Below are 72,089 nucleotides of genomic sequence, written 5' to 3'. Positions count from 1 at the left end.
CTATAGACCCAGCTTGACATGTGCTATAGACCCAGCTTGGTCTGTACTGTAGAACTAGTGGACCTGTACTGTAGACCTAGTGGACCTGTACTGTAGACCTAGTGGACCTGTGCTATAGACCCGGCTTGGTCTGTACTGTAGACCTAGTAGACCTGTACTGTAGACCTAGTGGACCTGTGCTATAGACCCGGCTTGGTCTGTACTGTAGAACTAGTGGACCTGTACTGTAGACCTAGTGGACCTGTACTACAGACCTAGTGGACCTGTGCTATAGACCTAGTGGACCTGTACTGTAGACCTAGTGGACCTGTACTGTAGACCTAGTGGACCTGTGCTATAGACCTAGTGGACCTGTACTGTAGACCCAGCTTGGCCTGTACTATAGACCCAGCTTGACCTGTACTGTAGTCCCGGCTTGGTATGTACTGTAGACCCAGCTTGGTCTGTACTGTAGACCAGGCTTGACCTGTACTGCAGACCTAGTGGACCTGTACTGTAGACCTAGTGGACCTGTACTGTAGACCTAGTGGACCTGTGCTATAGACCCTGCTTGGTCTGTACTGTAGACCTAGTAGACCTGTACTGTAGACCTAGTGGACCTGTACTATAGACCTAATGGACCTGTGCTATAGACCTAGTGGACCTGTACTGTAGACCTAGTGGACCTGTACTATAAACCTAGTGGACCTGTACTGTAGACCTAGTGGACCTGTACTGTAGACCTAGTGGACCTGTACTGTAGAGCCAGCTTGACCTGTGCTATAGACCCAGCTTGACATGTGCTATAGACCCAGCTTGGTCTGTACTGTAGAACTAGTGGACCTGTACTGTAGACCTAGTGGACCTGTACTGTAGACCTAGTGGACCTGTGCTATAGACCCGGCTTGGTCTGTACTGTAGACCTAGTAGACCTGTACTGTAGACCTAGTGGACCTGTGCTATAGACCCGGCTTGGTCTGTACTGTAGAACTAGTGGACCTGTACTGTAGACCTAGTGGACCTGTACTACAGACCTAGTGGACCTGTGCTATAGACCTAGTGGACCTGTACTGTAGACCTAGTGGACCTGTACTGTAGACCTAGTGGACCTGTGCTATAGACCTAGTGGACCTGTACTGTAGACCCAGCTTGGCCTGTACTATAGACCCAGCTTGACCTGTACTGTAGTCCCGGCTTGGTATGTACTGTAGACCCAGCTTGGTCTGTACTGTAGACCAGGCTTGACCTGTACTGCAGACCTAGTGGACCTGTACTGTAGACCTAGTGGACCTGTACTGTAGACCTAGTGGACCTGTGCTATAGACCCTGCTTGGTCTGTACTGTAGACCTAGTAGACCTGTACTGTAGACCTAGTGGACCTGTACTATAGACCTAATGGACCTGTGCTATAGACCTAGTGGACCTGTACTGTAGACCTAGTGGACCTGTACTATAAACCTAGTGGACCTGTACTGTAGACCTAGTGGACCTGTACTGTAGACCTAGTGGACCTGTACTGTAGACCCAGCTTGGCCTGTACTATAGACCCAGCTTGACCTGTGCTATAGACCCGGCTTGGTCTGTACTGTAGACCCGGCTTGGTCTGTACTGTAGACCTAGCTTGGTCTGTACTGTAGACCTAGTGGACCTGTACTGTAGACCTAGTGGACCTGTACTGTAGACCCAGCTTGGCCTGTACTATAGACCCAGCTTGACCTGTGCTATAGACCCGGCTTGGTCTGTACTGTAGACCCGGCTTGGTCTGTACTGTAGACCTAGCTTGGTCTGTACTGTAGACCTAGCTTGATCTGTACTGTAGACCTAGCTTGGTCTGTACTGTAGACCTAGCTTGGTCTGTACTGTAGACCTAGTGGACCTGTACTGTAGACCTAGTGGACCTGTACTGTAGACCTAATGGACCTGTACTGTAGACCTAGTGGACCTGATTTTAATCCGATTGAGCGATGTTGACACTGAAACTACTTATAGGTGCGTCACGTTGCACTTCATTTCTACTTAGTATGTTTTAACATTCAAGCACGCTCTCCTGGGCACATATCTCAGCTATCTGAACTGTCTCTCCAGGACAGTGAATTAGTGGTTATGGGTTAGTGAGAGAGACGTCGGTGTAGTGGCGTCACACCTACCCACCGAGTCGTTAAAATCGGACTAGGTAGGATGCGAACCCAGTACCTACCAGCCTTAAATCCGATAACTTAGCCACTACACCAGCAAGGCAGGTGCGTCCCATTTTGAGAAAGCAAAGTTTAAACCGGCGCCGTGGATATAAATAGGAGTGGGCGGAGCTTAACTAGAAAGCGGTTGTGAACTGGTAAGTCACACTGGAAATCACACACGGGACGCCTTCCCGATGGGAAAACCCAAGTCAGGTGTTCTATATAATATAACGTGTCACATACGGCCAAGTATTTCTAGTTGCTGTGATAAAACCGAGCGTTCATACAGTCCGATATACAAGTGATATGGAGGGAAGAGATTTTCATCGCGAACGTTGCGATATCCAGCCTATGGATTTGGAATTCGAGTCGGAAACAAGCAAGCTTCGTGATATGAAAATTAAAATTGGCGGGCCTCTGATGGTCAGCCAGTTTCTGAGGATTGGCGAACACCACACCCTGGAAGTGGCCCCACTCCCAGAAGAAGGCCAAAGCTCGTTTATTTTCACCGTGGAGATTGTTCGAGCCGTGAGAGACGGCAGTGACTCCGTATTACTGTGTTGTTTAGAAGGACACTTCGATGAACGTCGTTGGTGTATCGTTCCCGCCTCCTTGCCACAAGCAGACGAGACTGGTTGTCCTCGGGTCATTGCACTCCAGGTTTTACCGAAGTGTGAGTGCTTCAACAGCAAATACTTTGTACTGGAATTCGACAGCAGTTATGCTAATGTTCTGATACAGTCGACAAAGTTTCCGTCATACTTCATGAGTTCTGATGTTGATGGCGTCGTTTTGAAACAAAAACACGAGGATCCGCCGACGGAAAACTTTATAGTGGACTTGTTTCCAGAGGAAAAATGGCTTAGATTCATCAAAAACATCATAGACTGAACAGTTTGAACTAAACTACAAACATATCTAAAGAAATTAAACTCCGTGGTCTAGTGGATAAGCTGCTGGACAATCAAGCTAACGGCAGTGTTTCAAATACCGCCAATGCTGGCTTACACTTTCTCATCTATCACCCTCTGTCTATCATTCTCAGTATCTTAATATAAATATATACATATACACGTGGTTACAAGTGCCTCTTAACAATGCCACAAGTAATTACTGAACACTCTTCGAAGATCTAAATTATAATGTGTGATTTTATTTGTTATAGAGTTGAAAAACGTTGTTTTCTTGTTGTTGTAAACTACACACACACACACACACACACACACACACACACACACACACACACACACCACTGCTTTGTTCTATAATAAATAATGCTTTTAAACAATTACGGTGTTATTTATTTTCAATTGTTACTTCTTTTGGAGTGGGGTGGAGATAGAAATTGACAGCGCTAGTGAAAATGTTGAACGGAATAATTCCATTGAGAGCGTATGGGATGACGTATGCACACTTGTCGTATGGGATGACGTATGCACACTTGTATGGGATGACGTATGCACAGTTGTCGTATGGGATGACGTATGCACACTTGTCGTATGCTGCAGTCACATTATTTCATTTGAACTTATTTTCGTGCTTATATTCAATTAAGGTTTAAGCACGCTGCTCTGGGCACACACACCTCAGCTATCTGGGCTGTGTGTCCAGGGCAGTGGGTTAGTTGTTAGTGGTTAGTGAAAAAGAATAGGGTGTAGTGGTCTTACATACCCATTGAATCGTTAAAACTCGCTCTGGATGGGAGCCGGTACCGGGCTGCGAACCCTGTACCTACCAAACGTATGTCCGATGGCTAAACGACGACACCACCGAGGTCGGTGCAGTCACATTAAAGACTCACGCAGTAGTTGTACTTTTGACATTTCTGGAAAATGATGCACGTTTCGTTTGTTACAACTAAATCATTTAATTTACTTGTAGGAATTAGATTGTACTACCGTAGTAGCAGAAGACCGATCGAATTGGGCGCGTTCAGTTGAAGCGAACACTGCGTAACGTTATGTCTGGCATTAACAGTTACTGTTGTCGACAAATGTGAAAATGTCATCGTGCAATGCACCTGTCTCTAAAAGACTTTTCCAAGCTACTTGCCAATTTGATAGGATTTGTTACGGAAGACAACAGAAATCTAGTTGTAAAGATCGCGATTAGATCCACAGCTAACTGGGGTCGCTTGGGGTGGGGCGTAGGGAGGGAGGGACGGAGGGGGTTTGGTCAATTTGTAACGAGGACATACTTCATCAAGGTCTGCACGCAATAACACATTCTAGCTAATCCGAGAGTGAGTGAGACTCTCCTCGTGAGAGGCGGAACGTAGCCCAGTGGTACAGCGCTCGCTCGATGCGCGGTCGGTCTGAGATCGATCCCCGTCAGTGGGCCCATTGGGCTATTTCTCGTTCCAGCCGGTGCACAACGACTGGCTTATCAACGGCCGTGGTATATGCCATCTTGTCTGTGGGATGGTACATATAAAAGATTCCTTGCTACTAATGAAACAATGTAACGGGTTTCCTCTCTAAGACTGTATGTTAAAATTACCAAATGTTTGACATCCAGTAGCCGATGATTAATAAATCAATGTGCTCTAGTGGTGTCATTTAACTTTAAGCATTCCTATAGTTTATATAATTTTTTCAGTGAAGAACTATTTTTAAACCGGACTATATTAAGATGCTACATACGCAGAATGGTGGTATGGTGTCTAAGCTCATCCAATCAACACTACGGGGTATTTCCCCTCGTCATGGGCTATTTATAGTACATGTATTTTGAGTGGTAATTCTCGACAACGTCACTACTATCACACGATCGTATTATACAAACCAGGAAGAATATTACCGAACTATCAATTCAATTCAAATAATTTATTTCATATATGAATCATACAAAATAGGCGTCGCATGATCGAGGTTTCCTCTGGTGACTACGTGTCAGAATTACCACATGTTAAGATGTAGCGGGTTTCCTCTGGTGACTACGTGTCAGAATTACCACATGTTAAGATGTAGCGGGTTTCCTCTGGTGACTACGTGTCAGAATTACCACATGTTAAGATGTAACGGGTTTCCTCTGGTGACTACGTGTCAGAATTACCACGTTAAGATGTAGCGGGTTTCCTCTGGTGACTACGTGTCAGAATTACCACATGTTAAGATGTAGCGGATTTCCTCTGGTGACTACGTGTCAGAATTACCACATGTTAAGATGTAGCGGGTTTCCTCTGGTGACTACGTGTCAGAATTACCACATGTTAAGATGTAGCGGGTTTCCTCTGGTGACTACGTGTCAGAATTACCACATGTTAAGATGTAGCGGGTTTCCTCTGGTGACTACGTGTCAGAATTACCACATGTTAAGATGTAGCGGGTTTCCTCTGGTGACTACGTGTCAGAATTACCACATGTTAAGATGTAGCGGATTTCCTCTGGTGACTACGTGTCAGAATTACCACATGTTAAGATGTAGCGGGTTTCCTCTGGTGACTACGTGTCAGAATTACCACATGTTAAGATGTAGCGGGTTTCCTCTGGTGACTACGTGTCAGAATTACCACATGTTAAGATGTAGCGGGTTTCCTCTGGTGACTACGTGTCAGAATTACCACATGTTAAGATGTAGCGGGTTTCCTCTGGTGACTACGTGTCAGAATTACCACATGTTAAGATGTAGCGGATTTCCTCTGGTGACTACGTGTCAGAATTACCACATGTTAAGATGTAGCGGGTTTCCTCTGGTGACTACGTGTCAGAATTACCACATGTTAAGATGTAGCGGGTTTCCTCTGGTGACTACGTGTCAGCATGTTAAGATGTAGCGGGTTTCCTCTGGTGACTACGTGTCAGAATTACCACATGTTAAGATGTAGCGGGTTTCCTCTGGTGACTACGTGTCAGAATTACCACATGTTAAGATGTAGCGGGTTTCCTCTGGTGACTACGTGTCAGAATTACCACATGTTAAGATGTAGCGGGTTTCCTCTGGTGACTACGTGTCAGAATTACCACATGTTAAGATGTAGCGGGTTTCCTCTGGTGACTACGTGTCAGAATTACCACATGTTAAGATGTAGCGGGTTTCCTCTGGTGACTACGTGTCAGAATTACCACATGTTAAGATGTAGCGGGAGTAGTAGGGGGGCCTATATGGGGTCATGACCTACTTTCCGTGACCTTGACCTTGATGACGTCACGGCCTTGTGCCGTGACCTCGTCCTGTATAGCCCCATGACCTACTTTCCGTGGCCCTGACCTACTTAGACTGGCCTTGATGACGTCACGGACTACTGTACCGTGTGCAACGTCCTACTGGCCCTGACCTACTTAGACTGACCGTGACCTACTTAGACTGGCCTACTGTGCCGTGTGCAACGTCCTACTGACCCCGGCCCCTGACCTACTTAGACCGGCCCCTGACCTACTTAGACCGGCCCCTGACCTACTTAGACTAACACGAAAGAGTATAAAAAGGCTAGATACGGTTTCATTATCATTCGCTCGCCGAAAACGACCACATCTACTACGTCATTGTTATTCGTTTGAGATATTTCGTCATTGTTAGAAGAAGATTCGTTTGGATCATTGTGAGAGATTTTGTCACTGTTAGAAATCGACTGGATCAAGACTTGAAAATAGTAAGTTAATTTTCTTATACTGATTTAGTTTGAAGATCTATGTGTTTGCAGTGGTGGACAACGTTTTAACAAATGATACTTTTTGAAAATCGTTCTTTCTTCAAACACGGTGAAATAAATAACAATTTTACATTGAAAGTGTTCTAAACACGGAAGCAGTTGTTCTTGTATGCAACGTCATTCAAAGACTGACGTCATTCAAACATTATAAACGTGTTATACTCTCACCCCTGTTGAGTCGTTGTCTCTATTAAGTCGTGTCATTTCACCTCTTTTTAAAGTACCTACCGTTTGTTTACGTTCTAAGTCTGTAAGATGTGTAGACAGTCAAATAGCTACGAAATTTTTATGTATATCCAATTATTTGTTACCTTAAAAAATAGCTTTTCTACACAGGAACCAAAATAGGTCAAAAACACATGACCCGTATGACAATTAAAACATTTGTAGTTTTCGTAATTTATGGCGATCATGCCCAAAATATCTATCGAAGTGTCGTCTGCATGCTTATTTTTATGCATTAGTGAGTGACGTCAGTAAAAATGTGAGGTCACACGTCAATCGTTTTTTTATGCACGCAAATATGGGCGCTAACTAAACGTAAACTAAGATCAATACAGTTTTAAAAATATGGATATTACTACAATATATATATAGTGAGTATTATATTTGAATACATATTTTTAAATCATACACTTATTTCCTGAAAAAAATATGTGTTTAATCTAGAGCGTTGACCTTGCAAATAATACGTTGACAGGATAGCGGGCGAATCGTAGATCACGTAAAGGTGGTTCAGTCGAATTGTTAATAACAAATATATGCGAATGTGCCCTGATTAGTGTCATTGACAAGGCATCATACCCATAGACCTGTTATTTTTTTTTATTTTTTTTTATTTCCTCAATTTTTAGAATTAAATTGTCCAATTCCTTCATGATTTGTCTTCTGTCCCTGGAAAAAAAGAAATAGTTTTTCAAATGTGATGCTCTCAAAAAAAGTTAATATTCCTGAAAAGCTTAATATATATATATAATAATTGCACGATACTCAGTTTAATACCATTTTATAAAATCATGTCTAGACATTGTAGTGGTATAGAGAACATCCCCTCACCCACTCAGATTAATTCGGACGTTCCTATGACAAATATCATCCACTGGATCTTAATTATATGAAAGACAACAAAAAATAAAACAGCACGGTTTTACAAGAACAGTCAGGTAGTGTGTGTTTTAGTAAACATACTTACATATCAGTGTTTTGTGGGGGGTTTAGCAGACCCCTCAGTGTAGGGTATGTGCCAGTGGCTGCGGCAGTGAGGGTGGTGGAGGCGGTGGTGGTGGTGGCGGTGGTGGTGGTGGTGGTGGTGGTGGTGGTGGTGGAGGCGGTGGTGGTGGTGGTGGCTAACGCCACATAATATTCGTCACTGGAAATATACAAAAATTTACATAAAAATACAAGCATTGATCAAAGCTGTGTATATTGTAACCTTTCGAACATCGCCGTGTGGAACATAAAACATGGTGAAATTTAAAAAAAAATCAACTAGGACGATAGTGAGCTATAAAATAATCTTACCTCCACTGGTCCAGGAGACTTTCTAAATCAAACTGATCTATTCTGAAAAAGAGAAAAGACATTTAGTTTTATCGTGAATGGGATTTTTTAAAGTGAACTTTTGATGTAAAAATAATTTGAAACCAAACATTACTGATTTTAAAATGATACATTTGACATGATTTAACTAACATTTTGCCCCAAAAAAAAAGAATCAAAGCAGTAAATATTTCTTTATATATTAGTTTATCAAAATGTATATATCATAAATAATTTTTAAACTTACGCATTATCATTGATGGTGTCCATCTTGATCTGTTGTAACAAAAAATGTGTTTGAATTTATACCCATCACTGTTCCAGTAACCTACTGAAGAACTAGGTCAGTGACCTAGAAACCTTGAATCTCCCTGACCCAATGAGAATTGTTTTCTTCATAATTACACTTTCCAAGCAGCAACTAGGAGGGGACAAATTATTTATAAATAAAATAAAAACTTCCTGTGATACCCTACAATATTATAATAAATTCGAGTAAACCATGGTCCCTGTGACCAGGGGCCTCTCCCTCCAAAAAAGACAGTACTTCGACAGCACCCCTCAGGTTGCACACCCCAGGGATCCGTCTCTGACTGCTATCAGTGCTAAGCGTGTCACATGTTATACTTTGTAACAGTTCATTGAAACAATCCCCTTTCATTGTGTTCATATACAAAAAAAATGTTTTACATTCAGTAGATTGTGATATTGAGCAATATTAATAATTTAAAATATCAATTTAAAATATATACTCAAGACTAGTGTTTTTTTAAGGTATAATATATGAAATATTAAAAATTATTATTACTGATGTCGATGACGTTCACACACACGTATAGTTCAGGTGACAATGTAAATAAGCACGTACATAAATATTAACCTTGTGATCGGAAATTTCTAAGCAATTGCTCGTCACACAAATAAACATGTATATCTGACAGATATCTGTATTTACACTATCGCATGAACGTAATGTACTATTTTATGCGAAACAACACTAGGTCTGATGTATGACAACACCTTTGACCTAATCTAAAAACGTATCTCTGCACACTACGAGCCAGTAGGGGTGCCAATGGGTTATTTTTAAATGTTACAAAAATAATTCCTGGGGTCTTTGCTCAATAATGCCCCTCAATATTGACCTAAAAGTACCCCCCTCTCCCATAGGCCTGTATTTTGCTTTTTTAGATGGATCGCTTTGTCATCAACGCCACGGTGGATTCTTTCACGAGCAGCGACGACTTGCTTGCCTGGGCTAAGCAATATGGGCTGGAAAACGACGAATACGTGAATTTAAAACTCATAGAGCTACTATGTCAGGAAATTAAACAATCTGAAGAAGCCGCTGCGATGGAGATGGAACAATCAGAAGAAGCGTTGGAGACTCCCCCTGTCCCCGAGGTCGAAGACTTATGGTCTCCCTTAACACCTGAGGAATACGAGGAATTGATCAAACTGTGTGACGAACACTGGAATCCATCCTATGACGAACTGGCAAGGATTTGTATTGACGACGGGGAATGGCAACCAGAAGAAGAACCTATGGTTACTACTAAAGACGACGACGACGTTAAACAGGGAAAAGGTCTGCCATGTTCGTTTTGCAATGCCACGTTCAGAAGAATGCCCGATCTATTGAAGCATAGACTACAGTGTGCACAGAGACCATCGTCGCCACCACTACCATCTACATCGTCAGAGCCGCCATTGAAACGCCAGCGTACCATCAATCAAGTGGGAGGGATCGGTCCTGTTGCTGCTGCTACCGCTCCAGTAACCACTGAAACACCATCTACTCCCTACACGTTTACAAAGAAAGGTACGAGGACGCACAAGAAAACATCGGCAGTCGACACGACCTACGACATAAAGTTTGACGAGCAGTGGAAAGGGAAAAAACTCAAAGATTTACACCACGATTTGTATGCCATGTTTGAAGACGTTCTCAAAGAAGCCACCATCGATCTACAAGGCAGCGACCTTGGACGTGTGATCGTCCATCACGATGCCCTGAATTCACCGATCGTCGTACCCCTACAACCGCTATCCGAACTGAATGCTGACGTCATCTTGGGACACATCGAGAAAGTACTCCAGAGCAACGAAGATTTACCACTGGACACATCGTTCAGCATTCAAGTCGGTACCATACAAATCCCGAGAGGCGGAAGATCTGACGTCACACTGACCAATCTCAATGGACCTGACAATTCGGTTCACATGAAAAGATCACTAGTCGAAATCGTGAATGACGACGATTTGTGCATGTCCCGTGCTATCGGTGTTGCCTGGGCCAAACTGAACTGCATCTCGAGCAAAGACTGGCAAGAGCTCGTGGGTGGTCCTTACCTCAAGACACCGCTCATCGACTTGATCATACATCACAAGAAATGCCCTCAATCATTTTATGACAATGTAAGGAAGAGGAATCGCCGAGAACAGAAGACGTTGGCTCTGAAACTGTGTGCACTGGCAGGAGTACCCACCAATCGTCCATGCAGTTTGAATGACATTCCTGCCTTTGAACAAGTCTTGGGATGCCAGATCCTCGTGGTCAGTGCCGAACTGGGTAATAAATTCCTCCGAGTGGGTGACCAGACGTCACAGGCACCCAGACTCTTTCTATATTTTGTGGAGCAGCCAACACCTCATTTTCACGCCATTGTGAAGATCACTGGATTTTTTTCGGCGTCCTACTTTTGCCAACATTGTTTGAAACCATACAACGACAAGACACACCATTCCTGTTCTTTGACCTGCATCGTATGTCACAGTCAGAACTGTCCCGAAACCGACGTCCAGATGTCGTGCCGCCACTGTCACGTGACCTGTCGATCGCCGGAATGCTTTCAACGTCACAAACAACAAAAGCAAGACAACAAAGGACGCACCATCCCCTCCAAGTGTGAGAGTTTTTGGAAATGTACCATCTGCAAAAAAATGCTCGACAGAAGCGAGAGGGATCCTAAACTGCACACCTGTGGGGAATGGAAATGTCCTTGCTGTAACAACTATGTAGACTAAGGTCATCTTTGCTACCAGCCTCCCAAAGAAATCAACGACGCCCACACAAAATTCATTTTTTACGACTTCGAATGCCGCCAGGATGAATTACTTCAATGTCAGGAAGGTTACCTGCCTAGTGGAGTCTGCCTAACCTGTGCAGGAGACAACTGCAGTCATCAGTCTCGGTGGTATTCCTGGTGGCCGCTTCTGTATGCTTGCTTCCATCTTTATTGATTTCTCTGGGGTCAGCATCTTCTTTGGGTCCATTGTCTTCACAACAGCCACGGGTTTGTACACTGTAGGAGGTGTTTGCCCTTTTCCATCTTGAATTTGTTTGGGTTGTGTTGCATCCATCACTTGTCCTTTTAATAGTCGTATATATTTTTCTTCAGGCACCAGAATGTTTTTGGCCACGTGTTGCATCATGCAGTTTTTAACAAGGGTGCTATACTCTGTAGCACGAGCACGATGATACCAGCTCTTAACACTTGTTTCTTCTTCTTGATAGAAACCGTTTTGTCACCCAACACACGTAATACGTTTTTGTGTTTCTTCAACTTTTCAAACGCCTGTTTAGAGAGTGGAACGTCACTATGCAATATGTTGGCAATGATGAATGTCAGGGTTTTCAACTGATCCTTGGTTATATGTTTCAACAGCAGACTTTTCTGTTTTGTCGATTTGCCAGACAGCAAGAACTGTAAGAACATCAGGTTCTCCTTGATGACTTGAGACATTTTGACGTGGCTTTAAAAATGGGCTGCTATTTATACTCTCGGGACGTAGACGATGGAGTCTTCATTGGGAAATATCCGAGTTCTCAGTCTCAGCTTATCATCACCATGGGGCGACATGTCCACCACCAAATAATTAAAAGGGGTCTTCATGGCATCCCTGTATGCTTCTACCAAAACATCAGCACGGCCAGGAAACAACTGACGGCCCAGCGTCATGATCTGTGATGTATCTCTCACATTTTTAAAGAGGACAAGATACCAGGTGTTGAGAGCAATGGTTCTGGCAGACTTTCCCTGTCCATAGAGGTTTTGGGTAATGAATACGACACTCAGTCTTCTGTGATGACATCCTTGTGTAAACAGTAGCTCTATGTCTTTGTGCTCTAGTACGTGATTCATCAAGTCATCCAAAATGATAAGTCCATGTTGTCCGTCGGCAAATTCTTCTATTTCTGTCTGCGTGGGTAACCCCGAATGAAACATTAGGTTAGCTACAGTCTTTTCCATTTCGTCGTAAAGTGTCTGGTACACGCCATAGCAATACATGATTTTCTTTGGAGGGTCTTTGACGTACATGCCATTCAGGTTCTTCAGAAGTCTGTATACCCACTGAGTCTTTCCAGCACCCGTTGGGCCTGATACACACATACTCGAGCAAGGTTCAAATGGTGTCAAACTCTGTGTTTCCCACCAAGGACGTGTGGGATCCACCACTGCTTCGGGACTCCACGAAATGGCACTCTTGGGTAACGTGGGTTTCACTGCTTCGAATGTCTCTTTTGTCAACCATGATACTCTGTTTTCCAAATGGTGTACTTGAGACAGATGGTTAGGAAGTCTCAACAAATTCTTGGCCTGACATCCAGGCACGGGACAATCTTTTCTGACACGACCCATAGCGACAAATGTATCTATTAAACTAAACTACTTTGCAAATCACAACTATTTTTATAGAGTGGCCCTGACGTGGCCCTGGCGTGGCCCTGACGTGGCCCTGAGTGGCCCTGACGTGGCCCTATGTGGCCCTGACGTGGCCCTGAGTGGCCCTGAGTGGCCCTGGCTTGGCCCTGACGTGGCCCTGGCGTGGCCCTAACGTGGCCCTGAGTGGCCCTGAGTGGCCCTGGCGTGGCCCTGAGTGGCCCTGGCGTGGCCCTGACGTGGCCCTGAGTGGCCCTGAGTGGCCCTGACGTGGCCCTGATGTGGCCCTGATGTGGCCCTGAGTGGCCCTTGGCCCTGACGTGGCCCTGCCCTGAGTGGCCCTGACGTGGCCCTGAGTGGCCCTGTGTGGCCCTGTGTGGCCCTGATGTGGCCCTGACGTGGCCCTGATGTGGCCCTGGTGTGGCCCTGAGTGGCCCTGGTGTGGCCCTGAGTGGCCCTGATGTGGCCCTGGCCCTGTGGCCCTGTGTGGCCCTGAGTGGCCCTGACGTGGCCCTGTGTGGCCCTGACGTGGCCCTGACGTGGCCCTGATGTGGCCCTGTGTGGCCCTGAGTGGCCCTGGTGTGGCCCTGTGTGGCCCTGATGTGGCCCTGACTGTGGCCCTGACGTGGCCCTGTGTGGCCCTGGTGTGGCCCTGTGTGGCCCTGAGTGGCCCTGGTGTGGCCCTGGTGTGGCCCTGACGTGGCCCTGACGTGGCCCTGACGTGGCCCTGACGTGGCCCTGACGTGGCCCTGACGTGGCCCTGATGTGGCCCTGACGTGGCCCTGACGTGGCCCTGACGTGGCCCTGAGTGGCCCTGGCGTGGCCCTGGCGTGGCCCTGACGTGGCCCTGAGTGGCCCTGAGTGGCCCTGACGTGGCCCTGACGTGGCCCTGATGTGGCCCTGACGTGGCCCTGAGGTGGCCCTGACGTGGCCCTCTAACATCTAAATGTATCCTATGATATTTCTCTCCTGTTTGCCAGAGATATAAAAGTCCCTGTTGCCCCTTGTTTACCACGTGGAGGTCGGAGAGATTCAAACAAGATATACCAAATTTGATGTTTTTATGGAGAATGTAGTGGAGGGAATATACCAAGTTTGATGTTTCATACCGAGTTTGATTTTGAGGAACAAGTTTGATGAACTATACCTGTGATTGTAAATTTTTTTTTAATCCAAAACATTAATTTGCAGCTTCCCCCTTAAACACAACTTGTTTGTGTCCAAGAGGTGAGTGGAGAGTGGGATAATGCATGGAGAATTTAGATTACTTCTACACAAATTTTGAATTGCTGGCCTAAAATAACGGAGTATTGACTCCATAAATCACAAATGTATCGGACTATTTAAAAAAAATACAAAAGTGAATTTGAACTGCACTCAAACAAAGTCCGATAAAAAAAAAAGTTACCGTGTGGAGACTAATACCAAGTTTGATTTTGGGAGATAAATACCAAGTTTGATGTTACATAATTTGAAATGGAGGAAAAATACCAAGTTTGATGTTTCATACCGAATTTGATGATTCATACAGAACCTTAATAGCCATAAGGAAGAGTGTCCAAATTGTCTTGAATGACACGCTTGGTGTACACTATCTTGTACCTTTTCTCTTCCACTTTGTTGTAAATTTTTCTCTTCCTTTTTTCTCTTGAAATTTTGGATGGGTTCGTCACGGTCAGGGTAGCATCTCTGGTGGGTGACAAAACTATCTCGCGGATAGCTTCAAAGTTGATGAGCTGTGCATTGGCATAGTTTAAGGAAAAACCTCGCACCTTGCACACTTCTGAGCCTTTATTGGTTCTGTAGCCATAATTTTGGGACCTCCACTGACAAATTCGGTGATGAACTGACCATCCAATTCGTCAGTCAATTCACCAAGATAATCTCCCAGAGGGGGCTGATAGTCTCCAGGCCTTGCCACGAAAATGACCGAGTCCGTGTCGTAGTACAACACATTTTCGTCCAGCTGTTCCAACACACTGTATAACTTCAATCTCGCCCAGGAAGTGGTAAAGGTCGCCAGAAAAACGTTGGTTTTTAAATCTTCTGGGATGAAGGTGGATTTGTGTTGGTATTCGAGCTGCAAAATGGTTTCTGTCAACACGTGGAAATCGATAACTTCTTTGGTGGGATCTGCCAACATCTGGAAGAAAACGTCTGCATTGCTTTCGTGGATGAAGGCAGACTGTTTCATGTTCAGACGTTGACCATACTTCCCCCAGAAACTGTTCAGACACAGCTTGGCCAGTGAACGAAGTCCCGGATTCTTTGTGATTTTATCTTTATCCAGCTGTACGCCCTCTTTGTCTCTGTATTGCCTGATGTATTGGTCTTTATCTTCATCTGTCAAACACCATTCGGGCCATCCACTGGCTTCTTGTTTTAGCTTGAGAAAGGTGTTGATGTACTCGGCAAAGAGACCACCGTCACGTGTCGTTGGATTGTACTGGGTTGTTTCAGGCCAGTGGTAGACCTCGTACACTGTGATGACTTGGTACCCCTTTTCCATGGCTTTAAGAATTTCTGGTATGCACCAGGTTCCAGTGATGTTCCTCTCTTCATCCGAATGATGGCATGGTGTTTGTAGTTCCTGATCCGAACAGGTTCTGCACAAAGGAAATTTGAGTTTTCCATTGGAACGGTAAGGCAGAACAGGATGGTAGAGTTTTCTAGGAGGGGCAACTTTCACCTTGGCGATTCCAAAGTATTGATCCAGTGGCTTGAAATCCTTGTGTATGATTTCAGGATGTCCTACGGGATACTGGCAATATTTGTTGACCCACGGATACAGAGATGTGAAATCCACGTACTTGACTTCTTCCCCTTCTTTGACTTTATAGTGTAACGTGCTGGCATTCGTTCTTCCTCCAAAGAATGAATCTCTGGGATTTAACCGGTCTTGAAGATCCAAAGAGTTCACAAACTGCTTCAGCTCTGGGTTGGATTTCTGAAGATGGTTAAACTCGTGTTCCCAGATTTCGATGACTTTGTATCCTTTCAGTTTCAGTTCTTCTCTCTTTCTACAGGTTAGGGCGTACAGTTCTTCAATGGATTGACTGGTTCTAGGATGGATGGTGTTAGAACGCTCGTGTGGGAAACAGTGTCGACAGCCGTGCCACAAGCAGCCATGGAACTCAAAGGCCGTGTTCGTCTTAGCACAGAAACCATCCAGTCGGTAATGAGTTCCTGGTACCTGATGTTCCCCTCCATTGAGTGCATGCTGGATCTGGTACTTGTCTTGATTTCGGTGTTGAACCCATTCCAACCACTGGATGGACACTCTGCTGAATTGATCTTTTTGGATGTACCCCTCACTTGGCACTTGAGCTATAGGACTGGGTACAGTTTCAGACTCGACGATGGTCATCCCACGATCTCTCAACTCTTCTTCCGTCAGCCATAAATCAGGTTTCACCTTGATGGATCCATCCTCTCTGACCGTCATCCAGTCTGTGATTTCCTGGGCGTCTGTAAGTTTGACATGCTGATGTTTCTTGAGAAATTTGCTCTGAAAGATGCCCATACATACCGAGGCAATGGTGATGTACTGGGCAAACGGATCGATGCCATTGATGTAGGTGACCGCTTTGGTATCGAGGTCGATCTGTTTTTCACCAGTGGCTTCCAGCATCAGAGCTTGAAATTTTAAGCAGGCTTCTCTGAGAACAGCGACGTCAGAGACACAGTATTCCCTCATCTCTTTCTGAAAGTCGAACATTCCCTGCTGCTCAGTATGCCACTTAAGAAATGTTGATCTCTCCTTGGACCCCATATAATTGACACCATACATGTTTGGTTCGGGAAACGGTCCACGGTAATTCTGGTTTCCTAGGGTGTTAAAATAATGGGGAAAGTATCCCTTCTTCAGTTCTGTCAAACCAAATGCCTTGGGGAAAGCCGCCAGTTTCATGGGGAGAAAATTCAAACTGTCAATAATCCTGATGTTAAGTCCTCTCTCCACTTGCAGGTACATGATTTTTGATCCATTGTAAATGATTTTTTGTGGATACATCGACTGGTCAATCATGTATTCCAGAAGAAAGTAGGCATCGTAGGCCTTGTTATTATGGGCGATAGCCGTGACATCTTTGTGGTCGTCTTGGAACAGCCACTGGCAAAACCGAATGTGGGTTCCATCACCCTGAAAGATGACTTGACGAAATCCACAGGTCTGCTCACATGGTTCCTTCAGGTAATTCTTCTTCTTGTCTCGTTTGTTACAGCATGGACACCTTGACCCGCATGCATGACATTTGGATGTTTCTGTGACTGGTTCGTGTTTGCACACTTCACAGGCCGTCTGTGCCACCAGGTAGTTTGGCACGTGTTGTTGTTTGCCACACCACGATTGCTGGCAATGTTGACACCGAGACTGATGACTACAGTTGTCTCCTGCACAGGTTAGGCAGACTCCACTAGGCAGGTAACCTTCCTGACATTGAAGTAATTCATCCTGGCGGCATTCGAAATCGTAAAAGATCAACTTGGTATGGGCGTCGTTGATTTCTTTTGGAGGCTGGTAGCAAAGATGATCGTGGTCCACATAGTTGTTACAGCAGGGGCATTTCCATTCCCCGCAGGTGTGGAGTTTAGGATCCCTCTCGCTTCTGTCGAGCATCTTTTTGCAGATGGTACATTTCCAAAAACTCTCACACTTGGAGGGGATGGTGCGTCCTTTGTTGTCTTGCTTTTGTTGCTTGTGACGTTGAAAGCATTCCGGCGATCGACAGGTCACGTGACAGTGACGACACGACATCTGGACTTCGGTTTCGGGACAGTTTTGGCTATGACACACGATGCAGGTCAAAGAACAGGAATGATTTTTCTTGTCGTTGTATGGTTTCAAACAATGTTGACAAAAGTAGGACGCCGAAAAAAATCCAGTGATCTTCACAATGGCGTGAAAATGGGGTGTTGGCTGCTCCACAAAATATAGAAAGAGTCTGGGTGCCTGTGACGTCTGGTCACCCACTCGGAGGAATTTATTACCCAGTTCGGCACTGACCACGAGGATTTGGCATCCCAAGACTTGTTCAAAGGCAGGAATGTCATTCAAACTGCATGGACGATTGGTGGGTACTCCTGCCAGTTCACACAGTTTCAGTGCCAACGTCTTCTGCTCTCGGCGATTCTTATTCCTTAAGTGTTTGAAATATGATATTGGACATTTCTTGTGATGCATGATCAAGTCGATGAGCGGCGTCTGGGGGTAAGGACCACCCACGAGGTCTTGCCAATCTTTGCTCGAGATGCAGTTCAGTTTGGCCCAGGCAACACCGATAGCACGGGACATGCACAAATCGTCGTCATTCACGATTTCCACCAATGACTGCTTTATGTGCACCGAGTTGTTTGGGCCTGTCAGAACAGTTAGGTTGGTGGCTGATCTTCCGCCTCTCGGGATTTGTATGGTACCGACTTGAATGCTGAAAGATGTGTCCAGTGGTAAATCTTCGTTGCTCTGGAGTACTTTCTCGATGTGTCCCAAGATGACGTCAGCATTCAGTTCGGATAGCGGTTGTAGGGGTACGACGATCGGTGAATTCAGGGCATCGTGATGGACGATCACACGTCCAAGGTCGCTGTCTTGTAGATCGATGGTGGCTTCTTTGAGAACGTCTTCAAACATGCCATACAAATCGTGGTGTAAATCTTTGAGTTTTTTCCCTTTCCACTGCTCGTCAAACTTTATGTCGTAGGTCGTGTCGACTGCCGATGTTTTCTTGTGCGTCCTCGTACCTTTCTTTGTAAACGTGTAGGGAGTAGATGGTGTTTCAGTGGTTACTGGAGCGGTAGCAGCAGCAACAGGACCGATCCCTCCCACTTGATTGATGGTACGCTGGCGTTTCAATGGCGGCTCTGACGATGTAGATGGTAGTGGTGGCGACGATGGTCTCTGTGCACACTGTAGTCTATGCTTCAATAGATCGGGCATTCTTCTGAACGTGGCATTACAAAACGAACATGGCAGACCTTTTCCCTGTTTAACGTCGTCGGCTTCTTCAGAGGTAACCATAGGTTCTTCTTCTGGTTGCCATTCCCCGTCGTCAATACAAATCCTTGCCAGTTCGTCATAGGATGGATTCCAGTGTTCGTCACACAGTTTGATCAATTCCTCGTATTCCTCAGGTGTTAAGGGAGACCATAAGTCTTCGACCTCGGGGACAGGGGGAGTCTCCAACGCAGTGGCTTCTTCTGATTGTTCCATCTCCATCGCAGCGGCTTCTTCAGATTGTTTAATTTCCTGACATAGTAGCTCTATGAGTTTTAAATTCACGTATTCGTCGTTTTCCAGCCCATATTGCTTAGCCCAGGCAAGCAAGTCGTCGCTGCTCGTGAAAGAATCCACCGTGGCGTTGATGACAAAGCGATCCATCTAAAAAAATACAAAATACAGGCCTATGGGAGAGGGGGGTACTTTTAGGTCAATATTGAGGGGCATTATTGAGCAAAGACCCCAGGAATTATTTTTGTAACATTTAAAAATAACCCATTGGCACCCCTACTGGCTCGTAGTGTGCAGAGATACGTTTTTAGATTAGGTCAAAGGTTTTGTCATACATCAGACCTAGTGTTGTTTCGCATAAAATAGTACATTATGTTCATGCGATAGTGTAAATACAGATATCTGTCAGATATACATGTTTATTTGTGTGACGAGCAATTGCTTAGAAATTTCCGATCACAAGGTTAATATTTATATACGTGCTTATTTACATTGTCACCTGAACTATACGTGTGTGTGAACTTTACGTCATCGACATCAGTAATAATAATTTTAAATATTTCATATATTACACCTTAAAAACACTAGTCCCTTGAGTATATATTTTAAATTGATATTTTAAATTATTAATATTGCTTGTCATTCTTTTATTTCAATATCACAATCTACTGAATGTAAAACATTTTTTTTTATATGAACACTATGAAAGGGGATTGTTTCAATGAACTGTTACAAAGTATAACATGTGACACGCTTAGCACTGATAGCAGTCAGAGACGGATCCCTGGGGTGTGCAACCAGAGGGGTGCTGTCGAAGTACTGAATGACGTTGACAGTCATTGCGCTCACTATCATTTTGTGTTCGATCATTATCCCATGTTTATATGTTAACTTTAAATTATTTTGTTGAAGTATTAAACTGACACGTAAACGGTGTTGTCTTATCAGTATCGAATACCATTTTAGCATGGGACCCTGGTAAGTCAAGGTACTTAATAATTGTATTAATATATTTTTAAACTGCTTTGTAAATTTATTATAATTATTTAATCAAATTTAATTGTTACTTGAACCAACAATGCAGAAAAATATACATATTTGATGTAATCAAAAGTACACACGTGCTTACAATCGGTCTACCCCCGCCCACTAAACGAAAAAAACACGATTCGTGTTATTTACTATGTTCAAGAATAGAAGCGTAAAACGTTATAAAAACAAAGTATATAGCTGCAATTTGCTTGGTTGAATTTATATCTTAAAGAAATCAATAAAAAAAAAACTGTTTTTATGAAAAAACATGATTGATTTAGCGGTCAGCAGATTGCTACACGGTGTTTAAAAAATATTGCTTGCAAGATAAGGTGGGACAAACTTCTTTTTTGTTTTTTTTAAATAGGTTTGATTATTTCTAATTGTATTGATCTACATCTTAGTTTACGTTTTCAAATTTTAGCGCCCTTATTTGCTTGCATGAAAAAACGATTGACGTGTGACCTTACATTTTTACTGACGTCACTCACTAATGCGTAAAAATAAACATGCAGACGACACTTCGATAGATATTTTGGGCATGATCGCCATAAATTACGAAAACTACAAATGTTTTAATTGTCATACGGGTCATGTGTTTTTGACCTATTTTGGTTCCTGTGTACAAAAAAAGCTATTTTTTAAGGTAACAAATAATTGGATATACATAAAAATTTCTTAGCTATTTGACTGTCTACACATCTTACTGTGAGACTTAGAACGTAAACAAACGGTAGGTACTTTAAAAAGAGGTGAAATGACACGACTTAATAGAGACAACGACTCAACAAGGGTGAGAGTATAACACGTTTATAATGTTTGAATGACGTCAGTTTTTGAATGACGTTGCATACAAGAACAACTGCTTCCGTGTTTAGAACACTTTCAATGTAAAATTGTTATTTATTTGAAGAAAGAACGATTTTCAAAAAGTACCATTTGTTAAAACGTTATATTTGTCCACCACTGCAAACACATAGATCTTCAAACTAAATCAGTATAAGAAAATTAACTTACTATTTTCAAGTCTTGATCCAGTCGATTTCTAACAGTGACAAAATCTCTCACAATGATCCAAATGAATCTTCTTCTAACAATGACGAAATATCACAAACGAATAACAATGACGTAGTAGATGTGGTCGTTTTCGGCGAGCGAATGATAATGAAACCGTATCTAGCCTTTTTATACTCTTTCGTGTCAGTCTAGGTAGGTCAGGGGCCGTTCTAAGTAGGTCAGGGGCCGGTCTAAGTAGGTCAGGGCCGGGTCAGTAGGACGTTGCACACGACACAGTAGTCCGTGACGTCATCAAGGTCAAGGCCAGTCTAAGTAGGTCAGGGCCAGTAGGACGAGGTCGCGTGACGTCATCAAGGTCAAGGTCACGGAAAGTAGGTCATGAGGCCCGGCAGGCCCTAATACTACTCTTAGAGGGCACCACAATTCTACATCTTGTCACACCTTCCTCACTATTAGGCAATTCATTAATACTCCCTTGTCCATATAATAACCTGACATCTGATCCTCCATCTCACCCTCAGTTAACAATGTAGTACGAGCTGCCAACAAATTTGGATCAGCCCCCTGCTCTAGGATTAACTCTTGTCTATTACAAGGTAAGGCCCCTCTATCAAACACAACTGGTTCATTTATACTCTGCGGGAGGTCAACAGGTTCCACCACATTTAGTTCATCAGTTGACTTATCTACCATTTTACTGGTAACCTCATCCACTCCAATTTCATGGCTCACACACGTATCAGACAAATCACAATTATCCTCTGGATCTCGTACTACCCTTCTGGCCATAGCCCTAGTCATTACACATGCAGGATATCTAATCTCATCAACCTCACACTTTTCTATTTGTAAAGGGCTGTCTTCAATTAACAATTGGTCACCTTGCGGCTGGCAACACTGACTAGTCAAATCGTTACCCAACAAAACTTCTATGTTTTCAAAAGGCAAGTCCTTCACAACACCCATAACAACTGGTCCCGTCACAAACTTCGAACACAAGAAAACGTTATGTAACCGGACAACAATATTTTCTCCAGTAACCGAGGTTAAGGCCAAACTACGTCCTGTATCTTAATTCTCAATACCGGCTAAACAATCTGACGTTATAAGAGACTGACGTTATAAGAGACTGGCTACACCCTGTATCCCGATAGATTGATATTGCCTTAGGACTCTTGCTTCACATCACAAACCATACCAGTGGACACATACGGTTTTACTTTCTCTGCCATGGGACTATCCAATAACTCTCTCGCTAACGGAGCTGACCTCACTAAACCGACCACTTGTGCATTATCATGTTTCCTTTTGAAACAGTCCCCGACAAGATGGTTGTCCCTTTTACAGTAACTGCAATGTGGACGAAAAGGTCGTGCATTGGCTAATAATGCAGGTTTATTCTTACTTTGCCCACCAGGTGCATTCCTTGCCTGACTAGCTGACCAACTAGATGACTCTCCCTAATAGTTACTTTCCCGGGAAAAACATGGCTGAAATTTCTTCTTATCACCCTGTTGTATAGAGCTACCCTGTACTGCCTGAGCTTTGTGTATTAACACGTAATCATCTGCCACTATGCCTGCCTCCTCTATTTTTTTGATATCACGATCCTCTAAATGAATACGTAAGCTAACAGGCAATCCATTTTTAATGTCCTGTAAGATCAACAACTCCCGTAACTCGGTATATGACTCTACCTGATGAGAAACCACTCATTTATCAAACATCCCTGCCTTCTTAGCCACGAACTCACTATAAGACTGACCCTGCGTTTTCTTCAATTCGCTATACCGTAAACGATAATTCTCAGGTCGTAACTCATAAGCCCTCAACACTGCAGACTTAACTAGGTCGTACTGACTTGCTCGCTCATCACTCATTGAATTATAAGCTATGCTAGCCTTCCCCTTAAACTTAGACACGGCTAACAATGTCCACTTAGACTGCGGCCTATTTAGCTGCTTGGCGGCCCATTCAAAAAGTTGGAAGAACATATCTACCTACTGGTCGTCAAATACAGGCACTGATCTATAAGCCTCCGACATGTTAAACCCATTTCCTGCCTCTCGTCTAACCTCTTCAGCATTCAACTTTAACTCATGTTCCACTTTTAATTTTGCTAACTGGAATTCTCTATCCCTATCTCTCTCTTCTCTACCTCTATCTTCTTTTTCTCTCTCTCTCTCTATCTTTCTCTCTCTCTTCTCTACCCCTCTCTTCTCTTTCTCTATCCCTCTCTTCTCTTTCTCTCTCTCTTTCTCTATCTAATGCACATTCTTCTCTTTCGTACTCAAGCTTTTTAAAAGCTAACTGTTGTTCCACACTCAACTCATTTATCTCTATCTCAGGAACAATCTCACTTTCTTCCATAACAGGCCTATCACCAAAAACTTCCTGGATAATAAGTGTCCTTATATCTCCTAATGTTTTAGCTGATGTTAAATCAATTTCCCGCTCACTCGCAATTTCAACTAATTCGGCCTTACACGCCCACTTTATCTCCACTACACTGAGCGTATCCAGCACATTCTTATCCATGTTTAAATATGACGCACTTTTCTTTTTTCTAGTGAACAACGTTGCTACTTCTAGTGAATTTATAAAAAACATTTTATAAAGCTCCCATTTACAAACCATACTTTTCAATATGCATGTCCCATTTCAGGCCCCGGGACGAGCACCCCAATTTTTATCCTGTCACGGGGATCCTATAATACCCGTAACTGAATAAAACACGATTATCCCAATACCTCTCCTAACTGTATATCTATTAGATCTCTCTATATCGGGCAGGCTACTACCCGAATGGCCCGGCTCTAGGAGTAATCAGAGATAAGATCTTAATATAAATATATATATATATATATATATATATATATATATATATATATATATATATATATATGTGTGTGTGTGTAGCACGTTTAGTTCACTAGAAAACACAACAAAACACAAAACACTTTAGAAGCTGTATTAACACTAACGCTGACAAATGCACTTGCCGCAGTTAAGTTAATTAACAACAACGATGTATTAACAACCCAGAACTAATCACTTGATTAGTTAATCATTAGGTGTCTAGTTTACACAATATTCTAATCACTTCACCGTGATACAACACACACCCGTGTGATAATGGAGAACGTTGCCAGGGGAAGTTAATTAATCAAGGAATTACAACTCTATTCCTCACTGGTTAATTTTTACTTAACCCTTAAATACTCATTCAGTAACCTTGTAATACAGAATTAATACTGGTGCATATCACAATAAAGACAATAACCTACAATTTACCTAGGTCCTCTAGGATTACCAGCTAAGCTTTATCTTACCAAATACTCGTTATAAATATATTAGAACAGTGAAGCCTACAATTTACTTTTGCAAGATTACCGGAGACACTGTCTAAAGAATATTGGTATAATACAGTATTAAAATAATTAAAGTCACATCAATCACATCAAGGTTATACAACAGAGCAGAAATATATATTTACCAAGTCCGGTCTGAACTGATATAGTTCGTTCAGTGGACAGTGTCGGTTCCCCTTCAGCGTTCCCAATGTTTCTCCCCGAGATATCTAAAATCCTAGCTATTTATTCAAAAACCCCAGACTGGCCCGGAGACAGTGAACAACGCCTGGAGGCAACAAACGCGCCCAACGCGGGACCTAGCGTTATGATGTGCTATTTCCACACGCGAGCCCATCTCCCAGAGACGGTTTATTTTCTTAGATGTCCAGACTGACGGTCTGCAGTTCGCTATGTTGAACCACGGTCACAAGACAGATCTCCAGGTGGTATTACGTAATCAAGCTGCACCTGGCGTCTGGTGTGTATTGGTTGGCCGAGCTAGCCCACACCACAATGGATATCGCCACAGCCGAAAAGATAAAAGCATGTTCCGTCACACCGGGTATCAACTGGTCACCAGTTTTAAAAGTTTAACGACACCATTAGAGCACATTGATTTATTAATCATCGGCTATTGGATGTCAAACATATGTAGTACTTTTGTAGCAAGGGATCCTACACCATCCCGCAGACAGAATAGCACATACTGCACTATCCCCACTGTCTTAGATAGCCACAGATAGCTGGCGTGTGTGTGTGTGTGCGGGCGTGCTTAAACCTTAACGCACGGGATAGAGGCACACAACATATTATTTTTACAGTGTTTTGATACATTAGACTATTTCGTATTGCCAGACATTCGTAGAGGATGGCCCCCGAGACTTCATAACAAGTTTAACCAATGAGAAGGTTGCTAGTTTGTTGTTGTTTTGAAATACGACCTTCTTTCATATCTCGCAATGATCGCACGATGGTAATTTCAAACATAAACTGACAAAGCATTAATATTACATATGTATCACTATAAAATAAATACTTAATGTATACTCAAACGATATATACCATTTAAAGAATAACAAACACGGGTGTGTTGGTAGTGGCATTTAACGTAAGAGCAGATAATCTCTCTCACCCTTACACTATCCCCACTGTCTAAATACAAAAATAATATCGTCTGCTAAAGATACGTAATGAGAAACACACGCGGGTCGCTTCCAAATATTACTTTCTTACTACGCTGCGGCTGACTGGCGGAAATATGATACCCCTGACGCTACAGAGACATGTTTTATTTAACGACGCACTGAAGTTTACAAAGTCGAGTTTAAACGAAAACATATGTTATTATACAAATCAAGACCTTAATTTCCGATATGTTTCAAAGACAGAAAGAAATACAGTGGGGATAGTATACATTTATTCGGTGGCCAGTAAGGGAAGAAAGGAATGTGCGTAACACCCCAGTCCATTACAAACATTAATAAAGGATTGCTTTCAAAACAAACATGATTAATAAAAGAAAGGAATGTGTAGACGCCTTAATCGGTAGGTGAAGAAGGGAATGTGTAACACATTGCTTTAAAAAGCCCATTGCTTTGAAGAAAGAACTCGTGAATCGCAACTCAACACTCCAAACTAACCTATGATCATGGAAATAACTGCACAGCCCTGACCGTTTAATATAAATTTTTACCAAATGGGTAAATACAGTGATCGATCTAGGATCGATCCCCGTTGGTGGTCCAATAGGCTATATTCAACCAGTGCAACTGGTATGTCAAGGGCCGTGGTATGTGCTGTCCTGTGCACCATCCCTTGCTACTATAATGTAGCTGGTACAAATATCAACTGACATTCAATCACAAATCTAGTCATGGAGTAAAACACACAAAAAACAAAAGCAATTGTTTGGTTTTTTCATTTTATTTATAAATGACAAATTGCAAACTACACATATATAAAGTGGACACACATTGGGTTACATCGATAGGCCTTAAGGGCGAAAACTATATATATATATATATATATATATATATATATATATATATATATATATATATATATATATATATATATATATAATGGACACACATTGGGTTAAATCGAGAGGCCCTAAGGGCAACAACTACACATATATATATAAAATGGACACACACTAGGATACATCGAGAGGCCCGAAGGGGCAACATGTGAATACTATGAGTGTTCATTTCTCTTCATCGGCGTCCTCATCATCAGTATCATCACCATCGGTATCGTCGTCGTCTAGTTCGTCCAAATATTCGCTGATCCACGAACGATACTGATTTAATTTAGAATGAATCTGAGGTCTCGGATCTCTTTTCGGATTCACAGACTGTAGAATTTTTCTCGTGTTGGGGCCTTTGTCAAAGTAATACATATAGGCCAGGAAGCGAGAGTATGTGTCTTTAAATAACTTCCATTGTAAAGTCTTCAGGTTTCTTTCGATGGCATCTTGGGACATGTTTTTTTCTTCGTAGCGTTTCCTCTTGCTTTCGATTGATGTCGAATTCACGCTCGATCATCAGACGTACGCCTTCGTTTTCCAGATCGAACGACAGCTCTTCTTCTTCATTTCCCTCCTCTCATGTTTTAAATCGCAGATGTCGCTGCAAGTCACTCCCGTCTTTAAAGACCAGACCACATGTATCACAAGACTGCATCCTCTTGACTTTTTTCAGATAGGGCTCTACCTCATCTTCTTTTTCGTCATCGTCACTTTCGTAGGCGGGTATGCCTGATAGTTTTCTTTTAAATGCGTTTCTTTGCATGATTTGCACGTAGAGCTCTTTCTCCAGTGGTTAAAACTCTTCTGAGACATTCGCCGTTACGTTCGTGCTTTTATACCATTCGGACGGCCCCGTCTCTAAAGCATTAGGTTCGAAGGCGCCATTGTTCGGGCGTGGTCAGTTTCAAGTCCACCAAGAGATGTCCGTAGGGCCTGTGGGTAGCTTCCTCAGACCGTTGCATGAAATGACGAGTATTTCCAGGATACATCTGCTGTGCCAAGGTTAGGACTTGCTGCTTGTCGATGGGGTTGTTGAACAGTGCCAGGTAATGACAGTTTCTTCTCTGCGTCGGGTCCTTGCTGTTATAGAGGTTCTGGTTGATGGCAATCACCGAGAGGTTTCTGTGGTGACTTCCTTCTGTGAACAGGTCGGTGATACGAGGGTCTTTTCCAGTTGTAGACATCAGGTCATCCAACACTATGAGATTTCTGACTCTGGGATCCACATAACGATCCTTTTCCAAATTCTCGGGTATGCCTTGAACAAATTTCACTCGAGCAACCATTTTGATAGTATCATAGAGGGGTTGCCATCGTTTGTAGAGCCAGATAATGCGCTGGAGAGGCGGGTGGATTTTGCCATCCCTTAGCAGATTGTACAACAACAAAAAATTTCCACTCGACGTGGGTCCCGACACAATCATGGTGAAGGGATGGATTAGGAAAGCAGGATCCATAGGAGCCGGAGCCGAAGCTGGAGCCAGAGCCAGAGCTATAGGAGCACTAGGAGCCGGAGCAGGGGCCCTAGGGGCCCTAGGAGCCCTAGGAGCAGAAGCCGGAGCAGAAGCCGGAGCAGGAGCCATGGGAGCCTGGAGTTGAGCTGAATGGAATGTCTTCCAATGACGTAGCATATTTGATGGTTTTGAAAAAGTCTTTGGACATACGGGACACGATCTTTTGTTCATGACATGTTCTGGAATAAACCAATTCTGATTCATGATGTTGACTGTTGAAGTGTTCGACGTAAACTGACGATGTTGAAACTGTCACGTCCCTTTTATAGTCTTCTCAGAAATGCTTGTATCGTTTTTGCCCAGTCTGCTCTCGTTGTTTCTGTTCCACGCCACTCTGTTCTCGTTTCCGTTTCTGCTCGGCCTTGGCTTGTTCTACCACCTGTTGCGTTGGGGAGACCATGACGACTTTAGGTGTCGGGGACTTGTTCTGTTCCTCTTTTTCTTTTTTCCACGTGGGTTCGTAGAGTTCTAGACCGATCCACGCTGTACATCATCTGACTTTTCCAACCACGTTGGACTGGAAAATGTGGCTGAAGTTTGTCGTGGGCTTGCAACTTGTAAAAGCGGGTCCACTTGTCTGATCTGACATGTTGCTTCTCTGAAGGTTCTATCTCAAATGACAATGTTACCCATTGCCCTTTTATTTATACTTTCTATAATTTCTCGCATGCGCACAAAGATTAAAGTTTGTGTGATACGTATGACCCGTGTCCCCATCACAAAGCATAGCTCATGCACGGCTCAGGGCCACTTTCGGGAGTCACTCTTAGGGCCACAGGGCCACACCCAGGGTCACAGGGCTACACTCAGGACCACACGCATGGCCACAAGACCACACTCAGGGCCACACCCAGAGCCACACGCAAGGCCACAGGACCACACTCAGGGCCACACGCAGGTCCACACACACACACACACACCCTTATTAATAACAAACAAAACGTGTTATTCACATGTTTATTTCACAAAACGAAAAGTAGCACACACGTGTTTAATGTCTCAATACATTGTCAATGTAGGGACATCTCGGGGACAGCCTGTAATGTTTCATCACTGGATCGTCCATCTTCTGCCATCTGTAGGTGCGTAGTCCACAACAGTAACAGACGATGGCATCGTGGTCTCCCATGTAGAAGAAACCGGCCTTGGCAAGTTCCCACGGTATGTGACTCATCTGGAGGGGCCACCGACCAAATGTGTAGAGTCGTCTGTAGAATCCTCTCATTTGGGTACTATGACAGAACAAGTACTGTCTCGAAAGGCCACCCCATTCGTCATCGGCGTCGTAGGCGTCATCATCGTAGAGAGCAGAGTCTGTTTTATATTCTCGAGCAGCATCCGTCTGATCCATGAGTTTTTCATCCATGGGTTCACGGGTATCCATGGGTTCTTCATTCATGATTTCATCGGGTTCACGAGCAGCGTCCGTTTGATCCGTGTAATTTTTTTCTGGTTTGGTAGCCACTCTTTTGCATTTGATGGTGTGTCTTTCGGAACATTTGCATACCAAGACATCGTCACCACTGCTACAACTGCTGTTACTGCTGCTGTCCATTCTCGAATATCCCGATGCCATCTCTGGAGCACACGTCTTCACTCTACAACGGTCGACTGACAAATGACGAACAGTTCTAAATCTAAGGTTTATATGCACAATGTCTGAGCATGTCCAAACACGTCCTGGGTTTTTCCCGTGACGTCACCGAGCATGTCTGGACACGTCTAATATCTCGGGTTGCATTCCGAACACTCTATGGCACCGATCAGAGTCTGATGATCTTGGTGACACGGTATGATGTCTCTCAGTTCCGGTGTAAAAGGAACGCAGGTCCGTAGGACCTCGGTTCCTAGGAACAGTAGGTCTATCGGACCTCCATAGTTTAGGAACCATAGTCCTACCCGGACTTTCATTCCTGGTTTATTTTAAAGTTGTTTTATCCTAGGACTTGTATTCCTACCGGACTTAAATTCCTTCTACAGCAGTGACAGAAATACTAGTCCGGCAAATTAGGTGTCAGTTTATTATGCTCTGCAATTTGCACGAGCTGCCAGAAAGACACGAGAAAAACAAGTCAGGTTTTGGCAGCCTTCCCTCGTAATGTGATGGATAAGTGTACGAGTCTCTTAAGATTATTGTGGGTTCAAACTTCCATGTCAAAAATATTTTTAAGTTTGAGTATCAACTTAATTTTTGTTTTACGTCATAGACTTGTGGATCAGACACGTGAGTGAATTTTTGTTGTCATCTTACATTTTTGTTAGCATATTGAAATAGGACGAATATCTTGCTTTTTTCAAAAGTATTGTCACGGGGATCCTATAATACCCATAACTGAATGAAACACGATTGTCCAAATATCTCTCCTAACTGTATATCTATTAGATCTCTCTGTAACAGGCAGTTATACCCGCGTGGCTCGTCTAGGTATGATCAGAGATAAGATCTTATATCAAGTATATATTATTATAGCACGTTTAGTTCACTAGAAAACACAACAAAAACACAATACACTTTGGAATCTGTATTAACCTACGCTGACAAATGTACTGCCGCAGTAGTTAATTAACAACAACAAATAATAACAACGCAGAACTGATCACCTAATTAGTTAATCTCTAGGTGTCAAGTTTACACAATATGCTAATCACTTCACCGTGACACAACACCCATACGTGTGATAATTGAGAAACGCTTCCAGGAGAACTTAATTAATAAAGGAATTACAACTCTATTCCTAACTGGTTAATTTTTAATTAACCCTTAACTACTCATTCAGTAACCTTGTAACACAGAATTAATACTGGTACCTATCACAATAAAGAAAATAACCTACAGTTTACCTAGGTCCTCTAGGATGACTGGCTAAGCCTTAATAATTATTTAGAACAGTGAGCCTACAGTTTACTGCGTCAGATGACCGGCAGCACCATCTAAATAATATTGGTATAATACAGTATTAAAATATTTAAAGTCACATCAAGGTTATACAACAGAGCAGAAAATATATAATTACCAAGTCCAGCCGGACTAACGTTCCCCGGGGCCGTCCAGTATGTTTCTCCCCGATATCTCTAAACCCTAGCTATTTATTATAAAATCGAATATCGCCTGGGGATACATCGCGGCACCGAATACCTACAAGTGATATTTCCACAGCGACCAAGACGACAATTTTCCTTAGATGGCCAGACTTGCTGATGCCTAGTCGCCAAAATCACGGTTGTAAAAATCGCACTCGCGGAGGTATTACGTAACTACTGGCCACATGGCCTCCGCACCTGGGCTGGGTGTGTATTAGGCACAGCTCGACCACGGTTGCGTGGAGATATTACGTAACAAGGTGCCCACCTGGGCTTAAGTGCATATTGGAACTGCACACGGCCCTCTAAAACAATATGAAAACCGGTAACTCCAAAAAACTTAACATTTGGTAAACAACAAAAGACAACTCCTATATACACCAACATAATTTTGCATTCCTAGATATATTAGACCTAGGACCTGCATTCCTAGGAGATTAAGTCCGGTCAGACAACTGTTCCTGCATTCCGTTTACACCGGCACAAAGTCGTAGATAGTGTCAAAACATTTCTGTAGCTCTTTCCACTGTTCGGTAGTCAGTCGAACGCCGCGACGGGAGGGTATCAGTTCTTGATCACAATACCACCACTGACGAATATCCACGCCAGCATAACTACGTTCGACGTAGACGTTCCCACCGAGATGCTGCGGTACACTCGATTCTCGTTTGAAGGTGGTCAGTTCCAACCACTGTTTCATCGTCAGAGAAACGTCTTTCTTGGTTGGAAAATGTTTTCCACGGTCCTCGTCGAACTTACGAACGTGAATGGCAATGTCCCCCTTCCACCGTTTAGCCACGACGTAGACGTTACCGCCAAGGTCTAGTTGCATCTCGTTTCGTTTTCTTAGTTTTTGACAAGGCCCTCTGTATTGTTATTGTTATATCTCGATGCCATTTTATATATTATTATATTATATATCGTAAGTATCATTCATCAACGGTATACGTCTTCTCTCTAGCAGTGTCGCTGAGCGAATGGCAAGCGTCCTGAATCTGGGTTTTGTATAGGTCCCATGGTAGCGTCCCCACGCTATCTCGAGGTCAAGACGTGTCTGAAAACGTTCTGGGATGACTCGTGGTGTTCCCACGCCATGACCATATATGGGCACGTTTCAAACGCCGTGGAATTTTCCACTCCCCGTTGACTCACATATGATTGACACACACATCAAAACGATTAAACCCATCTGTAAAACGACTGTCGCCCCATCTGTTTAGACCCCCGACGGTTAACACACTCATAAAACCCACGCTATCTTGCCATCCGATAGCCATTAACGACTTCCCCGCCATCTGTTTTCTGTAATGGTGGAATTCCAATATATTAGGTCTATACCATATCGGGTGCATTTTGTCTTTACCTTTTATTGTTTTTTTTATCTGAAAAGTTACTGGATCTGAATTATTGCAGTTAATTGCATTCAGTCGAGATGAAATCGTCATTCAATAAAATAATATATCTTTTAAAAATTGTTTAAGAGTTTTATCTATTCACGGGATGGGCGGGACGTAGCCCAGTTGTAAAGAGCTCTCCTGATGCGCGGTCGGACTGGGATCGATCCCCATTTGGGCTATTTGTTGGTGCAGCCAGTGCACCATGACTAGTATATCAGGCCGTGGTATGTGCTATTCTGTCTGTGGAATGGTGCATATAAAAGATCCCTTGCTGCATTAAGAAAAATGTAACAAGTTTTCTCCGACTACATGTTCGAATTACCTAATGTTTGACATCCAATAGCCGAAAGAAAGAAAGAAATGTTTTATTTAACGACGCACTCAACACATTTTATTTACGGTTATATGGCGTCAAACATATGGTTAAGGACCACACAGATAATGAGAAAGGAAACCTGCTGTCGCCACTTCATGGGCTACTCTTTTCGATTAGCAGCAAGGGATTTTTTTTATATGCACCATTCCAGACAGGGTAGTACATACCACAGCTTTTGATATACCAGTTGTGGAGCACTGGGTGGAACGAGAAATAGTCCCACCGACGGGGTCCAATAGCCGATGATTAATTAATCAATGTAGTCTAGTGTGACAACTATTCACGAGAACCCCCACCCCAGCTAAAAAGTATTTTGGGTTTCTCTTTCACAATACGCCATTATTTTACGCAATGTATGGCTCTGTTTTGGGTTACTAAGAGTAAATTGGCAAACTACAAACGAGCCCAAAGACGACCAGTCACTGAACGATGGCGGCATGTAGCTCAATGGTAGTGCTCAATTGAGGTGAAATGACTTGCAGAATCGAAGGTAGTAACATCCAAAAATATCACACCTTCTCAATGTCGCCTGGTCCATACTGACGACGGTCTGCCAAGTCAAGCGGTTTATTGGAAACTGTTCTGGTGCATTAACGATGTTCCTAAACGTTTCGAAGAGACGAGCTTTTTGCAAACGGGTCTCCCATCCTTCATTATTCTTGTAGACATTAATCGACATTTTACACCAAGACATTCAAGTGGTGACAATGAAAGGCAGCCGTCACTGGTTTAAGCCTACTTCCATTAAACTACCTTTATGTACATCTAGTGAATATATCACTCCATTCTAGGTAGACTCGACTACCGGCAGTTCCTCCCGCAGCTTGAGACCACCGGCTACATCGGATCCCCCTAGACGCCAACCTTTGCTAGGACAGGTATCAACCTCCTTTTTGGGCTAGTTAGACTTTAAATTTTTCGATCGAGTCAAAATTCTTATGTTTATTTTTTTATAAATAGTCTAACGCATTTTATTTTGGCGCCCGATCAATTGCTCAAAAATCACCTTTAAAACTTTTCGGCCGAGCAGTCTCAACTATTTTGGGTTAAATGTTAGAGTCCAGACATGTTTTTGGATGCAGTTAGTCTTTGTAGACATAGGTATTTGTCAGGCTTCACCGAGGAATCGAAACTTAGCCAATCAGAGCACGGCTCCCACTCGGTGATACTTCAAGTTTGCGAAGTGTCTGCTATTCGGTCCGCGCTCGCGTTTGACCGCACTAAATGGCTTTATTCCAAAACCTGCCCACTTCAAACTTAATCCCCCCCCCCCCCCCGAGGTTGGTCACTGGCGAAGTCAGAGGCTAAATCCGTGGTAGGCGTGCCTGAACCTTCGTGGATAGGGGCACGTTAATAGTTTCCCATCCCATCTAGGTAGAGTTTGGTTTCTCTGTAAACGTGCCAAGGTTAATTTTGGTTAAAACACACTGTCCTGGGCAAACTTCACCTACCTGGGTCTCCGTCCAGAGAAGTGGGTTAGTGGTTAGTGGTTAGTGAGAAAGAAGTCAATGCAGGCCATACATCTATCCAAGTCATTACAATTCGCTCTGGGTGGGTGCCGGTACGGGGATACAAGTCAGCAGAGCGTCGCGGTATATCTTGACTCGTCATCCTCAATGCAAAATCACAAACTACTGTGTGTTACAACTGCTGGGTGTTTTTTTTTTTTTTAAATATATATTTTTTTTTCATTAGCAAATGGTCTCATTTGCATGTTCTCCGAGTCGTATACAGCTTTTTATGCATTAGTAATAACACTCCTAGGAAACAATTGGGTAAAGGGTGGGTGTGAATGATCTAATAACACAGTGTAAGACAAATAGTGCACGTCGTGCTATTAACTGATTTCATTACATAGTACAAAGAAAAACAAACACTTAAAACGGTTTCATACTTTTAATGTAAGCCTTGTCTACAAATACCACCTTCATCGACAGCACGTAATAGTTATTTACAAGGTAATATTAAAATATGTCGGGCGGCCCAAAAACACTACCTCTTTACTGATTAATAACTTATTATAACGTATTTATACCAAGATAATAATAATTTTGTTTTGCACCCGTTACCATATGGTTATTACCCATTTGTGGTAAACATTCCATGTATACAGGTTGGATGCCTTTTAAATAGTGACAGAATCAAATCATAAACAGGAAGTGATTTTGATACTTAATATAACCCTATTCACAAATTCTAATTATTTTAAATGAATAACATTCACTCATAGCTTTTCATCAACAGCAGGATGGATTATCGAAACCACAAAAAGCATCCCTCATAGTATTTTGAAAAAGTATGTATAAATTAGTATTCAGGATGATCCAAGTGCAACAAAAACCCATGGCTTTCTCTAACCAACATTATGTGATTGTACGTTTTTGTCCAATATTCCTCAAAAACAACGGATCATTTAAGATCTTTTCTGGGCAGTAAAACCAGTTTTACCACTGAAAATTCCCAGGTCAATGTGACATAAAGTATAGACTAGCTACTTAGTTGCTACAGAAGTTCACTCATCTTGTGTATGGAACTGGGTGAAATGACAAATTATTTAAATTGAAAAAAAGAACACAATTTAATTAAGCTATATTAATCGCTAAATTTGATGATGTTTTGCCAATATGTTAGCTCAAACTTAACAGGTACATTCATAGGCTTTATTCATATCCTTTCAAAGGGAATTACTATTTGGTCAACATGTGCTGTCGATGATCAGGATTGATACGAAGATAAACTAATCTGACATCAGCTGAATGGCAAATCATTATTAAGGCTGGCTGAATGGGACGCCCCTGCCTTATATCACAACTGTAACTCAGTAGTTTTATTAATTAAAACATAAACGACACAGTCAATCACGGAACATGCAGCTACATACAAGTGAATGATGAAAAAACGAAACCCCAGTGCATTGATTACATATACAGAGCTGTTAGGATTTGATCTTTCATGACTGAGAACATGGTTGCTTCTAATGTCTGCTTAAAACAGGAACACATTTCCCCCCTTATTTCTGTCAACTTTGGCAAACAACCAGTTGGTGCATACACTATCAACTTTTCAAGACCAATTGTTTAAAAAAAGTTAGATCACACCTTTTAATAAAATAAAAATGTTAAATAATAAGTAATTAAGAAATGTCATGATGCATAAATTTAGAAAAAGTGTACCAAAATATTCAAGTACAAAACTGTTTGCTGAGAGTTGGTTAAAACATCCTTCACAAGTTATGAGAGTAGTATACATTCCATAAGCATAAATATATTACACTAATTACAACTACTATTCTGTTAGTACTATATACCAGGCATTGAATCTGGGATTCCACCATGGTTATAAAAATTATGTAATGTAGATGTTTTGGCATTTATCTCATGTTATGCTTCCGATGCAAAATCTAGGATTCATGGAAGCACAGAGTTCGCAACCTGTTCACCATCTCAAATTTGTATTTGTGTAACTCCTTCTACTCTGGGACATAGTAACATCCAAAAGTAAAAACGATTATATGAACTTCTATACAAGTGAGCATAAGAAAAAGCACCGCAACTGGCATTCGTGTCTTAAATAAGATAAACCGTATGCATTTGTATAACCGGATTCTGATGCTAAAGCAGCCCACCCATAATAAGGTGAGAAACAGTTGGTGGTAAGATCAAAGTTGTCTTCCATGTCAGATTTGTCCCCAGAAAAACACAACACTGTACATCATCTAAAAGTCTACTTGAGAACAAAGTCTTCGCCCTTTTTAATGTTTCCCTGTAATTCAGGCATTGCTTCTTTAAGAAGTCCCACTTCATATTCTATCAGTTTGCCAAGTCCAAGATTTTTCTCCAAACCATTCTTCTGCAATCAAATGATTGTAAACATTGTAAATAATATAAAATAAAGTTATTAACTACAAATAAAATTAACAGATATTTGTCACAAATCTTGAACAATAAACATTTAAATTAATTTTGTTATTATTAGTCTCCCCCACCCGTAAACGTAACATATAGTGATGACAAAACAACATCCAATAACTGAAGGTATCATTAATCAATCAACAAAGAAACAGAAGAATGCATAAAGATATCACATATACACATCAGTAGATATTTTTTCTTTTAAGACCAAGAGTTTTGCATACAAAATTGCCGGTGCTTAGTAAGCAATCAATAATTTTTTTTTAAACCAGCTGGCAAAGGAAGCTTTTTAAGGAAAACAAAAATCTAATTATTTGTTAAGAGTTGAGCATCAATCTATTGAAGTCTTACTTACTCCTAACAAGATTGGTGTGGCGAAGTATTTGGCTTCCGTTTCTTCCGATCGGACGTAAGCACATTCCACTTTGCCTTCCATACCATTCAGAGCTTCCAGCATGGCCATGGCAAACTTTGCTGCAGCAAACGCCATTGAGAGAGTGGCCGAACCCTGGGACGAAAATGAACAACTACAGATGACGATATCAGTTACCAAAAACCGTAACACACTCGAACAACTTAAATTTTTTCCGCTAGACACCATGGTCAAATTCCACTAGTCTCTACTTCTGTATATAAATTTGTACTAACAACACTAGAAAGAAAAAACAAAATCCAACGCTTGCAAAAGTCATTATCACTATAATGGATAACTGTAATATGTATCTGTTTATTTCATTTGGTATCCCCAGTAAATTAATATAATTTTATTTAGTGTACAACTAATATATATATTTTTTAAATAGCCTTTGGGCATGGAGAGAGTAACCATTTAATAGCCCCATGGTAAATCAAATACTAGCCATGGGTGTTGGGCTCTCATATTCTAGAAGCCATGCTTACGTGTAACAACTCCACTAACTGGGACGGTTTTCAGATGTCACTACCAATAGTGCATTAATGTCACCACTGCAGGATATAGGATTTCAAATTTCAAGGGAAACACTTTTTCAGTTCCATGGCTTGTGATCATGGAACTGGTTTTAGGTTCTGCTGAATAGTTGTACTCGATATAATAATCATGGGAAACAAAATTTCGGTTCTGTGACTTTATCGACACAGAAAGAAAGAAAGAAAGAAATGCTTTATTTAACGACGCAATCAACACATTTTGTTTACTTTTATATGGCGTCAGACATGGTTAAGAACCACACAGATTTTGAGAGGAAACCCACTGTCGCCACTTCATGGGCTACTCTTTCCGATTAGCAGCAAGGGATCTTTTATTTGCGCTTAACACAGGCAGGATAGCACAAACCATGGCCTTTGCTGAACCAGTTATGGATCACTGGTCAGTACAAGTGGTTTACACCTACCCATTGAGCCTTGCGGAGCACTCACTCAGGGTTTGGAGTCGATATCTGGATTAAAAATCCCATGCCTCGACTGGGATCCGAACCCAGTACCTACCAGCCTGTAGACTGATGGCCTCACCACGACGCCACCGAGGCCGGTTTACCGACACAGTACCAGAAACAATCATTTCCGTGAAATCTAAGGCCTGCACTGCTAAGAAATATACCTATTAGTTAAAACTAATATCATGCCATTAGGTTAGATGGATGGACAAACAAACACAGACTGTAAGCAGTGTTGAAATCTGGAAATGATTATTATAAAACTAAGCCCCGCTTTAACTAAAATATCTGCATCTTCAAGTTTATTTTTTATTTATTGAGCTCAAATGTATTTTGAATTTACTGATGTTCAAAAGGAACTTTACATGGCATGAAATTGTATTCTAGAAAACCAATAAACAGTGGAATAAGAAAGTATCATGAAGTTTAACATCTAAATGTCACAGTGTACTTCGTGATACATGCAAAGTGTATGTAAGGTTTCTAAATCGGTTCTTTTTTATCAGCAACAATATTTATCAAATTATTCAAATGTTATGAATATAGTTTCTTTTCGACATCAGTATAGTTTACCATACTTGCGAGATGGTACAAAATGTGCATGTGGGTCATGAGATGGCAAAATTCTTACCGCACCAGCTTTGGCTTCGACAACCTCTGTACCAGCATTCTGTATCCTCTTGGTGATCCTCACACGGTCATCCTGGTCAACAAACAAATTTTGTCACTTGTAACCGTTCATACCCCAAAATTAATATCTACCTATCACAGCATGAGTCAAGTTTGTCTTGTGAAATAAATAACAAAGAATTTGGGATTTCGTTCTTAAAACTCACCTCAGTTTACAGAGATAGGTTAAGATTTAAAAACAAAAACAAAAAATCTTAAAGTAATTAGTAAATGGCTAGTTCATTGGTGTAAAAAACATATTCAAGATAGTAATATATTATTGATTGTACCATGCTTAGAATATGGCTAATATATTTAAAACCACCCAAATTTAATTTTTATAATGTATTCTGCTAAAGTATGTATGCAACAAAATATTAACGTTACTGCCTACTCTTTGTGAATAAAGTGTATGTTTACCTGAAAAAATAAAATGGGGTATACACTGTGATATAGAATAAAGTGTATGTTTACCTCAGGAAATGACACTGGGGATGTACACTGATATAGGATAAAGTGTATGTTTACCTCGGGAAATGACAATGGGAGTGTACACTGATATAGGATAAAGTGTATGTTTACCTCGGGATATGACACTGGGGGTGTACACTGATATAGGATAAAGTGTATGTTTACCTCAGGATATGACACTGGGGGTGTACACTGATATAGGATAAAGTGTATGTTTACCCGAGGAAATGACACTGATGTAGAATAAAGTATACGTTTACCCGAGGAAATGACACTGATGTAGAATAAAGTGTAAGTTTACCTGAGGAAATGACATTGATTTAGAATAAAGTGTATTTTACCCGAGGAAATGACAATGATTTAGAATAAAGTGTATGTTTACCCGAGGAAATGACACTGATACAGAATAAAATGTATGTTTACCTGAGGAAATGACACTGATGTAGAATAAAGTGTAAGTTTACCTGAGGAAATGACACTGATGTAGAATAAAGTGTACGTTTACCTGAGGAAATGACATTGATTTAGAATAAAGTGTACGTTTACTGGAGGAAATGACACTGATTTAGAATAAAGTGTATGTTTACCGGAGGTAATGACACTGATGTAGAATAAAGTGTATGTTTACCTGAGGAAATGACACGATTTAGAATAAAGTGTACGTTTACTGGAGGAAATGACACGATTTAGAATAAAGTGTACGTTTACTGGAGGAAATGACACGATTTAGAATAAAGTGTACGTTTACTGGAGGAAATGACACTGGTACAAAATAAAGTGTATGTTTACCTGAGGAAATGACACTGATGTAGAATGAAGTGTATGTTTACCTGAGGAAATGACATTGATTTAGAATAAAGTGTATGTTTACCCAAGGAAATGACACTGATGTAGAATAAAGAGTAAGTTTACCTGAGGAAATGACATTGATTTAGAATAAAGTGTACGTTTACCTGAGGAAATGACATTGATTTAGAATAAAGTGTATGTTTACCTGAGGAAGTGACATTGATTTAGAATAAAGTGTATGTTTACCTGAGGAAATGACACTGATACAGAATAAAATGCATGTTTACCTGAGGAAATGACACTGATATAGAATAAAGTGTATGCTGACATGAGGAAATGACACTGATTTAGAATAAAGTGTATGTTTACCTGAGGAAATGACACTGATGTAGAATAAAGTGTAAGTTTACCTGAGGAAATGACACTGATGTAGAATAAAGTGTACGTTTACCTGAGGAAATGACATTGATTTAGAATAAAGTGTACGTTTACTGGAGGAAATGACACTGATTTAGAATAAAGTGTATGTTTACCGGAGGTAATGACACTGATGTAGAATAAAGTGTATGTTTACCTGAGGAAATGACACGATTTAGAATAAAGTGTACGTTTACTGGAGGAAATGACACGATTTAGAATAAAGTGTACGTTTACTGGAGGAAATGACACTGGTACAAAATAAAGTGTATGTTTACCTGAGGAAATGACACTGATGTAGAATGAAGTGTATGTTTACCTGAGGAAATGACATTGATTTAGAATAAAGTGTATGTTTACCCAAGGAAATGACACTGATGTAGAATAAAGAGTAAGTTTACCTGAGGAAATGACATTGATTTAGAATAAAGTGTACGTTTACCTGAGGAAATGACATTGATTTAGAATAAAGTGTATGTTTACCTGAGGAAGTGACATTGATTTAGAATAAAGTGTATGTTTACCTGAGGAAATGACACTGATACAGAATAAAATGCATGTTTACCTGAGGAAATGACACTGATATAGAATAAAGTGTATGCTGACATGAGGAAATGACACTGATTTAGAATAAAGTGTATGTTTACCTGAGGAAATGACATTGATTTAGAATAAAGTGTACGTTTACCTGAGGAAATGACACTGATACAGAATAAAGTGTATGTTTACCTGAGGAAATGACATTGATTTAGAATAAAGTGTATGTTTGCCTAAGGAAATGACACTGATGTAGAATAAAGAGTAAGTTTACCTGAGGAAATGACATTGATTTAGAATAAAGTGTACGTTTACCTGAGGAAATAACACTGATTTAGAATAAAGTGTACGTTTACCTGAGGAAATGACATTGATTTAGAATAAAGTGTATGTTTACCTGAGGAAATGACATTGATTTAGAATAAAGTGTATGTTTACCTAAGGAAATGACACTGATGTAGAATAAAGAGTAAGTTTACCTGAGGAAATGACATTGATTTAGAATAAAGTGTACATTTACCTGAGGAAATGACACTGATTTAGAATAAAGTGTATGTTTACCTGAGGAAATGACATTGATTTAGAATAAAGTGTATGTTTACCTGAGGAAATGATACTGATACAGAATAAAATGCATGTTTACCTGAGGAAATGACACTGATATAGAATAAAGTGTATGCTGACATGAGGAAATGACACTGATTTAGAATAAAGTGTATGTTTACCTGAGGAAATGACATTGATTTAGAATAAAGTGTACGTTTACCTGAGGAAATGACACTGATACAGAATAAAGTGTATGTTTACCTGAGGAAATGATACTGATGTAGAATGAAGTGTATGTTTATCTGAGGAAATGACACTGATGTAGAATAAAGTGTATGTTTACCTGAAGAAATGACACTGATACAGAATAAAGTGTATGTTTACCTGAGGAAATGACACTGGTGGTGTACATTGTGAAATGACTGGTATAATTGTAATACCACTATGGCCTCCAATAACTGGAATATGGACTTTACTGACATCTAACCCCTAAATTAAAACAAAAAACACCTGTAAAAGTAATGTAATTTCAAACTGCAAAACAAATAAAGTACAAAAAAGGGCAGAAAGATTAGTTTTCTTTTGTAAATGAAACACTGCAATGTATTTGTAAACTGATTAATCAGAGCAAATAATAACTGAATTAGCACAGTAAATCAAACTACATTCTGATAAAAGTTACATTTTCAAGGTCAGGTTTTGGCATGAGCAAAATCAAGGCGAGGAGCAGCTCACTGACCAGAACCCATTTTAAACAAACTTTATTAAATTTCTTATTGCAAGGTGATCAATTTGCCACTATCCCCAAAAAATTCCAGTAAGCTTGGCATGGTCCAATAACAAATGCAACCCTGGTCCATGGAAAGTTTTGGGTATGATGCTATGGAACTGAATATGTACAATGTGTGTGCTGCATACACCTGCTGTCCTCCAGAAAGAAAATGGGTTAGGTTTAGGTTTAGGGTTAAGAAAATCATATAGTAATAATAAGTGTCATTAATTTTGTCAAAAGGTTAACTTTATAAATAAAAAAATTCTGCACATGATGCCATACCCGTTTTACCCTCTGGCAGAAACTCTGCCCCAAAGATATCAGAGTGAAATATTTTTGAAGGATGGATATAGAACCAAAAGATTCACAAAACATAATATACTCACAATCAAATTAAGTAAAAAGTGACAAATTGTATATTAAAGTACAAACCTTTTCTGCAGCAATGAACGTGTTGGACCGCACTGTATCAAGAGTTGTAACACCAAAGATTCTCTTTTCAAAACCGCTCACACCATTTTTCTTGTATATCTCACACGCAATTGGGACAGTAGAATTCACCTAACAAAAAACAGATTAGATCCTGTAGTGAAAAGGCAGATGTAACATTCTAGATAACAGAAAACAAATTAACTGGATGCATATTCTTATTTGTCAGTTTGATAAAAAAAACAAGAGAAGAAAAACAGAAGTCTAATGGGGGATCTAACTGCAGGGCTTAAAATAGTAGCGGTCTGTAAAACGCTGACCAGCTTTTACCATCTTAGACCTGGCAGGTCAAACAGAAATTCACCTGCGAAAACCACCCCAAAAATTACAGATTTTTCAACAGACAGATGCACAAATGTGCCATCTGCTATTAACTTGTGATTCTCTTATATTTAAATATCACAATTCTTTAAAACACATCTCTTAACTTTTAACTGTTCCAAACCCTACCCCTCACCGTGACCATGTGCCATTTTACTTGCAGCAGGACACATTTAAAAAATAACAGCAGCAGCAGTGTTCAACAAATGAGAAAGTCACTAGTCCCCACAGAAGCTTTGGCTAATGCCAGATGTATTACAGTGATACAGTGAATCATTTCCACTAGCCCAGACCAAAAATTCACCAATAACTGGGACCAAGGGCTAGTGCAGCAGACCATAGGTTATTTTCTATTTGGAGCTCTTAATGCATACTGGTAATGTGTGTGTCAGCAGATGTGACCAATAATCATAATGACGTACCAGTATACCCTTTTAAGAGACCCTACAAACCACGCAAGACAAACACTAAAAAGTAATGAATTTCAAATAGTTAACAAACTTGTAACACCAGGGTTTAGTGTTATTACACTTACTGGATTTGTGATGATTCCTAGCATAGCACTTGGGCACACCTTTGAACAGCACTCTGCAATATCCCTCACAATAGAGGCATTTGTGTTGAAGAGGTCATCGCGGGTCATACCTGTTCAGCATAAAGTGTTTAAAGAAATACTATGACAGAACCAGTATCATAGGAAATAATCGTGAGCTCTTCATATTCATAAACATACTTATCTCTATACATGCACTTAAACTAGGTAGATAAGTAGCATAAGTTGACTTATGTATGTTTATGAAAACAAGCTCAGGACATTTCGAACAGGGAACATTTTGCTCAGTGTCATGTATGGATCATAACGCAACTTGCAGAAATCGCTGCACAATTTTAAAACATTAAACAGTAGTTGCTGATCAATTTTCAATTTTATTACAAATAATACCAATCAAGATTTTAAGAACAAAATGTTCCTGTTCAACCAATATAAGGTGGCTGTTTACGTTTATTCATTAATAATAATAATAAAATACAAGTAATTTTGCCATCTTTATTTGTATGTTGCATTTATTTATTGTGAGAAAGTATATAAACCAGTCAATAACAAATAATGTGTAATCAATGAAAACGTATACACGTTAAAAATTAAAAGTATTAATATCAAAACAAAAACACACTATAGAAATTATTTTCGTCTACCGTTCGAATGATCGAGCCAAAAGTATTTATTTTGATAAACAAGACAGTCTACAAACATCTTGCTCATCGACTGTAAGTGTATCTTAATAACAATTTCAACATTTCTGATAGGGACGCCCTAATGTAAGACAATATTACTCCCACGTTTGTCTTCCTCGTGTTAAACAGACAAATCCGTCCTCCTGCTGACCAATAATGATTTTCATTGTCATACAGAGTTAAAGATAGTGTGAACATTTTTTTATTTTATTTTTAAATGTAATTTAGTACCATAAAATTCTATTTGGCCTAATAAAACAGTCATAACAGTTGTTCTCTAAGAAAGGTGACAATCATAACAAAATGATCCACTGGTATTTACCGGTATAATACTTATTAATAACAAAACAAACAACAAGCATAAATAATCTGGTATAATAAAGTATCTGGATTAAAAATCCCATGCTTCGACTGGGATCCGAACCCAGTACCTACCAGCATGTAGACTGATGGACTAATCACGCCGCCACCGAGGCCAGCATCTCAGGGTGAAGTCAAGTTGATCAATACGAAGTTTTGACTCACTTCGTCCGCTGGCGTGAGGCCTACACACACACACACACACTATGTAAGTAACTTTGTTAATGCAGTCTTCTTCCTAATATCATTTGCTTTATTTACTATACATGTTTTGTTAGATAGAGAATTTAATAAGCTAATCAAATATTAGTGGGTTTGGACAATTACGTTGGGAAATGTGTAAATATGACTACACAAAATGACAAGCACACTGACCTGGTTTCCTGGGAACCCCGGCAGGGATGAGGACTAGCTTTGCTCCCTCCACACATTCTTTGAGGTTGTCTGGACCCAAGTGACCAGTGACCTTGGCTTTTGTTTCAATATGGCTGAGATCAGCAGCAACCCCTGGTGTGTGAGCTATATCATAAAGTGCAAGATGCGAAATGAGCGGCGAGTTCTTCAGCAGCAGAGATAAAGGCTGTCCTATTCCACCAGACGCACCAATCACTGCAACTTTGGACTCTGCCTGGAACAAGGAGGATTTATCATGTTACATGTGTATGTTTCTCCATGTGTGTGTGTGTATGTGTTTGTGCACGTGCAGTTACGAATATATCGATGAACTGCGAGAAACAAACCTCAAAATAACAGCAATTAAAAAAACGAAAACAAATTAAACATGATTTGTTTTTCAAATATCATCCTGGCATGTAAAATTAAAATAAACAAAAGGCTCTGCTATTTAATTTTCAATTTAAATGTTCAAATGAGTCAATAAAAATTATAAAATTCTGAAACATCTCTTTATTAATTTGAGGAGAATCATTTTTGTTTAAGAAAATCCAATCAAAAATCTACAAGAAGATAAAACTTCAAAGCAAAAGTTGACGGATAGACGCCACATACATCAGTATTAGAAAATCTCCACTGATGAAGGTCATAATGGAGGAAAAATTTCTACTGAAATCTTTTAAATTTAAAACAATATGAGAAAAGATACTTTTGACAAAGGAAATAGTTGAGGAAATAATTCACCTTCGAGAAGACATATACTCAAATATAAGCATAAAAATTGTGTACTCAATTGAATACATTATATACCCATGAATACAAGAAAGAACACTAAGCAAACCAACAACAAATGCAAACTATAATAAATATGGGCATGAGTTTGACCCATACCCCCTTTCAATGGTTAGGGTAGTTTAGTCTTTAGAGCCTTTGATATTGAGGGGTATGGGTTGAACTCTTTCCTAAATATGTGTGTGTGGGACATGAAAGGTCAAATCGTATGGGATTTAGGGCCAAATAGGTACAATTTTGTCATTAGCCTAATGCAATTTGGGATGTGAATGACAGCTCACAGCAGGGATGAGTTCAGCCAGGCCAATCAGAAAAAGGTCTGGTAGACTAGTTCATGAATGAATGAATGTTTAACAACACCCAAGCATGAAAAATAGAATCCATGACGTTTCCCCCCCCCCCCCCCCCCCAGCCAGTTCGCCCCCAAATATTTGTCAGTTCGCCCCCAATTATTTGTTACTTTTAAACGATTATTGTACTGTTTCTTTAGAGGATGTTAAAGTGTGTCTGTGTGTGTGTGTTTCTTTTCTTAAAGGGGAGGGGTTGTTCTTCCACAATTTGGACTGATCATGAATCATGAGAATTGTAATACGGGGTTATATTTTTTTCAGATGTAATTAAACGCAGGGTGCCGAATAAGCATAGACACCGACCTTTATTTCACAAATTCACAAACCACATCATCAACATTTATTAAAACATCCATTCCTGCCAGATATGATCTGTTTTAAGAAGAAAGAAATAAAACAATGGTTAATCAGCTACATAACCTTGATGCTGATTATGCATCTTCGGCTAACACCTAAGAGGGCTTTGAACAGCAATTCGATATGGCCTCTTTTGGTGAGCATTATTGTAATTGAGGGATTATTGCGGGGGTTCTTTTGGCCACTAATTAGTAACCATAAAAACACTGACTGATTACAGTTAACAGGTTAACGCGTGATAATGGCCATAAAAGTGCGTACGACCAGCCTAGCCTGGCCTGTCATGACAGACGTGCGCTACAACAGCTTCTTCTGAATGTGCACGTAAAACCCTATGACCTGACCTGACCTGGCTAGCCTGGCATTTGTATTCAACACAGAACAAACATGTATGGATATATCAGAACAGAACTTTATTACACTCAGGCTGTTCCATGACCAATATAAAATTTTCATGACTTTTCAGGCCAGGAACATGACCCGAACTGACTGGGGGCGAACTGGTACCTTTGTAGGGGTGAACTGGTTATGCACGTGGGGGCGAACTGACATCCTATTTGGGGGCGAACTGACCTGGGGGCGAATTGGCTGGGGGGGGGCGAACTGGCTGGGGGGGCGAAACGTCTGGTACCCTGAAAAATATATCGGCTATTGGATGTCAAACTATGGTAAATGTAAGCAAATGAAGTTATATTCAACATCAATATAAAATTTCAACAGGACTGGTTCATGCGCTGCATGGTAAACCAAATGGTCACATCTGGAACCAATCAAATTGTTCACGAACGATAGCGAAATGTTTGCTAGCTGAACTTGGGGAGGGTTCACCTTGTCCACTGCCAAATTAGCCAAATGTGGCTACAATATTTAGCATTTGATTAACAAAATTTTCTTTAAATTAACCACATTTGTCATGATTTGAATAACTGTCAAGGAAATACACCACTCATGTCTGACATGTGTCTGATCATGTGAAAATATATTTTCAGTTTGAGCCTTCTGCCTTGCATAATTTTATTATAACGTTGACCTTTAATGCACTAATCTAGATCAACACATCTTATGTCTACCAAATAATCAAATGTACTACAAAAAAAAAGACAACAAAAATAAGTAGGCCACCGAAATTAAGCCTTATTTTAATACGTGAACCGTGAAGGTCGTCGTTTTTATCGAACATGACCGTTTCTGTCTTCAAGGTCATGTCATGACGCCATTCAACGTATGCTACTGCTTAGCTGTATTGCTACTAAAACCAATAACAAAATAAAATCATTCGTAAATATATTGTAAATCCAGCGGTACCTTGGAACTTGTCGAAAAAGCATTTTTAACAATGAAAATGAGCTGCGAGTGACGAGCGAACCTGGAAAACATCTTTCAACCGGTAAATGGCGTCTGACAGGAAGTGCACCTGCTATTTAGTTCCTGTCTGAAATATTGGTCGTGTGTTCATCCGCCCTTGGCAACAAACTTTTTATTATAAACGGTTTAAAACTAGTAATCATTGTTAAATATAAATCAAATAACGTAGAAATTCGTCTACATAAACAAATACATTAATATATCCCTCTATAATCTAATATATGTCATAAATTGTTGAAATATTGTTTTTGTAATTGTTGAACTATATCTATACTGTGGAGGTATATTTGTTTATAATGTCACACATTCGGTTGTATTGCCTGTCAGTCATCGTGTGTTTCATTAAATATAGACCTATATATCTACATGTTTAAATATACTGTTTGGTTTTAAGGACTTGATTTTATTCTTTGCTTTTGACAGACACTATTACAAAAAAATGGAAGGTTTAGAATTTGTAGAGCCAAGTAAACTTTATAATATTCTTCAACAAGCAACTGTCTTTTCATGTTTGAGTGATCCAAATTATTTATTGTTGATTGGTAAGTTTTATGAGTTATGAAATGGTTAGACCAAAACTTGCCATAAAACAACATCCTTTGAAATTCAAATCCTATTGCAATGAAAATTTAGTACATATAATAACAAAGTAAATGCATGATAATAAAAAATGCTGTCGCAGATCTATTTTGTAACAGCTTTCTGTGGCGGCACTGTTCAATGCAGTCACAATCAGTTGCTCTGCAAGCTCCCTCCCCCCTCCACCCAAATGTTTGTTCCATCACATAGAAGGCGAAACTTCAATATCTGGTTAAAACTGAATCATCAACCCAAGGGGGGGGGGGGGGATTAATCATGAGCGGCTGACATTAGCAAGTGAGCTTCTTCTTGATAGTCCGATGAAGAGTGATTAGTTCTGATTCTTCTGGATACTGTGGTGAAATTGCAGTAAAAATCATATATATTGTGTCATCCATCTTAAAAATATACCATAAAAAAAAACAAAAAAACAAAAAAACAAATAAATGTTGTACCTTAATTACTATACAAACATTTGGTTACCTGTTTGACAGTAAATATTTTGCTGGTGGATAATTTTGAAAGGAACTTGTAGTACTTGCTGAATGTCTATAATGGGTACTTTTCTGTTTTTATTACAGATGCTAGAGACAAAGACAACTATAATGAAAGCCATGTGATCACAGCCAAGAGAGCAATAAAGGTTGGTCTATATAGATTAGAATTACAGGAAGCCAAGAGCTTTTTAATGATACACAGTCACTGGAAGTTGCCAGCCACTGGAAGGGCCAGTGATATACATGTATTAAATCACCTTTCAACTGATGGAGCCAATGCAGAATCTTCAAAGTTGGGGTGTGGGGGTTAAGGCAGAAGGTCCCCTAACATATATTTTAACAAATGGTTTTTAGTTGTGACACATTGTAATTCGGACACGTAGCAGGTGTTTGAGGGCACATCTACTGTTACCACATCTGGCAACATGAAATTATTTATATCCATAATGGGTGGGATGTTGTTCAGTGGTAGAGCACTCGCCTGAGAGGTGATCAGTCATAGGATCTATCACCAACTATGGACTCAACCAGTGGACCACAAATGGTATATCAAAGTCTATGGAACTGTGTCGAAGTTCCCTTACTGCTTTATTGCCCAGTAATGCTTGGCAAATATACATTTACTACAAAACAAATTTCTTATTAGATATGGTATCTTGTGTAGATGTAGGCTAATCTATTTCTTTAAATATGTAATCACAAATTCCAAGAAAATACATCTTTGTTGTTATACTGATTGTAAGTCTTATGTTATCAACTATTCTTTATTCTGTACATTTACACCTATTGTTTTATTTAGTTTTAGTAATACACTCTTGGAATTAATATGAACTATTTCCATTTAGAGTGAAAATGATGAATTCATTGTTCCGTATGATGCAGAGCTGGAGTGCAAAGAGAATATTATAGTTTATGACAGTAATACAGCTTCACTGAAAGACCAAGGTAATCTAATTACAATTATTACTGGTATTATTTTATTTATTCCTTGCCTTTAAATTTTAAGTGACGAGTGTTTAATAAGTATGTTGCTCTTTGTTATTTTAACAAGTCCCTATCTAAAATTATTTGCTAAAAAGTTAAAGTTTGTTTTGTTTAGCGACACCACTAGAACACCTTTATTTATTGATCATTGGCTATTGGATGTCAAACATTTGGTAATTCTGACATATAGTATTAGAGGAAACCTGCTACTTTTTCCCATTAGTAGAAAGAGATCTTTTATATGTACCATCTCATAGACAGGATAGCACATACCACTGCCTTTCATATACCAGTTGTGGCACACTAGCTGAAATGAGAAATAGCCCAATGGGCCCACCGTTAGGGATTAACCCTAGCAAGCACTTTACCACTCCACCTCCAAAATTATTTAGTAATGCCCAGTATGACTACCAGTCATATTAATAAACTATGTGGTTTTCCTATTAACCTTGATATGACAAACTAGTGTGTCACAATTTTTAATAAAATAATTTTTATACTTGTCAATGGAGATTTCACACATTTTCAGCATGGTGAATTAGTGTGTCATAGAATAGCAATAGGCCTAATGTCTGAAGGATATAGTAAAATGGTGTGTATATAACTAATGTGTTTTAGTAATAAAAAAATATCCAGGAGATTGCAGCTTTTATTCTAACGCAGTGTAAACTTTCTTTAGTTAATTTAGTTCTTACTTCTATTGAAGGTCCAGCGGTGAATTGTGGCTCACTCTTGTGGGACATGGGAAGTCGTAACACTGTGAAGATTTTAAAGGGCAAGTTGTGAAATTACTGACAATGACATTGTATCAAATTAAAGTTGTACAAATATATTACACTGTTAAGCCTGTGTTAAGAATGCAACCAAGGCAGAAACTAAAAACTGACCCAGTCAAAGTGTGATGGTTTTAACACCACAACATACTATCATGTATAACTTAGTAAAGACAAAATACTGAATTTCATTGTAGTACCTAATAGTTTCATTAAATGAACATTCATTGAAATTTTTAACGATAAGAATTGAGGAAGATACAATTGAAATAAATAATAACCTTCCTACTTATGCACCCATTAGTGTCACCTACCCAACTACCCCCCCCCCAGCCCCATTCTCACCTTTATCCAAATATTTTTTCTTAAAGATAAATTGATATTCACTACAAATATACTAAAAGGCAAAAGTTATTGTGACTCACAAAAGATAATTGATGATAAGTTTTTACTGCCGTGTATGAAACGTTATAACATGGAAAGAGAAATGTCCGATGGTATGGAAATGAGCAATAGTCTATGAAAAGGGCGCACCTGCCATATGCAAATGAGCCACATCACTAGAGGGGGTCCAGAGCAAAGTTCACACTGTCAGTAGCATTGATACATTGATACAGGCCTGGCACCGTCCTCTCATTGAAGCCATTAAACGCTGGAGAAAGGAATGGTATGGGCTGTGAGGGTTGCTGGCTGGAACCTGTTTTGCAAATGTGTGGTTCGGATCCATGTGTCTTATTGAGGGGTTGTCACAGATGGTCGGCCGCTACGGGGACAGTGCCTGACCTGATTGTTTTGTTGATATCAGTGCCATATGGTGTTTCTGTGGACGTTTAACTGACGTGCGACATCACACTGCGAGATCCCAGATTCAAGTACTGGTATTTACATATGTTAGTAACCAATGCACAGTTATATAAGACTGCTGGCATGTAAACTGCAGCATGAATAAAACTCCACTTTTTACAGGTATTTTAGGTCATACAACAGTGGCACTGTTTCAGCTTTATGGTAAAGACTAATACATGATACAAAAATAATACTAATCAGAGGTTATCTATGAATATTTCATATACACTGTAAACTGGGAAATCTATGACAGTGAGAATGCACGTTAGGCCAAGGAAAGTTGTTTGACAAAATGTTTGAAATTAAACACAGTAGAATGCATTGACAGAGATAGTAACTTATTGATACTTTTGTTTTCTCTCAGATTAACATGTTTAGTGATATTTAAACTATGATTTTATTAAAATTCTAGTTATCATGATGGATACATAAATATTTAACAAAGTTTGTTTATTTTTCGTTTTAGGTGGTTATGAAATATTCTCTGCATTATATCCTTTCCTCCGAACTCAAAAAGTGTTATTTATGCCTCGGGTATGTAAAAATGCATTTCTCTTTCAAAAAATAAGATAGACATTTAATGAGTGAGGTGCCCAAGCATTCTGAGAATACTGCTAAAGTAATATACACGTAAATTGTCCCTTACTGAGCCCAACAAATTTCCTCTCACAAAAGTTCAAGGGCCATAACTCTGTCAAAAATGGATAAATACCAAACTTGATCTGTAACTGTACGTGATGAAGCTATAGACGAACCTTCAGCTCAATATTTTGAGGTATTGTGAAAAAGAAACCCAGACAGAGACAAAATATAATGCACTCCAGTTGGACGGGTAGATACACACACTTGTGTGTTAATGGCAGTTTTATAGAATTAGCTTGGATCAATTCTTGTCAGCCAATGAACATCTTGTATTAGACATGCTTCAATATTTAAAAATATTTTGGAATTATACATGTTGTTTGTATCTGTAAATTTGCTAATCCATTAAATAGATTACGACACTGGAAGACGTATATCAGATGGACATGTACTTCTCCTAGTCAACTGATATTCTATATCAAGGGCCTCAGGGAAGATTAGCTTTTGCTAACCGAGTTACCCTCACTAAATAAAGAATTTATTACTTACAGTATATAAAGTTACATTTAATTAACTAGACAAGATAAGGATATATTTTGTAATAAGTATAATATACTCATTTCTCTTGTTTTGTAATTTGTGTTCATTCATTTTATAAAGTAAAACAGTTTGTTTTATGGTGACTGCTTTATTGTGTATGCATTGAACAGTTGATGGATACATTATTTTGTCACTACAAGAAATATTTCTGGATTGTGTGAAAACGTTTTATTAATTAGATGTATCTACAATTAATATTCATATATTTTAGTGTGTAACATGGTGTTTAATTTGTCAAGTCTTTTGATTTCAATTCTTATTGTAATTTTATTCTCCAGGAAATGGATGACTTCAAACCATTTCCAATAGAAATAATCCCTGGCTTTCTGTATCTTGGCAACTGGGGACAGGCGAACACTGCGTACATCCAAAAAGACTTGAAGATAAAAAATCACATCAACTGCTGTGTGGAGCTGGAGACTTTGTAAGTGAACAAGTAGGATAATCTTATTTTTAAAAGAAAGGTTAATTAACACATTTGGCCTGGTAGGCATATTCAACTATATTTAATGTACATTATTGCTTAATATCAACAAGTACATTGGTATATTTCATCAATACAATGATAAACATGTGCTGGTTATTATATAATGGGTGCATCGCAGAGGTATAACCACAGCAAGTGCCAGAGCAAGACAGGGCTTACTGCACATGTTGCCTTCATCATGGACTTTATCAACATCGGGAAATCTCGACTGGCTCCCACGCAGTCTTTACAGTTCATAGGCGCTTGGCTTCGACCCGACCTGGGTCTCGTTCAAGTCCCTCTAGACCATTGGGAGAAGATCCAGACCATGCTTGCCATAGCCCTCACCGCTCCAATGACTTTCCACGGTTGGCAGAGTCTCCTGGGTCTCCTCACTTCCACCCAGGATTTGACACTCAGAGGTCGTCTCCAGTTGCGGCGTTTGCAGATGTTTCTCAACCCGTTTGTTCGTTTCAAAAATCCGGACTTGATCATCTCACTCCCGAACAATCTGCTAGAGTTGTTGGCAGTCTACTACGCTATCCTTCATTGGCGACAGATGTTGACAGGGGCCTCTCATGGTGGCCACAGACAGTACCACCGCGGCGGCTTATATCAGCCATCAGGGCGGAACCCACTCCAGCAGTCTGCTGCAGTTGACTTATCGTCTCTACAAGCTGGTCGACGAGATTCCGCTGCAACTTTGGTCTCGCCATATTCCAGGGGTTTCCAATGTACTTGCAGACACGCTGTCTCGGCCGTCGTCTCCACAGCCGACAGAATGAATGCTCCATCCCGAAGCGTTTCGATGGGTGTGCGACAGACTTTGGACACCAAACATCGATCTTTTTGCCACACGATTTAACCATCAGCTGAGGGTTTACGTGTCTCCGGTGCCAGATCCCGAAGCTCTGGATCTCGACGCCTTGGCCATCAGCTGGGAACAGATGGACGCGTACGCTTTTCCTCCACCAATCCTCCTTCCAAGGGTGCTTCAGAGGTTTCAGCTGTGCCATTACCATATACATGTAGTACCGGGTATATATGACCATGTTGATAAAATGGCAAGACTGACATCGTCAAAATAATTTATTTTATGTCCAATAGGACGGCGGGACATGCAGAGTTTTGGGAGGAAATTACTACCGTTATTTATTTTAATCAAACTATTCATATAAGCCTGTGGTTTATTATTATTATCATCATATTATTATTATTGTTATTATTTATTTATTTATTTTAATCAAACTATTCATATAAGCCTGTGGTTTATTATTATTATCATCATATTATTATTATTGTTATTATTTATTTATTTATGATCATTAATAGTTGTTTGATTACTACTGACTTCATTGCTACGAAATAGACCTACTTATTTATAACCCGAAGCCCGAAAGTAACTTGAAGACAAAAAAAGAACCCTTATGTTAATGCCAAGGTGTACATTGTTCATATCATAATTTGGCATGAAGATGATGTATATAATAATATATACCGGTATATAAATATGTAAAAAAAAAAAAAAAAAAAAAAAAAAAAAAATATATATATTTTTCATGTTCGGGCCATACATGACGAAATCGATATTCACTGTCTGAAAAATGTAAAATAAATTAAGTTATTAAATATATCATATACAATCATGGGATTTGGCATGAGGATATGCATCAGTATGACATATTTAAATATGTTAAATATGTGTTCGCATCTGGCCGGCACTTTGTAATTTTTATGACAACAAATACACTCCAGTTGTGTGTGTGTGTGTGTGGCGGCGGGGAGGGGGTGGTGGTGTTATGAAAAACTGTTACCACAGACATACTAATCCACATTATCAAGTCTGTGTCCCTTCCCAGCAATTTCAGGTGGTTTGTCATCTGTTGATGAATCGGTTGAATTGACCACAGCACACATTTCTCTTACAGCAGTGGTGTACATTGATTCAAACTCAAACAGTTGTAAAAAAAGTCCCGCCTGTGTTCAGCCTCTTCAAAAAACTCTTCGCTATCCATTTCATGCTCACTGTCATAATCCATCTTTGTTTACTGGTTTCTGTGTATCTGGTCAGGTCATAGGTTTTAGGCTTCTTTCTATTGCATTTGCTTACTGTAGTGGGAGCTGACATCACTTCCTGTCCAGCTGTTGTGGGCATAGCTACCAAAAAGGAAGCAAGATGGGTGTTTTTTTTATTAATTCTAAAATTATGCATTTTAAATTTTTTTAATTGTCTGTATGTGTTGGTGGACCGAATATGCATCTTTCCAACACATCCGGCTCATATTTGAGTTTAGCATTCCTTTAATGTGACAGCTTGGGTTTCATTTGATCAGTTTTGTCTTGAATGACTTACAAATATAATAATATTACACTGATAATGACCACTAATCTGTCATATGAAATCTTAGTACCGATTTAAAGTACAACCTTTATAAACAAAATAGTACAGTTCAAAGCATAATTATTAATTTCATTTATAGTTTTTTTTAATGCACAATGTAGCATTTAAAACATATTAGTAATTTCATTTATAGTTTTGTTAATGCACAGTGTAACATTTAAAACATGTTAGTAATTTCTTTTGTAATTGTATTAATCTACAGTGTAAAGTTTAGAGCCCATTATTCATTGTGTTTGTGGTTTTATTAATGTACAGTGTAAAGTGTGAAGTTTAGAGCCCATTACTCATTGTGTTTGTAGTTTTATTAATCTACAGTGTAAAGTGTGAAGTTTAGAGCCCATTATTCATTGTGTTTGTAGTTTTATTAACGTACAGTGTAAAGTGTGAAGTTTAGAGCCCATTATTCATTGTGTTTGTAGTTTTATTAACGTACAGTGTAAAGTGTGAAGTTTAGAGCCCATTATTCATTGTGTTTGTAGTTTTATTAATCTACAGTGTAAAGTGTGAAGTTTAGAGCCCATTATTCATTGTGTTTGTAGTTTTTTAACGTACAGTGTAAAGTGTGAAGTTTAGAGCCCATTATTCATTGTGTTTGTAGTTGTATTATTCTACAGTGTAAAGTGTGAAGTTTAGAGCCCATTATTCATTGTGTTTGTAGTTTTATTAATCTACAGTGTAAAGTGTGAAGTTTAGAGCCCATTATTCATTGTGTTTGTAGTTTTTTAACGTACAGTGTAAAGTGTGAAGTTTAGAGCCCATTATTCATTGTGTTTGTAGTTGTATTATTCTACAGTGTAAAGTGTGAAGTTTAGAGCCCATTATTCATTGTGTTTGTAGTTTTATTAATCTACAGTGTAAAGTGTGAAGTTTAGAGCCCATTATTCATTGTTTGTAGTTTTATTAATCTACAGTGTAAAGTGTGAAGTTTAGAGCCCATTATTCATTGTGTTTGTAGTTTTATTAATCTACAGTGTAAAGTGTGAAGTTTAGAGCCCATTATTCATTGTGTTTGTAGTTTTATTAATCTACAGTGTAAAGTGTGAAGTTTAGAGCCCATTATTCATTCTGTTTGTAGTTTTCCTGAATCTGGACCTCAGCTTCTTCACATTCAGGTGGAGGATCGAAATGATGCAGACATTTTAAGCCATTTTGCAACTGCGTGTGCTTTTCTAGGTATAATTTTTCAGTCTTAACTAGATCATTAGTGGTATACAGTATTTGAGCTTTTTAGGCATCATGTTTTAGTCTCAAGTAGATTGCCGTGTGCAACAAACTGCAATGTGAATATTAGTAGCTAGAAATAGCATCAATAAACACAACCGCAGATTTGTAACAATGCAAAATTAAAATATTTGATCTTACAACATTTATACTGTTATTTTATTTATTATTATTGTAAAATACATGTATAAACAAATGAAACACATACATGTGTCGGCATTCAATGTTCTGCAGTTAAGAGTAAGATAGACTGAACAAAGGCATTTGTAAAGTTTAATGTTGGTTATAATCTGGAAATGTGGCTCTATTGGATAATCGGTTATAAGCATAAATTTGACACGTACCAGGGCTATGCAATTAAGTGGATTTGACTGTATTTGAGCTTTTTAGGCGTCATGTTTTAGTCTCAACTAGATTGGTGGTGTGTTTGTGATGTTTTATTGGTTTGTTTTTACTATTAGCAACATCATCAATGGTGTGCAGAAAAGCTGTAGTTTTTGTAGGACACCATGCAGATTACCATGTGTTGGTTCTATTGCATTCACTATGCTATCATTCATTATTTATGAAAATAAACTTTGTTTTGTTTAACGACACCACTAGAGCTCATTGGTTTATTAATCATCGGCTAATGGATGTCAAACATTTGGTAATTTTGACAGTCTCAGAGAGGAAACCTGTTACATTTTGTTATTAGTAGCAAGGGATCTTTTATATGCACCATCCCACAGACAGGATAACACATACCATGACATTTGATATACCAGTCATGATGCACTGGATTCAACAAGAAATAGCCCATTAATGGGCCCACCAACAGGGATTGATTCTAGACCGACTGCACATCAAACAAGTGGTTTACCACTGGGCTACATCCCACCCTGAATCGGAGATAGTGCACTATATATAATTATTATGTTGTCTTGGGCTTTTAATACAGATGTTTAAATGTTATACAACAGTCTGATTTTATTAACAAAAGATATATTATGGCGCTATTATACTCATTTATATACTGAAATATATACAGGTAAAAGAAAAGTCAATCTAGCAAGTTGTTAAAGTGAAACGTGCTGTTTAAAATGTGCAGTGTTTGTCATTTCAGACACGAAGAACAGTGAGAACACGGCAGTGTTAGTCTTCTCATGTCTGGGCATTAGCCGGAGTGCAACGGTGGTGATGGCATATTTAATACACAGTTTTAAGTGGACACTTGAGGTAGTTAATATTTAATTTTATATGATGAAGTTACTGTCATGGTCAAATGCTAATGGAAAAAACTAACAAGATCATAATCAGATCAATAACAAACAAAACCCTGTTAAACAAAATGGGTGTAAAATAAAATATTGTTGCATATTGTTTTATTTAACAAATGCCCCCACCCCTGAAAAGTTGCTGTTGTATTTTATTAATTTGTTTTAGACCTCCTTTGAGATTGAAACACAAGCTAAATGATATTTCTTGTCTGGGCCAAGTGATTCTCCTGCCCAGTGCCTTTGATTAACCCTAGTACTGATTGGTTTTATTTTACCGGACATCTAGTCAGCAGCAATACTTTAGTTTGTTAATGTAATATGGATTTAATGGACTGGTTTTCTTGTTAATGGTAAATTGTATATAATATGATGGTGATTTTTTTAATTAATGTAACATATGTTTAATTTGTATTTAGATGATCTAACACGTATTTGATGTGATTGTTTCTAGGAAGCTTACAAACATGTTCTCGACTGCTCCTCTTATGTCCGGCCAAACCGGGGATTCATTAAGCAGCTTGCCCAATGGGAGGAGGACGTTCTTGGAGAAAGCAAAACTAACGTAGACGATCCCAATTTTTAATAGAGAAGAGAAGACAACTGATGTTGGATGGATAACATTTGTTAAACGTCTGAGGGAACACCATGTGAGATTTATCATACAGGTCATCTGAATTTGTAATGCCGGATACGACTCTTAAACTGTGCGTGTATTCTGGTGGGGTGAATAATATATTTATTTTTTTAGTGAAAATTTTCAAAAACATTTACTGAAACATGATCTACCCTTGTGAATAAATATATTAGTAAAAACCTTGCAGCTGTACCATCAAGTTAAACATTCTCAGTGATGTATGTTAACTAATGTTCGAAATACCACATTATTATAGGCAGTTTAAAAGGAAGACATGAAAAAGTGCTATCTTCAGCTGATGTAATTTTATTTTGACGTATGTGATAATCTGTAGCTCAGTGCCTTTAAAATCCATGTTGAGATGTTTTTTGTTGATACAAGTCTTTACTGACTATTAAGCCTGTTTGCTTTAAAAGGGCTTCATTATGACATTAAAACATCGTAAAACTGACAGGATCAAATAATTATTTTCTTATTAAATTAAATTCATGTGACCTGAGACACAAGGAAATTATTAACTGAAAACAATGGACAGAGCACTCATCACATGCCGGAACACTTCCCTATCAGTAGATAATGGAAGAGCATTCCTTAATTCAGGGTGACTTACAGATACCGCATTAATCAGTGTTCAAGGTTAAACATTTTGTGCAGTAACTCAGTTGGATACAAACATTTTAAAATCTGGTATCCCACCTGACAATTTAGTATCCCACTTAAAACTGTATTGGTTTAAAACATTTTATAATGGCTACTTGCCTTTTCGGTGTATTTCAGTGAGGAAATATTGTTATGGCGTAGCATTAGTTATGAGCTTGAAACAACTGTTACTGAACTTCGCTGGTAAATGACGACTTTATTGTTTTAACGAAAAATAAAAATTACAAAACAGCATTATATGGTATCATGGCGGGATACTGGGTTCTTGAAGTCCAAAATTAAAATCTGCTATCCCCAGGATATCGGGATACCATTAATCTCGAACACTGTTAGTATGTTCAGGAAAAAGAAAGAAATGTTTTATTTAACAATGCACTCAACACATTTTATTTAAGGTTATATGGCATCAGACATATGGTTAAGGACCACACAGATATGGTGAAAGGAAACCCACTTTCGCCACTTCATGGGCTACTCTTTTTGATTTAGCAACAAGGGTTCTTTTATATGCACCATCCCACAGACAGGGTAGTACATACCACAGCCTTTAATATACCAGTCGTGGTGCACTGGCTAGAACAAGAAATAGCCCTATGGGCCCACTAGTATGTTCAGAGGTATGTACTTTTTCTGTTTTATATAAAATGCATTTGACCTACTACAAACACAGAATGATCAGAAACGCTGAAATTGATATTTTAATTTTACAAATTGTAAGTAATGTGTAAGTTAATGGTAGAAACACTCTCTAACAAAACCACTGGTGAGAACACCATGCATGATTTAAAGACAGTATTGGCGGCTACTAAGTGATGTCCTAGTCTCCACAGCAAATATTATTGAATACAATAAGCACATTCATCACCGATTGCTCTATGGTGTAAAAGTTAACCTGAAACTGATTTCTCTGTAACACATCAGTTATTCTGTATGCAATAAAAATAATTGACATTGTTTTATGTCTTAAAACAGAGGTCAGTTACTTTCGTTTCTTTTTGGTCAGAGTACTCGTGATCCAAGTAAAAGTTGTTTATTAATTAAATTGTGGAAAGAGAACTTTGTGGAAAGAGAACTTTATAAAGAATGAATTAATAGTTAATGACACCCCAGCACTGAACAAAATATTAGCTAATCGGCATCAAATGAAAATATTTGAACAGTCGTGATTTCCAGTTAATGTTAAGATATTTTGCAAAGTATTTTATATTGTACTTGTGATATAATTCAACAGCATTTATATATACCAGTATATGATGAAATTCAATGGAAATTATGAGTTTTGTCTTATGTTTCATCTGTAATTTACATGTTCATTATTTATACTGGATTAAGAGTATTGTGTACGCTTTGTAAACTATGTATATAGATCATGTATTGAACATTGTATATATAGAATTATAAATGTGGTTAAATATATTGAATGTTGTCAGTTTTTCTTTTTCTCTATGAAAAACAAGACATGTTGATGAATGTCTCAAGCAACAAGTCACTATAATCACAGGATGAAGAACCAGGAGTATACACACACACAGGGCTCTGCTCCGTATTTTCATTGGTGTTAGGGTACACAGTTTCGTGATTGTCAGATTTGTTGTTAGGGTACAGTTTCGTGATTGTCAGATTTGTTGTTAGGGTACACAGTTTCGTGATTGTCAGATTTGTTTATAGGGTACAGTTTCATGATTCTGTCAGGTTTTTTGTTAGGGTACAGTTTCGTGATTGTCAGATTTGTTTATAGGATACACATTTTCGTGATTGTCAGATTTGTTGTTAGGGTACAATTTCGTGATTGTCAGATTTGTTGTTAGGGTACACAGTTTCGTGATTGTCAGATTTGTTGTTAGGGTACACAGTTTCGTGATTGTCAGATTTGTTTGTAGGATACAGTTTTGTGATTGTCAGATTTGTTGTTAGGGTACACAGTTTCGTAATTGTCAGATGTGTTGTTAGGGTACACAGTTTCATGATTCTGTCAGGTTTTCCTTTTGAGATCATGGAAAAGCATCACCATTACTGATGAGTGATTCAGGACCGTTTCACTGTTACACATCAAAGACTTTTTGCAAAGCATACAGGAACGTTTAAACTATTTTGTAACCAAAAATATCGCTACTATTGTTAGGACAAGATTGGAAAATTTGGGTTTAGGCTACCATAATCAAAATACCAGACCACCATTTGTCAGGTGGTTACTTCTTCTTGTAGCAGCTTAATATAGTCCAGTTTAGGAAACAGTTTCTCTGGAATCTTTCTTTGATGATTACAAGAACAGCTGTACAAGTGGTATACGATCACTTGTGTAACCACGAGGTAGTGCTCGGACGTGAGTATTTTCGCAGGTATATATCAAGGGAGAGTACTTCCTTAAACTGGCAGTCACATTGCCCACTTGATATTGTATTTTTTGCATAATTTATTCTGACACAGAAATTGTACTGAATTGAATGTGACAGATCAACAAATAAGAGAAATTGGAAATTACATGAAGATTTCTAGTTGAACAAATTTAGTTAATCCACTTTCTTTGAATAACAATAAAAATGTATATTTTTTCAACCATAGTGATTAAGAATGGATTATCAAATCAATTTATTACGGAAAACTGAACTAATGTAGAGTAATTTCTTTATTCTAAAGTACCGGGGTACTACAATCATAAAATAATAGAAGTATATTTATTATACATATTAAAAAAAGAATTAAAAAAAAAAGTAAATGGATGAAATGACTACCATGTTTCTAAAAATAACTGAAAACAATTATTATGTCTATATCTAGAATTAACATGAAGGTTATAAATGAATGACTACTTATTGTATATTTGGTAGATATAACATATTGTAAAATAACAATTCCTACATTACAATCATATATGATATAAATATTACAAAGCATAAAACAAAACAATAAAATAAATGGCAACACTTTAACTACATTGTTACATACACATGTAAATAAAAACAAGACATCAAAAATAAAAGCCTTTGATTGATATTATTTATATATACAAGTTGCACTATTATTACCAAACCAATGCAATATCTTACTGTTGCAGGGGACAGGACTCCATGATTTGAGATAACTGATTTTCACCAAGGTAACTGTTTGGTTACACAAATTATATTTGCACAGCGAATAAAGTTCGGATGGTCCTAAAGTTTGTCAGTAACTTTTAGAATGTAAAGGTTCACCTCATAATAGATTAGAAATTTGTGTCAATTTAAATGTGTATAACCGTCACACGAACATAAAGACTGTTCACATCAAATATTGTTCTCTGCTGTTAACACTAATTTCAGGTTTAATAAATATAAAACAGGAATATATGGTAAAAAATCTATAAAATCTGTTTTGTTAATAAATATTAAAATCTTCAGGACAAGAAATAAAAACATTTATTACACCGCAGTGGAAGAGATATCCATGTGATATTTATTCTCTTCATATGTGAAAATACATCTTTTTGAGAGGTCATGACCTCTGATCAGGTGATCAACAGTGTCACACAGTACAACTCTACATAGATCTTCATGCTAAATGTGTGTGCATGGTTCTTTCGATTCATATTATAATTGGTAAAAATACTTTCTGTCAATTCTTATAATTAATGTTAGCAGCATAATTTAACAAAATGTATATTTTAATACTTTTGTTTAGCTTTCAATATGTTTGTGTAATTGTTTGTGTAAACTTCATTGATAGATGTCTGGCATAGGAATGCAAAGTTTCATTGATAATCGCTAAATGAAGTGACCACAACTTGACGACATTTTGCTAAATGATGTTATTTGGTAAGCGACACCATTTTCCCGATCTTTAATTTGTGCATATTCATGTCTGCAAACAGGGTCATCAAATATAAGCTGTGGAAAAATAGCAAAACCAAAAGGCTGCATTCCCAGAGGAAGATCTATCCCATGAACCACCACACTTGGACGAACGTCCAATACTGCAGGCAAACTATAGTTCAGTATTATGTTGCAATTTGTTATGCACTTTTCAAAGTTAACTACACAATGTTAACCAGTAGTTGCTGATCAATTTTAGTTAGACAGTAACTGTTGCTAATCAAAATGTAGAAAACAAAATATTCCGTGCGGAGCTACATATAATATCATACTTTCCAGTTAATACAATTACTTCTAAAACTACCAACTACAACTCAATAAAATTAACAAAATAAACTTAACATTGTAATATTAACAACAAAAACACCATGGACACATGCATAACATCTAAACATGACGATGGGTATATAGTCGCTACATCGGCAATTATATTTTTAAAAATAGTTTAAAGCGATTCACAAAATACAAATTAATGTAGGCAATAAATGTGAAAAGGGGAACAAGTGTTTAAAAAAAAAGTCAAACAATGTTCAAACGGAAGCAATAACTTTCAAGTACACAGTTTGAACCATTTATAAAAAATATGTAATATTACATACATGAAACAAGAAGTAAACGAAGAATGTGCACTAACAGCATCCCCCAAACACTCATTTATTCTCGTACTTCAGGAAGGTGAAACAAAATAGGGATGTAACTGGTCAGGGAAAACACAAACCGGTCATCATTAAAATCTAAAAACAACATTGTCAAAATACAACTCCATACATGATTATAAATTATAAATTATGTATATAGGGAATAACTGGTTACTGTCTTAAGATATCGGCTTTATCCTGTGAAGGTTAGAATGGTGAATGCATTGAGGCTCTGCCGAGCTGCATTCGCTATTCGACCTGAGCAGTATAAAGCCGATATCTTAAGACAGTAACCAGTTATTTCTTTTATCCTGCAATCCTACAGGAATATTTGGAAAATCATTATTTATTCCAGTTTTGTGTACGCAAAAATCAGGTATTGTCAACCTAGCAAGGCTTTTGCCGTATGACGTCATACAAGATGCATGATGTCATTATTTTTAAGAAGGTAGCTACATTCTGTCACATTAAAAAAGCGTTTCTAAACTCTAATTCAAAAATAAATATACAAGTTTTGTATTGTTATCGCAAAACTAAAAGTTATTTGCATTTACTGTACTTAAACAAATGATTTGAAGAGTATGTTTATTGAAAATCTACTCCGATATACTCGAGTCAAGTCGGGCTTATGTCATGTGACCTATATTTTTGGTCAGTGACCGAAAATATAGAGATTTATCTAGTCATCATATCTTGCCAATGTATACAGTGATTGCTGGATAAATGATATTATTAAGTCATACACATATATCCTTGTGCCCTGACTGATAAATAGTCAACTATTTAATTACAGTGAAATGACATTTTAAAGGCATATTATCAGACCACTGACCTATTTAATGGTTCAACAAAGTATGATGGCACCAACAGTAATTGCTGTAGTTGTGATATGAATTACTATAGGTCTGGCTTTACCGATGGCACTTTACCCATGACAAAAACATCTGAAACTTGCAGTATGTAACAAAGTCTGAAGTGCGAGCCCTGTGTGTGTATTTATATTTATATTTATTTACATCATCCGTGCACCATCAACGGGTGGTGACCAATGCCAGACTCCTCATGGAAGAGTTCCACGATTAAAAAAAAACAATTGCTGAGATGATTCACATGGATTCCCTACATTTGACTTTGTGGTACATTTAAAATCTTTTGGGCAACACTTAAAGGTAGAGTAAACTCAAACAAGAGATTTATGTGTTGGAAAGATGCATACCCGGACCACCAACACATACTGACACTTTAACAAATGAAAAATGCGTAATTTTAGAGTTAATAAAAAAACATGATTGTTCCTGCTAACTGGGGACAGCCATTTTGTTTCATTTTTGTGACGTCTGGTGGTATAGCTTGGGGCGAAGTGACGTCAGCTCCGTCCATCTGCTCTATGCACAGTGTAAACAAACGCTCTAATTTATGACAAGGCGCTTCGCTTTCATCAACCTGACTTGTAAAACAACATAAATGACTTGATAGTATAATAAACTATTTAACTAAATATATTTCAATTTGCATCAACAGAACGAAATGGAGTTATAGTATTTGTCTTTTTTTTTTAAATCCAAAGAAAAAATGCATATTATTAGGCCTATTAGTATGCTACGTTCAAGCAAAAACGACCACTCACGATACCCAAGTGATAATTTTCTTTTCTTTGGAACTACGTAATTTGTCAGTTTTGTGATTTTAGATGGGAAAGTCTACTTAATCAAGGGTTTTATGGAATTACTTACAGTAATAAAACAGGACGGCTGATCGATTACGATTAGAGGGGTGTCTGTACGGTTAACACACAATACCCTGTGATCTTAATAAAAGAGGCACGTCTTTTTAGTGTGTCTAGACACAGTGTCTGGGGACCGTCTAAATATACACCTGCCAATCAGGAACCACAGGTACAGGCCACGGCAAGAACAGTCCAATTAACTAAGAAAACACTCCGATTATTATTTTAGTATGTGGGTTAATTTATGTACAAACTATAATACATTTATTTCAACACTTTGACAATGGTGGTTTATTTTGCATTAAACATAAATATATAATTGTTGCTGGCTTATTGGGATGACTATTATTACAGAATATTGCAATGCATTCGCAAAAATCAGGTATGTTTTGTTTCTTCAGTTTGAAGACTAATTCCTGACGTGACACGTTAGGTATTACTTAACCACCAGCTCGCCAGAGGGCGTATTCACTGGGATGATACAAAATGGCTGCGCCTGTTATATATAATATCCGTCACATTTAACCGTTGTATTAATTAACTATATGATTATACTTGTTGATATTAAGCAATAATGTGCATTATGTATCGTTAAATATGCATACCAGGTCAACTGCCTTGATTGTCCCCTCCTTTAAGTAAGAACTAGTACAATGAATGTAATGTTCATTTATAATCCATATTTAGAGAAATAATGAAGATCCCGTAACCACCATGATAATATGCCTTTAAAATTAATGTTGAGGAACTTTTTATGTATGACATTCATTTCCAGTTAAAACATCAGATTCCATAATATTACAGACAATATGTTTTTAACAACAACTCGGGTGATATTAATAAAATGATGGATTACGCATGCCTGAGATATTTGGTGTTTTTGTGCTGTAAGAAATAGTTTTATGGTGATAGGTGAAATAACAAATACTGCAGACGGCCTCTTTCTCCATACTGGTGAGCATAACAGTCGGTCAGTAATTTGTCTGTGTGGTCACTGTGTGAACACTTTATATGTTGTAGTCATTCCAAAGACTGAAATAAAACATTTACATCATGATAGCATTTCAAATATTTCAATCATAAAATTCATTCAAATGTTAATATACAATTCTGACCCATTTGCTGGTTCATTTTATGAAATAATGTCACTACAACCCAAATTTCATTAATCTAAAAAGAAAACGTAAGGAACCACTAATGTTAACAAAATTACAAAAATATCTCACTTTGACATTATTTCAAGGATGACACAAATGATTTATCCAGGCATTCTATGGGTCTGAATATAGGCCCCTTTCCCAAAAGAAAGTAGATCTGAAAATTGCCAATTTCTGGACTAAACATTTCCAATATATTCATTTAATTATGTCTGTTGTAATAAATGAATTTAACAGTGGCCTCAAAATAAATATACCATGTACAATTTACTTGTGCTAATTTTGTCAATCCCATGTGACATGGCTAAATCACAGGTTACTGTCACTTGTTGTAAAGAACAGATCAATTTTACTATCTGCTGACCTAATTGAATTCTTGTAATACAGGTGGAAATAAAAACTCACCATTGTGTAGAGATCATCATCTTTGTGTGCGATGATGAGATCGCAAACATGAGCTGGTGGAAATAAAAACTCACCACTGTGTGTAGAGGTCATCATCTTTGTGTGCGATGATGAGATCGCGAACGTGAGCTGGTAGAAATAAAAACTCACCACTGTGTGTAGAGGTCATCATCTTTGTGTGCGATGATGAGATCGCGAACGTGAGCTGGTGGAAATAAAAACTCACCATTGTGTAGAACTCACCACTGTGTGTAGAGGTCATCATCTTTGTGTGCGATGATGAGATCGCGAACGTTAGCTGGTGGAAATAAAAACTCACCATTGTGTGTAGAGATCATCATCTTTGTGTGCGATGATGAGATCACGAACGTGAGCTGGTGGAAATAAAAACTCACCACTGTGTGTAGAGATCATCATCTTTGTGTGCGATGATGAGATCACAAACGTGAGCTGGTGGAAATAAAAACTCACCATTGTGTGTAGAGGTCATCATCTTTGTGTGCAATGATGAGATTGCGAACGTGAGCTGGTGGAAGTAAAAACTCACCATTGTGTGTAGAGGTCATCATCTTTGTGTGCGATGATGAGATCGCGAACGTGAGCTGGCGGAAATAAAAACTCACCATTGTGTGTAGAGATCATCATCTTTGTGTGCGATGATGAGATCGCAAACATGAGCTGGTGGAAGTAAAAACTCACCATTGTGTAGAACTCACCACTGTGTGTAGAGATCATCATCTTTGTGTGCGATGATGAGATTGCGAACGTGAGCTGGTGGAAATAAAAACTCACCATTGTGTGTAGAGATCATCATCTTTGTGTACGATGATGAGATCGCAAACATGAGCTGGTGGAAGTAAAAACTCACCATTGTGTAGAACTCACCACTGTGTGTAGAGATCATCATCTTTGTGTGCGATGATGAGATCACGAACGTGAGCTGGTGGAAATAAAAACTCACCACTGTGTGTAGAGATCATCATCTTTGTGTGCGATGATGAGATCGCAAACATGAGCTGGTGGAAGTAAAAACTCACCATTGTGTAGAACTCACCACTGCGTGTAGAGATCATCATCTTTGTGTGCGATGATGAGATCACGAACGTGAGCTGGTGGAAATAAAAACTCACCACTGTGTGTAGAGATCATCATCTTTGTGTGCGATGATGAGATCACAAACGTGAGCTGGTGGAAATAAAAACTCACCATTGTGTGTAGAGGTCATCATCTTTGTGTGCAATGATGAGATCGCGAACGTGAGCTGGTGGAAGTAAAAACTCACCATTGTGTGTAGAGGTCATCATCTTTGTGTGCGATGATGAGATCGCGAACGTGAGCTGGCGGGTTCAGTCCATGTTTCTCAGCTCTCTCCCATCTTTCCAGTCGAGAAATACCTACAAGTAACACATACAATTAAACAACATATCATTATGGTTATCTGTGTGATTACAGACTATTAGTGTTTTAAAAACATCACATCCATTACTTTATCCTTGTGTCTACAATTAAACAACATATCATTATGGTTATCTGTGTGATTACAGACTATTAGTGTTTTAAAAACATCACATCCATTACTTTATCCTTGTGTCTACAATTAAACAACAAATTCTTGAAAACCAATATTAAATAACATATATGCATTACTTTATCCTTGTGTCTACAATTAAACAACAAATTCTTGAAAACCAATATTAAATAACATACTTTACTGCATTACTTTATCCTAGGGGCGGGATGTAGCCCAGTGGTAAAGCCCTTGCGGTTTTGGATTGATCTCCGTTGGTGGGCCCATTGGGATATTTCTCGTTCCAGCCAATGCACCATGACTGGTATATCAAAGGCCATGGTTTATGTGTTGTCCCGTCTGTGGGATGGTACATATAAAAGATCCCTTGCTACTAATGGAAAAAGGTAGTGGGTTTCCTCTCTAAGACTATGTCAAAATTATCAAATGTTTCACATTCAATAGCCGATGATTAATAAATAAATCTGCTCTAGTGGTGTTGTTAGACAAAAACTAAACTAAACCTACTTTATCCTTCCAAGCGAAGGTACGTAACATATTCAGTATGTCATCTATGCAAGTACAATATTTAAAACAACGTATTCCGTAATTTATCCTTCTGAATAAATATTAAACAAGCATTCTGAAAGTATTGCCACCTACCAGCACCAACAACTTTTCATGTGATTGTAATATATAATTTACATTTACATTACTAAATATAACATTTTTGAGTGGGTGAAATACCCATGAAACACAAACTTGATCTGTGTAATAAAGGTAAACACAAAATTATAGGTCAACATCTTGAAGCAGTAGAAAGAAGATTCCTGAAGTCAAGGAAGGAAGGAAATGTTTTATTTAACGATGCACTCAACACATTTTATCTATGGTTATATGGCGTCAGACATAAGGTTATGGACCACACAGGTATTGAGATAGGAAATTCGCTGTTGTTACTTCATGGGCTACACTTTTCGATTAGCAGCAAGGGATCTTTCATATGCACCATCCCACACATGATAGTACATACTATGGCCTTTGTTACACCAGTTGTGGAGCACTGGCTGGAACGAGAAATAGACCAATGGGTCCACCGATGGGGATAGATCCTAGACCGACTGCACATCAAGCGAACGCTTTACCACTGGGCTACGTCTGGCACTATTTCCTAAGTCAAGGGCCATATCGCTGTCAAAAAGTTTTCAACACCTCATAAAACTCAAACTTCATCTGTAACTCGACATGATAAAGGCATGTGCAAAAATTCAGCTCAATATATTGAAGCATTGCAAAGAAAAGACCGGAAAATCATACTGCGAGACAAACAGAAACAAAACTGATAGTCCCCCCTGGTTGGAGCGGTAGAGGACAAATCACATATCTAGTAATTTATCCTTCCCAAGAAATATTAAATGACATATCCATTACTTTATTCTCACAAAAAAAACACATAAATAAAAATAAAAATCACATCTCATTACTTTATTCCCATTTCTAAATGTCAACGGTTAATAACTCCAGAAAGACGGAAAAGGAACATATTTCTGCTAACTCCAGCCATTGTTAACAAAGGCCATTTGGTAGCTGGTGTATGGTTACTGATTACTTAAAGACGAGGTCTGAAGAATTAAGGGAAACCTGCTTCTGTCACACAGACAAGACAGCACATACCACAGTCTGATCTAGCATCTGTAAAAGACTGGTATTAAGGGGAAAACTAAGAGCAATGAATTGTTACAACCCCTCACACTAGTACCCTCAGGCCTGCTTTCCACCAACACAATGTCGTGTGCCAATTTATCAATACAGTGCATGTACATAGTACCTTTCCATACACGCGATTCCACACACGGACATTCAGCATGCTGGAAAACAGTTGGTGACGTCATAACGTGAAGCATTTACATTCAGCTTAAAGGTAGTACTAAACCAAATAACTTCCGGCTGGGTCAAAGTGTGAGGTGCACCGAACTTTTGATAGAGAAGTGAACACCACAAGTCCTGTGATTGGTTATAAATGTGAGTGTGTTGGTTGTAAAAAATAATAGTTTCATCTGGGTAAAAAAAAATTGCAATTTTATTTCATCTAGTACCAATGTGTCAAGTAGCCTTGTGCTTGAAACATGTATGGGGTACCTGTAAAAAAAAGTACTCGAATTTTGTGCGAAACTAGGGTAGTCATAGACGCTACCCGTTATCTCAGAAACGAGCAGCTTGAGCCCCATTTTTTTCTGATTCATTTTAAGTGTAAGGGGTGGTAGTATTTATATCCGTGGCATTTATGTCGGTTGATACGTTGCAGGTAGGAGTTTTAGCCACATATGTTACTATTGTCGTCTATGGGATTTGATTTGGTAGTATACACCCTAAAGTAAACTCGGACAACATAAAATTTTGTTATTTAGTAATCCTCTTGAGAAAAATCATCATTGGAAAGCAGGCCGTACACTGAACTACATCTTGGTATGATCTTGCTGTATTCCATCCACAAAATATACTTTCACACATTTCTCTTTTACGCACTAATTAAAGAAAAATCATCATTGGAAAGCAGGCCGTACACTGAACTACATCTTGGTATGATCTTGCTGTATTCCATCAACAAAATATACTTTCACACATTTCTCTTTTATGCACTAATTAAAGAAAAATCATCATTGGAAAGCAGGCCGTACACTGAACTACATCTTGGTATGATCTTGCTGTATTTCATCCACAAAATATACTTTCACACATTTCTCTTTTATGCACTAATTAAAGTTTGCTTTCTTTAACACCACCACTAGAGCACATTGGTTTACTAATCATCGCCTATCGGATGTCAAGCATTTGGTAATTTTGGCATAATCTTAGAGATAAAACCTGCTACTTTTCCATTAGTAGCAAGACCACAGACAGGATAGCACATACCACCACCTTTGATATACTAGTCGTAGTGATTGGCTGGAGCGAGAAATAGCCCAAATCAATGGAATCTTAATTATGTATACAACATATACAATGTGGTTCATACTTGAAAGAGTAAACTCAGTATAACTATCTCTACACGACTGTGGATTGTAATAACACATGTATGTA

The 72,089-nt window shown here is 39.0% G+C and overlaps 3 protein-coding genes and 1 long non-coding RNA gene across 4 annotated transcripts in view; 1 reads left to right on the top strand and 3 right to left on the bottom strand.

Annotated features, from left to right (window-relative positions):
* Positions 1 to 8,124: 8,124 nt before the first annotated feature.
* Positions 8,125 to 8,919, bottom strand: LOC121367326. Its single transcript, XR_005957363.1, has 3 exons — positions 8,594 to 8,919; positions 8,329 to 8,370; positions 8,125 to 8,176 (listed from the first exon to the last, which is right to left on the bottom strand). It is a non-coding gene; the product is annotated as an uncharacterized LOC121367326 (long non-coding RNA).
* Positions 8,920 to 34,917: 25,998 nt separating this feature from the next.
* On the bottom strand, positions 34,918 to 48,284 carry LOC121367379 (malate dehydrogenase, mitochondrial-like). The gene is made up of 8 exons (XM_041491521.1): positions 48,166 to 48,284; positions 45,344 to 45,596; positions 43,908 to 44,017; positions 42,995 to 43,123; positions 42,175 to 42,279; positions 38,993 to 39,064; positions 37,302 to 37,454; positions 34,918 to 36,884 (listed from the first exon to the last, which is right to left on the bottom strand). Exons 1-8 carry the CDS (start codon positions 48,235 to 48,237, stop codon positions 36,759 to 36,761), a joined length of 1,020 nt encoding a protein of 339 aa, XP_041347455.1. The 5' UTR covers positions 48,238 to 48,284; the 3' UTR covers positions 34,918 to 36,758.
* Positions 48,285 to 48,518: 234 nt separating this feature from the next.
* Positions 48,519 to 60,102, top strand: LOC121367380 (serine/threonine/tyrosine-interacting-like protein 1). Its single transcript, XM_041491522.1, has 9 exons — positions 48,519 to 48,767; positions 49,386 to 49,447; positions 50,147 to 50,246; positions 50,992 to 51,060; positions 52,371 to 52,438; positions 53,365 to 53,510; positions 57,029 to 57,126; positions 58,280 to 58,392; positions 58,885 to 60,102. Exons 1-9 carry the CDS (start codon positions 48,665 to 48,667, stop codon positions 59,014 to 59,016), a joined length of 891 nt encoding a protein of 296 aa, XP_041347456.1. The 5' UTR covers positions 48,519 to 48,664; the 3' UTR covers positions 59,017 to 60,102.
* A 6,355-nt stretch (positions 60,103 to 66,457) lies between these two features.
* The window catches only part of LOC121369428 (DNA polymerase delta subunit 4-like), a 16,947-nt gene continuing 11,315 nt past the window's right edge, over positions 66,458 to 72,089 (bottom strand). Inside the window, exons 3-4 of the mRNA XM_041494525.1 lie at positions 68,784 to 68,895; positions 66,458 to 66,971 (exon numbers count right to left, since the gene is read on the bottom strand). Coding sequence (XP_041350459.1) covers positions 66,947 to 66,971; positions 68,784 to 68,895 — 137 coding nt within the window. The 3' untranslated portion in view covers positions 66,458 to 66,946. The remainder of the gene's footprint in view (positions 66,972 to 68,783; positions 68,896 to 72,089) is intronic.

Source organism: Gigantopelta aegis, chromosome 3, assembly GCF_016097555.1.
Source record: "Gigantopelta aegis isolate Gae_Host chromosome 3, Gae_host_genome, whole genome shotgun sequence".
NCBI lineage: Eukaryota > Metazoa > Mollusca > Gastropoda > Neomphalida > Peltospiridae > Gigantopelta > Gigantopelta aegis.
Note: the sequence above shows the minus strand (reverse complement) of the source record. Positions and strands in the feature narration are given on the sequence as shown.

Bases quoted from the DNA above. Each gene is read 5' to 3' on its own strand.
- LOC121367379 (XM_041491521.1), bottom strand. From the start codon at position 48,237: ATGTTTTCCAGGTTCGCTCGTCACTCGCAGCTCATTTTCATTGTTAAA. The intron at 45,597-48,165 runs GTACCGCTGGAT...TCCTTGTTCCAG, and splicing joins CTTTTTCGACAAGTTCCAAG to GCAGAGTCCAAAGTTGCAGT. The intron at 43,124-43,907 runs GTAAGTGTAATA...GTTTTTTGTTAG, and splicing joins TAGGAATCATCACAAATCCA to GTGAATTCTACTGTCCCAAT.
- LOC121367380 (XM_041491522.1), top strand. From the start codon at position 48,665: ATGGAAGGTTTAGAATTTGTAGAGCCAAGTAAACTTTATAATATTCTT. The intron at 50,247-50,991 runs GTAATCTAATTA...CTTCTATTGAAG, and splicing joins AGCTTCACTGAAAGACCAAG to GTCCAGCGGTGAATTGTGGC. The intron at 58,393-58,884 runs GTAGTTAATATT...GATTGTTTCTAG, and splicing joins GTTTTAAGTGGACACTTGAG to GAAGCTTACAAACATGTTCT.